We start from the raw sequence: 55370 nt of genomic DNA on the forward strand, positions 1-55370 counted from the left end.
ACAGCTATTAGAGCACTGAAGCTATGTTGGGCTGCTATACTTCAAACATTATATACTCTGCCATGTTGCTAATCAACAAATGTGGAGATGTGGATGTATAAAACTGTATGTGCATTACGTGGATGAAGGTGGCCAGAGATGACTTGGTCATGATGAGGTAACTTACCATTTGCAGATGATCCCAGAGGTCGGTGTACACGGTGTTACTGAAGGCAAACGCGTTCAGGTACGTCTGTAGGGTTAAAGGATTGGCTCAGTTCACCTTGAGAGTGTACTAAAAATGCAATTTAAAACTTCTGCAACAACAACTGTCCTTTAACAAGCAACAACTGTGTTTTTCATATTAACCACAGTAGAGATCTATCAAAACACAACAGAGAAACAATATGTTGACTTTTGTTTTGAGTGAAATATTCCTTTAACATTCTTACACTGAGCCCTTGTCTGAAGACCTCCTCAGTCAGGAAGTCGGACAGCATCCTCAACACTGATGCACCCTGGGAGAAACAGCACACACACACTCACAACACTGCTAGGGTAGAAGAGGAACAGAATCATAGCTAGAAGTAAAACAGATATCCTAGTGAGATCTTAATCCATAATCCCCCGCCCCCCCCCCCCCCCTTCCCGTGTTCCCTGCCTTGCTGTAGGAGATGGCATCGAAGAGTTCACTGATCTGAGCAGGCTTCTGAATGTCTTCCTCCCTGGAGGACAGGGGGTGGGAGGAGGCCAGGGCGTCCACAGCAAACACCCTGTGGACGTCAGCCAGCACTATCAGGTCTTTCTGAGGAGGAGAGAGGGGGGGAGAGAGAGAGAGGGGGGAGAGAGAGGGGAGAAAGAGAGGGGGGAGAGAGGGGGGAGAGAGAGAGGGAGGAGAGAGAGGGAGAGAGAGGGGGAGAGAGAGGGGGGAGAGAGAGGGAGGAGAGAGAGGGGGAGAGAGAGAGGGAGAGAGAGGGGGAGAGAGAGGGAGGAGAGAGAGGGGGAGAGAGAGAGGGGGAGAGAGAGGGAGGAGAGAGAGAGAGGGGAGAGAGAGAAGGAGGAGAGAGAGGGAGAGAGAGGGGGGAGAGAGAGAGAGAGAGAGTATGGAAAAGAATGAATTGGGATACGGCCACATCACCATCATCAGTGAACACTTGACCACCATCCTCATCACCATCATCTCGATCTCAGGGGACACTTACATATCATCATCGCGATTTTTATCATCATCATCATCACTCACCACGTTCCAGGTGGGCTCGGCGTTATCTGCCCCCAGGTACTCCACATAGGAGGCAAAGCCTTCGTTCAGCCACAGGTCGTTCCACCACTTTAGAGTCACCAGGTTCCCAAACCACTGCAAACATGACGGGAGGATTTATGACCCCAACAGATGAACACCAACAGTATAATGTTATGGAGACTGGGTAGTTAGGGAGGGGTGAGGGTCACACAGGTTTAGGTGAGGGTAAGGGTTAGGTTTGGGAATGGGTTAAATTGTGGTTAGCATTAGATGGGGGCTAGGTTTGGGTGGGGGTCAGGGTAAGGCTGTGGTTCGAGATATGTGGGGACTAGGGTTGGGTTAGGGTGAGGCTGGGATTAGGTGATAGAAGGTTTGGGATAGGCGATGGTGAGGGTTAGGGTTGATCATGTTTCCAGGAACGTACCATGTGGGCCAGTTAGGGTGAGGGTTAGGGTTGATCATGTTTCCAGGAACGTACCATGTGGGCCACTTAGGGTTAGGGTTAGGGTTGATCATGTTTCCAGGAACGTACCATGTGGGCCAGTTAGGGTTAGGGTTAGGGTTGATCATGTTTCCAGGAACGTACCATGTGGGCCAGTTAGGGTTAGGGTTAGGGTTGATCATGTTTCCAGGAACGTACCATGTGGGCCAGTTCATGAGAGATGATGGAGGCGATCCTCTCTTTGTTTGAGTTGGAGGAGAATTTGGGGTCGTACAGAAGGGCCGTCTCTCTGTAGGTGATGAGGCCCCAGTTCTCCATGGCTCCAGCGTTGAAGTCCGGCAGTGCGATCTGATCTGCAGCACGGAGCGGCCCGAGGAATCAGAAGATACATGAATAAAACGCAGCCTTATCGCACCTCAGCATGACAAAAGGTTTCTGGTGAAAACATCTGTGGGTGGAGGATTGTTTATGACTATTATTTTAGGAGCTTCATCAAATGCTCAATGCTAAATCAACACATACAGTTATGATAAACAACCTCTCCTTGTGATATGTCTTCTAAAAGGGGTTCATACTTCACTCATTTCTTCACAAACACTTTTGACCACAAGGGGAAAAACACTCAATCAAAAAGTAACAGTTTTGTACTAATTAATGTGAATTAAGACCAGGATTTGTGAGTTTAACTGGTAATTGTTGTCTTAGTTTACCTGATTTGGGCAGAGGGTAGGGGGCTTTGTAATACGTCTCAAAGAACTCGAGGATGGGTCCTGTCACGTTGAGCGCATACTGTCCTTGTCCTGCAGCAATGGCTTTCTGACGAGCATAGATGCGGATCTACACAAAATTAAGAGATTGTTAACTTTACACTGTATTTATACCAAAACTCATATATTTGACATGTGATTGTACATTAATAGACTACATACTGTACATCGTCATTGAGAAAGATAACTTTGGCAGATCACTTTTACACAGACACCAAACCTCACATGAATTACAATTGTTGCAGATAAATGTTAGATATATTGACATTGAAATACATTACCAGAACATTAGATGAATCGTCCCTAATGACACCAAAGTCACAGACGATAAAGGCCAGCAGATAGGTGGACATTTTCTTTGTGGCATCGAAAGTAGAGATAAACACTTCCTGTCCATCGATAATATCAGGAGCAGGAACTGAAAGTTGTTAGAAAACGTAAATGAGTCTTTCTCCTCAGGAGGACTAATCAATGAGATACGCACGCCCAAACAAACCTATGCAACATGCACCTATGAAAAAAGTTCTGAGTTTTGACAAAAGACGTTGTGATTTCACATGTCACTTTGGATGAAAGAGTCTGCTGTACGAAAATAATGTGAACTATGTCAAAAGTAAGTATTTAATATGAGGATGATAGGTAACTTACGGCTTTCCATGCCATTGGAAAGAGCGATGGTGTCCCGTGGGTGGATGAGAGTGATGTGGAAGACTGCTTTCATGGCCGGCTCATCGAAGCAGGGGAAGGCCTTCCTGGCGTCTGTGGGCTGCATCTGGGTGGTAGCCACGATCCTGACACACAGCAGACAGAAAAGAGGGGGTTTGTTTGTCATTTATCCTGAAAGAGTGTGTCGACGGTAACCACACGTTATGGAAATAGACTGATTTAGATTTTGTTTGAATATGGTTTTCATGAAAATGTATTTCCAAAAGCATATTTGTTTCTTCTCATTTTGAAAACGTCAACTCTACCTTTGAACTATCTTTATAACCATAAATGTATTTCCCAAGTCTTCCTAAACAGTGAGGGTACACTGGCTGGATTTGCACCAGAGAGAGGATGACATCAACCGAAACGGGGGTCAGATGGCTCAGCGGTTAGGGAATTGGGCTATAAATCGGTATAAAAAGGTTGCCGGTTTGATTCCTGGTCGTGAAAAATGACGTTGTGTTCTTGTGCAAGGCACTTCACCCTACTTGCCACGGGGGAATGTCCCTGTACTTACTGTAAGTCGCTCTGGATATGAGCGTCTTCTAAATGACTAAATGTAAATTTAAACATTTTTACAACAGGCAACCTTCTGATTACTAGCCCGACTCTCTCACCGCTCAGCCATCTGACTCCCAGATGGCTCACTTCAACACTTACTTCCTTACTCCGTCCTCGTTGTACTCGCTCCTGTAGAAGCCTCCCAGGTCGTCGGCCAGCTCCCCTTGGAACACTGTATCCAGCTGGTAGGACACTCCCTTGGTCAGCTTGCCGCTGAGCTGCAGCACCAGGTACTGGGTGGTGGTCTGCAGACGGGAGCTCTCGATGGTGGGGGCCACTGATCCTCCCACAGCGCTGAGAGTGGCCAGCTGGCCCCCCACCTGCGTGTAGGTCAGTTTGTTGGAGTGGATGAGGATCAGGTCAGTCTCCTCCACACAGGTGAACACCACCAGTGACTTCCCTGTGAATATGTACAGCCCCGCTGAGTCCGGGATGAGCCGAGGATGAAGGGAGACATTGTAGTGGTCTGGTACCAGGGTCTTGGGGAGGCGGTACTGGTCCCATGGTTCGTTAGAGGGTGACGGAGTGGTGGCCAGAGGTGTGGTCACCGAGGTCGGTGGTGTGGTGGTGGTCGGTGCTGTCGGAGTGATGTCAGCAAGCTTAGTTTTTTCCTGAGAATAGACGACAGAAAGGGCGATGATGGTGGCCACTGCCCCGGCCCCAAGCACCAGCGCTACCGCTGCCACAGCCTTGCTGATGTAGAACCCTTTCCCCATGTTAACCCTGCGAGAGCGTGGCTGTGTGCAGCTGTATATATACACCATGAGCAGGCCCTCCTCCCACCAGAAACAATAGATCATCCATTTATTCAAGCCTCGTCTGGTGGAGACACTGTAGATGCCCTACGGACGGAGAGAGGAGGGAGATGGACACAAACTGAGAAGTGGAGGATCATTCTGACATGGCAGATTCATGAAAAGTATTACCCATTAAATCAAGTGGGCCTATCTAATCAAAAACAAAACTATCTGATAGTCAATGACGATTCTAGTTAAACCAGACTTTGAGGGCATACAATCTGTCCCGATGACGGAAAGCAGAAAATAAAAAATATTTTTATTGAATCAAGTACTAAGTAGTCAAGTATTGAATCAATTAAAAGTTCACCTCATATGATTGTCGCAATCAGTATCTTTCAGAGTTCTATGTGAAACTGAGTGCATGAGACTTATAAAACACAACTGTGAGTCCTTTTAGGTTCCCAAGCACCAAAACAATGTGAAGGATTTTGTGTAAGCCACTGTTGCTTAATAGTCCATGTTTAACTGGTCGAGGACAGCCCATCTTTTCAACTGCATTCATGAAACTGAATCTGAAAAGAATCCCTGTAAAAGATGTGATCATGCTGTCTGTACACTGTCTCAGGGCTTGACTGAGTGGCATGATGCAAATGCACACAGCAGCACCAGGAAACTGCAGATCACATTTGCTTTTGTCTCTGAAACCTTGATCATGGCATCTGCTGAATTGAAAAGTGATGAATCGAAACTCAGATTTAGCTGTAAATGATTTTTTATTTATGACCTATGGTGGCAACTGAATTAGGATACTGGACATAATTAAATCATATAAAATGCAACAAGAGGAACATCCACCCCCACGTTCTGTAGACAACAAGAGAAGGGACAAGCTGCACTATGTTTCCCTCCTGTCCTTTTATGATGTGTGGACTACTAAAGATCCCTTTTACAATACAAGTCCATAAACCCTTGCAGTGGTTTGTTGCACTGTGTTAACATACACCTCTCACTGATAAACGGCTCATCGGTTGGTTCTATCAGCAAGGAGAAGAGATAACGTTATCATAAACTGTTACGGGAACAGCTTCAAAAAAGGAACTCAATACAATTCTGCAATTATTAAAATGAAACCAGTGGTGTAGTTTAGGATGAAATATATATATATATATATATTTTTATTTTTTATTTATAAACTTACAATTGGCCAACAACCAGCCCATAAAGCAGGGTCAGCAGGCCATTGGTTCATTTTCCTTACTGACACTGGGCTGGCCCAATCACATCTCTTAACTCTTTTGGTGTACTGGTGGGTGGTGTCCGACCGATTGTGGTGAGCCGGTCTGAGCAAAAATGCCAGGGCCATTTATTGGTCCCAGTCCAGCCCTGCTTACAGCTGGCAGACTCAATACAATCTGTAATTATTCAAATGAGACTAGTGGTGTCGTTTAGGATGAAGTAGTGGGCATTCTGTCCATCTACCTCCTCTCCTTAGTGCGCAGACAGAGTGGGCATCACAAGGACAACACAAAAGGTACAAGACTGAGTTCCCGATGAGTGGAACATACAATAAAAAAGATGGAAGTATTCCTATCAATGTGTACTTTTCTCCACCAAAGCCAAGAAACAATAAGTTCTGGATTGTAAGAGGCTTGCAAAAGCTGAATTGGTTTATGAGTTCTTTCCACTGTGACCCTGCACCCTGATTCTGCATGCAACCTTTGCCATATGAATATCTTCACAGAAACTTCTAGAAGACTTCAAAGATGTGGAGATAGAGTATCAGCAAGTTTAGATGGGGAGATAAAGTCATAACAGCAGACTAAAACACAGTTATGACATCATGTCAGATTTTATTTTGCACGTGTAAAGAGACCTTAACTGATTAAGACAACACTATTAAAAGTACTAACATGTCAGTACTAACACTAAGCTGTTGTTGTAGCTTTGGCCTTGACAGAGAGGAGGGTAATGTTTTCAGGCAGCAAAATAATGTGTGTTTTCACACATGGTGGTAGTTGGGACAACTGCCTGTATGTTGTCAATGGGAGGCAAGAGGTAAGAACTCTCATGAATGAATCTCATCTGCAGGTGAACACATCTGGACAAAAAAAATGAACTTGAGATAAGCACTTGAGATAAGCACTAGAGAAAACAAATTTAGTTTGATAAAATCGACGTCTAACAAATAAAAAAAAACCTTCCCCCTGAACTTGTAACCAAAACATGAAACACCGAAACTTAAATGTTCCAGTACTTTGTGTGCCTTCCAGCTGAATATATCTTACCTTTGTTGTTCACAGGAACAGGAGGGAAGGCTAAGATCCACTGCTCTGTTTTACCTCAGTGTAAAAAGGAATGTTTTTTCAGAAAGAATTCAAGAATTTTCTTGTTAGCCTTAAAGCTGAAGGGATTAGTTTCTGTACTGGACAGAACTGTGGCCCACATCTCATTACTACGTCTCCAATAACCTGCAGTAAATTACTGTAGCCCTCCTCTGCCAGCAAATCAGTAACAAAGAGTCTTTAATAAATTGGTAAGCCATCAGTCAGACCTTCTCTGGCCCTGAATGGCCTTTAAGAATACTGAACAAATGCTGGCTATTGGAGCTGAATCTTTGGTTGGTAACAGTTTGGTTTGGTCAGAATACCACAAAGAGAACACAGAAAAACCATTTCACTTTAATTTAAAAGAACTGTGTTCATCTGTTCTTCATACAGCATGTACCCTCTCTGCTTCCCTCCAAACTAGGTACTTGTGTTACCATGATATACCACTGCAGAATGTGAACATTTCACTTTGAGTACAATTCCTGTACGATGCTTAGTGTGTGAAATGCTATATGGAACAGCTTCCAGTAAGAGGAGTGAAGTGATAGGATGAGGTAAAGATGAGCGCTAAACCTAACCCACTAAATAAACATGAGTTTTTTCTATTTATTTATATTTAGAATCTAGTTTTTGGATCTCACATTAGTGGGATAATCAGGGTGGATGTGAAAGGGTATGTAGATGAGTTAGCTGAAGATGAGTTAGCTGTAGATGAGTTAGCTGTAGAGGAGTTAGCTGTAGAGGAGTTAGCTGTAGATGAGTTAGCTGTAGAGGAGTTAGCTGTAGAGGAGTTAGCTGTAGAGGAGTTAGCTGTAGAGGAGTTAGCTGTAGATGAGTTAGCTGTAGAGGAGTTAGCTGTAGATGAGTTAGCTGTAGAGGAGTTAGCTGTAGATGAGTTAGCTGTAGATGAGTTAGCTGTAGAGGAGTTAGCTGTAGATGAGTTAGCTGTAGATGAGTTAGCTGTAGATGAGTTAGCTGTAGAGGAGTTAGCTGTAGAGGAGTTAGCTGAAGATGAGTTAGCTGTAGAGGAGTTAGCTGAAGATGAGTTAGCTGTAGAGGAGTTAGCTGTAGATGAGTTAGCTGAAGATTAGTTAGCTGGGACTGCTGACATCTCAACCCAGCCATTGGCAACGGTCTCAAAGTGAAAAACAGAGACAGGCATTAACAAGAGGTTACAGCAGGGCTCAAATTGACCTTTGGTGCGATTAAAGTTCAGTTTATGACTTTCTGAAGCATTAAATATATATATAACCATGTTATACAACCCAGTCCCTCGAGTGTCTGAGTCACCACCCAGCAATCTGCTCGGCCTAGGTCAGAGGTCATGAGCATCCTGGCTCTTCATCCAACCTGACAACACCATGGCACACATGACTGAGCAGCAAACCTGACAACACTTATGCTTTTATGATCATGACCATGGGAGCGCTTATCTGGAATTTATTCTTTAGAAACAACCTCCAGGACACAAATAATTGTGACCAAAGTTCTAAGCATCTAGTATTTCATCGTTTCTAGAAATCTTTGACAGTATTTCTAGTGTTTTCAGTTATACTTGTCAATTTTGCACAACCAATGACTTTTTCCACTGTCATCGTCACAAATCATTAAAGGACATGTCATTTTGGTGATCTTCTAAATGTTGACCTTGGACCTAAGAACACAATGAATCCAACTTGTCCTTGAGATGGTTGTGAGAGCAGACTGTAGAGGATATCTTCACACAGTAAGATAACCAATTCTAAACTTCCAAGACAGGGTGAGCAGTCGTAGATGTCAATTGGGCATAAACAGTAGTTTGGGGCAGGTGAACAAAACAATTAATCGCACAGAACTGAGTGCCTTCTAGGATTGTATGACTCAATTCAATTTCAATTTATTTGATCAAGAGGGACACTGTACACTGGAGTCTGGTCAACTGTTTCTGGACAAAGACCCTTTGTCACTAGCAACAGGTGCACAAATACTGCTAAAGTACATGTTTTGGTCCCTTACTATTGTTCTGTTCCCGTGTTCGCTGGTCACAGTAATGTTTACTTTATACCGCTAGGGGGCGGTCTGGTCACTGTCGGAACTAACTGGTGTGCTTCTATGTTCTTTGGTACCGATGTCCTGCCTCTTAATTTTCCCAAAACAGTCTCGGAAGTAACGCAGTTGTTCAACTAACAAAGTGCCAGCCTTCGGACTTTCACTTAAGACTCTGAAATTGCTGGGCTACCGGGGGCTAAAGTGTCGATAGGTTGAAAGTTGGCTTCAGCAGAAAATACTCGACAGCTTTCTATAATCGGCTCTAAGTCCCACGAACCTGTATGAATGCGTATTAGGCCTACTTAAAATCTTGATTTAGGTAGCTGACAAGAAACATTTCATTTTTTCCACAATAAAGATGAACCCATGGGTGTAAGGGAAAAGGGGAAATCATTTTAAATGAGTCCGTTTTTAAACGCTGTAGGCTACTGTAAGAGACAGCTGGACAGTTCCGTAAAGACCTGGCAAACGAAACAAAATATAACGGTGGATAGTCGCAACTTTAGCCGAGTTACGTACGGAGTCGGTCCGTGTACCTTGTGGCCATTGGTTTTTCTATTTTGCAACCGGTGTTGACAAACGCAATATAGGGCCGTAATATCGTTTTGTCATTTTAGTAACTCAAACACACTTTAGTATTACGGCTTGTTTTTGGTTGTTTCGTTTTTTTTTAAATAATGAAATAACCATATAACACAAATGGTATAACGAGCCATTAATCGTTGTTTTGATTATTCCATATCCTTTATGCTAATATCTGCAACAACAAAAAAATAGCCTCGTAATATCGATTTGTTCATTTTGGATGTCAGAACCAGATTATGGGGAAAGGCTTGGTTTCCGTTGTTTTGTTTCATTTTGGAATTACGGAATATCCATATAACACAAACGGTATAACGAGCCATTTAGCCTACTCGTTTGTTTGATCGGCCGTATTGTGCATACTGGCACAAGTGAAAAAGAGAGGGAGAGATGCTAAACGATTGGGAGTGTTATTACTTCCGAACACCAGAGGGCAGCAACGACCTGTGATCTGTATGCCTACACTCTTGACGACATAGCAGCAGGTTCTTTAGTAGAAGACCCACACCAAACTGGAAGCACATGTTGACCGAGTTTGCTACTTGCTACTTAGTTAATAAATCTTTGATGAACCCAAGTTTCTTTAATATATATTAGAAACATTACAAGACGGGGCTCCAGTGTGTGTTCAAACAAGGCCAAAAGGGCCCGATGGTATCAGTTGAAAAAGACAATCACACCTGTGCAAGAAACCCTCCCCAACCATCCCTCCCCCCACCTAAATTACCTTTCAGCTCTGTTGTACGTTTTAATGAAGTGCATTGAGGCAATCAGTGAGGAAATCTTCCCTTTTTTAAAATAAAAAACATATTTTCCATCAATGTACAACACTACACTTGTTTAGCCAACATCAATGCATTCCTGCTGTTACACACCATTTTAAAATGTCCTGAGAAAGGAAATTACTGTTCTGCTTGTGACGATTCGTATAGTAGCCTATCCTTCTGTGCTTAAAGTTAGTATACTAGCTTGAGACCACCGTAGCCACAGGAATGAGAATGAATGCAATTAGAGGGGCGGCTGGGTCTACATACAATTTTTCTTGTTGTTTGTTCGTAATTTAAATATTAAGTTAGTTCCAACCAAGTAGGCCTACTTTAATTGTACAGGAGGCATTCCATGAGTGCTGATATTTGACAGCCTCAGACAGCATGTCTGCCACTGGGCCTTATGAAAAGGCTCTTGTCTTGATTTGCAATGTAGCTAGGCGAGGTTCTAGACCATGAGGGGGGGGGGGGCAGTTACATTGGGGCCAGTGGTGCTGTTAAAGGGGCCAGTTACATTAAACATTATTTTTGTCATATCGTTTTCTTCATTGCAGTGCAAGCATAAACAGGCAAAAGCAATGGCACCCCCAGAAATGTTTTATAGGAGTGGCCAGATGGGGCCACTGAAATCTTGGGGTGGCACTCCAAAATCAAAAGCCATATCTGAATTTCAGGGATTGTATTATGCTGTTGTAGTATATAAGTTAGTTGAAAACAGCAGTGGGCTGGGAAAGGGTGATGGGATCTCAGTGTGGAGAGATATATGGATTGATATGCTGGATTGTTTTGATATACAGTACACAGTCATCTTTTATGCAGGATACAGAGAGAATAGAGTATAGAGACTTAAACAATTGGAAAGCGTGAGAAGGTAAAGTGAGTGGAGAAAAAGAGAAGCAGAAAAGTGCAACACCCTCCCATTACCATTATCTCTAATTCACTCATCTGTGTTGTATGTCTGCAACCTGCTATAGCATGGGCCTACACACACGTTATTAAAGTCATTGGACTTGTGTGGGGAGGATTTGACAAGTGTGATGACTGTATTCCTCCACAGATACCATGGGCTTGGATATGGAGTTGGACCAGTTACTATTCACTTTGACTTGATGCCTGTGACCTGTGAAGAATGAATGGCACCATTCAATGGTGAAGGGCTATAACCCAGGGTTGATTGCAACTGGTGTTGGAAAACACATGTAGTAGGGCAGAATAGAGGAACTGGTTTGGTCCCTGGTTAGTCCCCAAAAATGTTGCAGAAACAGCTGAAAATATGACATAGCATTGCATCAAGGCCCAATTGGAGCAGAATTCATAGGTTATTTACAATTGTAGTAGGCCAAAAGATTTGTTTTAAAAGTTCAAGGGTGTAATTTGTTGGATATAAAAGGTGTAGCACAGACAAATGAAATCTGATTTTCCTGGGAACCCTCTCGTTGCTGCTCCGTGTTGTTTATGGACTTTGAAGAAGTTGAATTTGGACATTGAATATGTTCAGAACTTTGAAAACAGTATCCACAACAGTGCCTCTGTCAGTTGTGTGTCTATGTAAAATGCAAAGGTAGCCCTCATGACCTCAACTTGCTCACTATGATTGCGTGGAGTGTTTCTTGCAAGGGTATGATTACCTTTTTCAACCGATGCCGTCTGACACTTTTGGCCTTGTTTGAACACACACTGGAGCCCCGTCTTGTTATGTTTCTAATATATTTTAAAGAAACTTGGGTTCATCAAAGATTTATTAATTAAGTAGCAACTAGAAAACTCGGTCAACATGTGCCTCCAGTTTGGTGTGTGTCTTTTACTAAAGAACCTGCTGGTAATTCTTCAAGATTGTAGGCCTACAGATCACAGGACATTTTTTTTTTAGCTAGTCGTTGCTGCCCTCTGGTGTTCGATAGTAATAACACCCCCAATCATTACACGTCCCGTTTGTGTTATATGGATATTCCGTAATTCCAAAATTAAACAAAACAACGGAAACCAAGCCTTTACCCATAATCTGGTTCTGACATCCAAAATGGACAAAACGATATTACGAGGCTATTATTCATTTTTTGCAGATATTAGCATAAAGGATATGGAATAATCAAAACAACGATTAATGGCTCGTTATACCATTTGTGTTATATTGTTATTTCATTATTCCCAAAAAACAAAACAACCAAAAACATGCCGTAATACTTAAATGTGTGTTTGAGTTACTAAAATGACAAAACGATATTACGGCCCTATTTTGCGTTTGTCAACACGGGTTGCAAAATAGAAAAACCAATGGCCACAAGGTACACGGACCGGAGTCAAAGGGTATTCAGAGTAGCTGAAAATAGTTGGCGACTTAACATCAGATGTGTGATATCTTGCCAGCTAAAAACGTATGTTGTATAAAACCAATTACTTTAGCGCCGCAAGCCCTGGTTCATAAAACAAGTACCACGGCCGGGAAATTGTCATCTGTATCGAGGCGCTATGTTATAAATTGTTGAACTGTATTTTAGTTCCCTCGAATCCCAGACGTGCGGCCGAATATGGGACTTGCAGTCAACTTCAATTTGATTTGTGCCCTAGACTATTTTCCATAAAAATATACAATTCCAACATACTCAAAAGATAGCTGAATCAATGTAACGATAATGAGGTTAGAGATGGTCCTCCTCTTCGGCACCGACAAAGCAACATTAAATCTCACATGAGAAGATCAAGTCAACCCTAAAAATCTGATGCTGGATTCACGGTCCCAAAACCTGCTGATGTGCTGAAGAATGGAGAGATGATCCCCCTTCGTCACTTTAGGAACTATCAACTAGCAATCACACTGCTAGCGGCCGTTCACATACCAAACAGTCCACCCAACATCACACCGTCCATCACTTACTGTTCCAGTACACCTCCACATACAGGGACAACATTCTCTCGGTACAGATTAAAACAGAACAGACATTTATTGTGCCAGGATCTACTGTGCAGACTTGGAAACATTATGCAGTGTATCATGTAATTATCAGATACTGAAATTACAGCAGCATGTAGTGAACCCTATCAAATAAAAGGCTAAATGGAATGCTTTGTTCAGTAATACTGATTTGGACTATATACGAGGAGGAGGAGGAGGAGAAGGAGGAGGAAGAGGGATGCAGTCCAGTCTTATTAACATAATAAACAACCCAAATGCACAGTAGAGTGAAGGAGAGGAGGCCTTATATTACCATAGGAATAAACTGGTATATGGCAAGTACCTATTAGTGGTCTACCTGAACTCCATAGCAGGTGACCATGTGATCGTCATGTCCCTGAACTCCATAGCAGGTGACCATGTGATCGTCATGTCTCTGTCTTGTTCAAGACAAGGGGAGGAGCCTCGTCGGTCCCAACGTCTCTGCGTCACGTGATTAAGACAAGGAAGGCACTGTGTGCCGGCACGTTTTTTCATGTAAAAAAAAAAAGATAGAGAGAGGGAGGAGGATAGCAGAGCGAGGGGGGGGGGGTGTTCAGACAGAGGGAGGGAGCAGGATAGCAGAGCGGGGGGCATGTTCAGACAGAGATAGGGAGCAGGATAGCAGAGCAGGATAGCAGAGCAGGATAACAGAGCAGGATAGCAGAGCAGGATAGCAGAGCAGGATAGCAGAGCAGGATAGCAGAGCAGGATAGCGTGTTCAGACAGAGATAGGGAGCAGGATAGCAGAGCAGGATAGCAGAGCAGGATAGCAGAGCAGGATAGCAGAGCAGGATAGCAGAGCAGGATAGCAGAGCAGGATAGCAGAGCAGGATAGCAGAGCAGGATAGCAGAGCAGGATAGCAGAGCAGGATAGCAGAGCAGGATAGCGTGTTCAGACAGTGCTCTTAGTGGGCAGCTCCGTGCTATTGTGTCGCGTTTTCCTGGAGGTGCCGTCGTCGCGTGGCCGAGCCTTCTGCAGGCTGGACATGGCGGCCGTGCGCTCGATGTCGATGAAGGCGTACAGCTCGGTGCGGCGTGTGGGCGTGGTGGGGGGCAGCGGGGAGGTGGGAGTGCGAGGGGTGTGGGGGTTGCTGCTGTCTGAGGCCGCCTTGTTGGCCCCGCCCCCTCCGCCCGTGCTCTCCATCTCCACCTCGATGTAGTTGAGCGTCTTGGCCCAGTCCGGGCCAGGTGGCGGCCGGCGGAAGTCGAAGTTGAAGACGGAGGGGCCGTCCGTTCGGAGGTGGGCCGTGTCGGGGCGGTGGGCCGTGTCGGGGCGGTGGGCCGTGTCGGGCCGGCGGGCGCTGAGCGGCGCCGTCACGTTCTCCGTGTTGACGTAGTTGTGCGAGGGCTCCAGCAGTGCTGCGGAGAGGGGGTGGGAGCAGGACAGCTGGAGCAGGCCGTGGTGGTTGTAGCCGTTCACGGACGGCGTCTTCACCCCGCCCCCTCGCCCGCTCTCCTCCTCCTGCCGGCTGAGCTTGCGAGCCTCCCAGACAGGCGGGAGGGCCGGCAGGTTCTCGTAGTCCAGCAGGGCCGTCCGCCGCTGGGCTGAGTTGTTGACGTTGTGAAGGTCGGGGGTGAGGGGGGCCGGGCGGACACAGGGAGGAGAGGTGACGGGGTTCGAAGAGAGGGGAGCCGCCCCGGAGGACGAGCCGTTGGACTGTGTGTGTGAGAGCTGGCTTTTGGCCTCTGTAGAGCCTCCATGTGTGTCCATGTGCTCGTTAGTCTCACTGGTCTCCCCAGACGAGCCCTCCTCCTCCCCATCGTCCTCCTCCCCCTCGCTGTGCTGCCGTCTCTCCCTGGCCATCAGCTGCCTCTGCACGGGCGTGGGGCCCAGGACAAAGCGAGCGCCCTGGGACTCCAGGAGCACCTGCGGCTCCGGTTGGGGGGGAGGGGGGTCGGGCCGCGCCCGTGGTGGCGGAGGGGGGGTTGGGGGCAGCTGGCTCTGGGGCGAACCAGGGCTCTCCAGGGGGCTGGGCACAGCAAGGGGGCTGGGCTGCTCGTCCAACAGGCCTGTGGTGTTCACATACGTGTGGATCTAAAGGAGGGGACGGGGGGGGGGGAAAGTCAACATCACAGTCCAGGAACTGGTTCTCATTTCCTACATTGTTCTCTCCGAAAAACTATAGATCATGTTGTTTTAACATTAGACACACAATCTGTGCAATCAGATGGTGGTTGAACTCAATAGAAGCTCTGTTGATGATATAATGACTGCTATGACATTGCTTCGGGCTATTCAAATGCAATCTGATTGGACTAGTGCAATGTCCTTTTGTAAAGCTCTCTCTTGGAAGTCGCTTTGGATAAAAGTGTCTGCTAAATGAATAAATGTTTGTATTAAATACTTTTGTGATCTGACAAAAGGAGGTGGGTCTCGTAACGTATGCTGCTATATTCCTGCCTCTCGGACCAAACTGGAGTGATTCATGTCTCCATCGCTTAGTGGAGCCATATAGAGCAAACAAGTCCACACTGCATGTGCTTCAACTTCTTACACTGTCCGGATATCAAGACAAAGACACACAGAGATTCCTGGCTTCCCGCCAGCGTGTGTTCATCCAGGTGTGTGTGATGCTAAGGTGTGTGTGTTGCTAAGGTGTGTGTGATGCTAAGGTGTGTGTGATGCTAAGGTGTGTGTGATGCTAAGGTGTGTGTTGCTAAGATGTGTGTGTCTAAGGTGTGTGTGTTGCTAAGGTGTGTGTTGCTAAGGTGTGTGTGTCTAAGGTGTGTGTGATGCTAAGGTGTGTGTTGCTAAGGTGTGTGTGATGCTAAGGTGTGTGTGTTGCTAAGGTGTGTGTGTTGCTAAGGTGTGTGTTGCCGTACCGCTTCGTCGCCTCCCAGCAGGGGGTGTGTGCTCTCGTCCCCCAGGGATGGCAGCCGTGTGCTGGCCACAGACGGGAGGCGGCTGGAGGGGTGAGACGGCTCCTCACCTACAGAGGGGGTCCGGCTCACACCGTTGGGCACCGTGGGAACGGAGTAGCCCAGAGCTGCATGCACACACACACACACACACACAGGGTCGTTAACACATCATGGACTGAACACTCTTTCCTTCATCAGTCAGTAGATGGTATATAAATAAAAAGCCTTTCTGATACAGGAGTCAGGTGGCTGAGCGGTTAGGGAATCGGGCTAAAATTACATTGTGTCCTTGGGCAAGGCACTTCACCCTACTTGCCTCGGGGGGAATGTTCCTGTACTTACTGTATGTCGCTCTGGATAAGAGCGTCTGCTAAATGACTACATGTAAATGATACATCAGCAGAGCACACAGGAGATGCTCATGATAACACTGATGAGGTTTTCGGACATATGGGATAAAGAGACAGTGTGTGTGTGTGCAGGTGTGTGTGTGTCTCACCTGCAGGAGTGTGTGTGTGTCTCACCTGCAGGAGTGTGTGTGTGTCTCACATGCAGGTGTGTGTGTGTGTGTCTCACCTGCAGGAGTGTGTGTGTGTGTGGCCTGGTGACTTGGCTCCAGCACGGCCTCCTCCACCACACTGATGCTGTGGCTGTGCATCACCTCCTGCAGCATGTTGAAGATCTCCTCAGCACGGGGACACTTGAAGGCAAAGATCCCTGCCAAGCACAAGCGAACACTGTCAGCATCCACAGGAAACTCATTTTAGTCTCTAGTCATTTCTGTATCCTTATGTTCACCTTTTGGTCTAAACTGGTACAAGATCACAAAGAGTTAGGCCGATATGGTGCTGTGTGCATGCATGCTGACAAGATACACATTCTCAATGTCTAAATACAAGAAACACAGAACCAAAGGTATGGCAAGACATCAGGGACAAACCACACTGCAAGAGAACACCACAACAGCCTAGATGTGTCAGATCCACGTCTTCGACCACAACACCACACCAAGCATGGCCATCAATACTGGGACGGTTCTTAGTATTGTGTTGTCATGGTTACGAAGTGGCAGCTTGACTTACCGAACACACTAGAACCCCCATAGCAACCCTCCCAACCCCCATAGCAATCGTCCAGCTCTCCAACACCATCCTTTTGGAAGCATAGGGGTCATAGAACAACAGGTTTCACTGGGCGAAACTGCGGTCTGTCACACACAGTTCAAACTATCAAACCTGACAGAGATAAACAACTAGGGAAGAAAGTGAGATGAGACGACATCACACATTTAGGATGGATGGATTCTGTTTGACCTAATTAAGTATTTGGGGTTTAGTTACAGTTGTGCATTTCTAATAAACACTACCCATATATACTGTAACTATCTCTAAGTACCTATCCATCCACCATATGCCTAAAGCGAATCTCTGGCATGAAACTGTCATCTCTGAAAAATAAAGTTAATTAAGAGAACAGGTGTCCAGCCCTGGGAACTAACAGAGAATGTGTGTGTGTGTGTGTATGTGTGTGTGTAGGAGCAGCATTTACCCTGTCCAGTCTGACAGCGCCGGCCACTCTCAAAGGAAAACAGGTTCGAGTCATATCCATAGCGACGCAGGCACAGGTAGGGCCACCTGACGTCGTCACGGCGATGGGTGTGGAGGACCAGCTCGGCCTCGTTCAGCTCCATCACGCCGGCGCCCAGCTCATTACCATCATCATCCACGTTCACCACCTGACAGCACACAGCTCATTACCATCATCATCCACGTTCACCACCTGACAGCACACAGCTCATTACCATCATCATCCACGTTCACCACCTGACAGCACACAGCTCATTACCATCATCATCCACGTTCACCACCTGACAGCACACAGCTCATTAGCATCATCATCCACGTTCACACCGAGACACACACAGAGACACACACACACACACAGAGACACACACCAAGACACACACACACACACACTCGCATACAGACACACGTTGCAATTAAATAGTGACTAAGAATGAATCACTGTTAGGACTTAGTTAGCTACCAGGGTGGGGCTTCAACCTGAGCTAACACTAAGGCCTATATTGACATCATATTGATCACTCAAACATGTGAAATGGATCCAGAGAAGAAAAGAATATGAAGAATTCTGATGGTAACTGTTCACATAAAGTAACCATAGAGGCAGCCTAACACCACATTTAAGAATCAAAACATTCAATGTAGCACCTTATAACATCAGTTGATATCAACAAATTCAATGTTATTTCTGTAGACACTGCACCAGCAGAGACCCACCTTAAATTTGGTTTGATGATTATCTGGGATTGACTGTTTCTCTGGACAGCTTAAGCAGCTACCCATGGCTGCTTCAGAGCTCCATCAGCTGCCTGTGATGACCAAGAGACCAGTTCAGTTCACCGTTTCACTGACTGGAACCAGAGGGCATCAACAAGGCAGGATATTGGGAGCGTGTGGATGGGCAAAGCCCAGTGGAAGAGACTTGCATTTGACTGCAGATGAAGAGGTGACTGCAGAGTTTGAATACTGAACTGAATACATGACAAAGTTCACATCGGGATGTGTTTACTCCACTCAGCAGAGCGCTACTCACCTATTTTCAGCTACCAGTAACCCTGGTCCCATTCTCAGAAGCCTGGGGTCACTCATGCTCTGTTAGGGACAGAGCGTAGGCTGGAGAAGGAAAGTCTGACATTTCAAGCTGTGATTTGATTACATCATTGATTATGGATACTGACTTGACTACTGAGAAACTCAACAGTTTGCCACAGACAGTTTCAATGTAACGACCACATATGGTAGGTAGGAAGGTTTTAAAAAGAGAACACAGAAAGGCTAGCTACTGCTTGTTTACAGAATTATTTACTTTGGCTAATCTAACCAACTAGGTTAGTTCAAGTTGAGTCGCTTACTAGCTATAATGGATGACTTGCTAGGGGTAGAAACCACATAACGTAAGTTAGCTAGTTTTAACAGTAGCTGGCTAAATGTTTGTTTTTTTACTCAAACCCGGTGAAGTTCAAATAAAATATACTACTACACAAGCAGCGCCAACACATTAAATAAATACTCATGTTGTGGTAAACATTTCAAGCAGATGGCCAATTAGTAGAATCTGACAAGGTATGCCAGCTAGCTAGAAGACAACTTAATAGCAAGCTAATTGGCCAGCTAGCTGTCCGCTGCTTGAATAGAATAAGCTAATAGTTAGCTAGCTAATTAGCTCGCGCTAGCTACTTTTCACAACAGGGTTTCACAAATACAATATAATACAGTAATATGTAATGCTTACGTGGCGCTGAAAAAACTTCTTCCACGCTTTCTTCCAAACTTTCCTAACGCAAAGTATACCAACTTGATGGTGAGCTATCTCATACGATGCTCATAAAAGAAGCAAGCTCGCTGTAGCCTGTTAGCTCAACTCAATCACCACCATCTTTCCTCTGCGTTGCCAGAGCGCCAAAAAAACAATCACAACTTCTTTCAAAGCTAGCTACCGTACGAGTTCGCGAAAACAATAGAATAAAAACCGATACCAATCCATGAATAATCCCTTAAGTTTCCATATGGGAACACATTTTTCGGTTAAATATTGTTTCTCCTTCCAAAAATCAAGTTTAGTTTTGTCGTTTTCTAAGTGGCTAACTTGCTTGGCTAAATCACAGCAACTTAGCTAAACTTCCGAGAGTTGGGGGAAGAAACTCCAATGTAGTAAATGTGTGGATCTTTGCGCAAGCGCGGGGACATGATACAATATAGCAGAGTTAGTAGAGTTACTTAATATAATAATAGATATGGATGTAAGTTAAATTAATTCGTTTACTTTATTGAAAGACTCAAACAACATATTGGGAATAGAGTGAACTATACGATACTATGGTTTGGGTTATGATTCACAGAATCCGTCGTGCATTCCTTACAATTACTACCGCAGTCATGTTTAGGCAGGTAAATAGATGTTTATGATAAGAAGACTACACACCGATACCATGAGACAATACCATACAGGAACTCTTATACACAAAGTAAAACCCAAAGGGTAAAAAATAAAACAAGTTTTTTTGTAATAAAATCTGCTCCTTGAAAAACTTTTAAGCAGGTTTTAAAGTATCGCCACCTACACAATATGTATCAATGCTGTAGTAGTAGTGCTGTAGTAATATCCATACATTATATATATATATACGAGTTAAAACATAGTTTCAATTTTCTCAAAACTCGTGTAATTTTTTGTGTGATGTAAAAAAAACTAAAACGTATTATTTAGTCTGAGTGAGCCAGTTTTCTTATAATCATTTTAAATGCTGTGTACAAAAGCGCATTGTGAAAATATAAAGCATTTTTACACCCAAACATAAAAGAATGTAGCAAGTATATACAATTGTGTTACATTAAGAATTCTGTTATAATTAAATAATATAGTTTCTAATATAGATTTCCCAGGTATTTCTGTTAAAAGTACAATAGGTAAAGATTTTTCAATAACAAATTAAAGTTTTATAGGGGACAAAACTTGTCCCATATAACATGTCCTTTTAACATATTGTGCAAGTTAATCAGACCCTCTGAGGGCTCAGGGCCAATGGGAATCGAAATTAATAATTTCCAGTAGCCCGCTACTGTCCAGCCAATCCCCTTCAATGAGCTTTCTTCCTTTAATCTGTAAAAATCACTGTCAATCAAACTCAAACTGGAGGAAAGCATGGGAAAATTGAGGGCTCTGTTTTTCAAATAAGAATATAGTTTATAATGTTACCTATTGGAGTTTTAACATTGGTCTTAAAAATAAAAATACAAATGGTAGAAAAATAAATTTGCCATATATCCCTGTAGTGTGAAACATGTTACAAACATGTGTCATGTTTAGATACTTTCTCCCCTTAGTAGTCCATATACAATCTTTAGCGTCTGGTGCACACCATATCTGAGGGTCCAAGAAAAAAACAAGTTTAAAAGAGTTTACTCTCTACAGTAAGTGTTAACTTGTTTAAACTTTGTGAAGAAGTTTTCTGTGTTATTCATGCATTCATGCGCAGATACGGGGTGCTGCCTTCCCAAGCAGAAACTGGACATTTGGTCAACAGTTTGTTCATGTTGTTCTCGATACAATTAAAGGCAGGGTAGGTAATGTTTTTGAGAATTTCAATTTTTACTGAAATAAACTTCACATCCTGATAGAGATCAATAAATCAAATGCTCTGACAGTAAAGTTCAAGGGAGGGGGTGGGACATTTCGGGTTAGATAATTTCAAACAAGCCAAAACTGCTACTTTCGCAAAACGCAACTACCCTGCCTTTAACACTTGCTTTGACATGTGGTCGGGTCTCATGTCTCAACAATGATTTAGAGATGATAGGAGGTCTGATCAGCCTCAGTGGTTACTGGAGGGCACCATGAGCAGTAGTTTACCTCTCTGGGGGTCTGGGTTCACATTCTCGTAGATCGGGTAGAGAGGATTCTCCTGCTCGTTCCGTAGTTTCCTCGCTCTGAGCACATCTCTCACACACTGGTGAAGGTACGCGTACTGGCACTGTGCAGGGGAACACACACGCATCATATAAACATACACAGCATCATGTTTAACACACAGCCCATATAATGACACAACAGGTCATTACACAGAATTATCCATGATATGCATGCACACAATACACATACACTCAGGGACTATGAAAGAGAGGCACACACACAGACACACAGACACACAGACACGGTCAGACTGCTTGAGTCCTGGGCCTCTGACCTCAGTCTGAACCATGTGAGAGCGGTGTAGACGTAGGTCGAACACTGCCCCATATAAATCCACTGTGTCCTTTGTCTCCATCTGCTGTAGAACTCTATCCAGGCAGATGAAGGTTCCTGTCCGGCCCACACCAGCACTGGGAGGAGGGGAGAACACCCCCATTCAGACAGCAGCAGAAACACAGAAAAGCATCTGACTATGTATGTAGTTTCCATTTCAGGAAAGCCCCTGAAGGAATGCCTAAGAATACTTAGGCATTCCTTCAGGGGCTTTCCTAAAATGTTTTTTTGCAAAAAGACAAAATTACATTATCAAGTCTGTTTTCATTAAAGAGGAAACAAGACGCATGTGTATTTTTATATAGTGTTATCACTTTGTAGTGTTTGAACCACACCCAGCCACCCACCTGCAGTGGACCACAGTGGCCCCAGCACCAGGACTTCTGTTGATGTAGTCGCGGACTGTCCTGACAAACTGAATGAGGGACTGTGTAGTCTCTGGGACCCCGTGATCGGGCCACACGGTGTAGTGGAACTGACGCATCACCCTGGAGAAACTCAGCTGCTCCTCCTGAACACACACACACACATGTACCAGTAAGCTGGAGCCATCCTTATTTAAATAGTATATGGGATGGGCTGGGGATTTAAGGCGTTAAAGCTTTTGTTATACTGCTATCGTAAGTTGAACAGTTGTGTTTTGTATAGCGTCACTGTTTTATGAAAGCGGAAATGTTTTCCAATGGCTTGATGAAAAAATTGCAATCAAGGTGTAATAATAAATAAAATTGGCAGTAAATCATAGTGTAGCTGAAAGAATTGAAATGAAAAGGTAAGTGAATCTCACGCTGCAGATCTTGAACTCGCGGATGGTCCACTCTGGCAGAACCGACTCAGACAGCATTTGCACGATGAGGTCACCGTAGTACAGAGGGTCCAGGTCAAACGGCCAGTAGTGGTCACACTTCACCTGCAGCGGGCAGAGACAGAAACACCGTCAGGGACCTGCCCCCCATGCCCCCCGTGCCCCCTATGCCTCCCCGTGCCCCCTATGCCTCCCCGTGCCCCCTATGCCTCCCGTGCCCCCCATGCCTCCCCGTGCCCCCCGTGCCCCCCATGCCCCCCATGCCTCCTGTGCCTCCCGTGCCCCCCCTGCCCCCTGTGCCCCCCATGCCTCCCCTGCCCCCCGTGCCCCCCATGCCTCCCCGTGCCCCCCGTGCCCCCCATGCCCCCCATGCCTCCTGTGCCTCCCGTGCCCCCCCTGCCCCCTGTGCCCCCCATGCCTCCCCGTGCCCCCTGTGCCCCCCATGCCTCCCCTGCCCCCTGTGCCCCCCATGCCTCCCCTGCCCCCTGTGCCCCCCATGCCCCCCATGCCCCCGTTCCTCCCCTGTCCCCCGTTCCTCCCCATGCCCCCCGTGCCTCCCCTGCCCCCTGTGCCCCCCATTCCTACCAGCTAACAGCCACCATGTTGTATCTCTCTCCAGGGTCAGAGAAATCTCTACCGGGCTAGTGTGCCTATACAGGGCCATGTACTGTAAGACATCATAGATCTGTCGACCAAACACTAGATCGTGTCGTGTTATGATAATAACTGTAAAGGAAACAGCAGCCACTGGGAATACCCACCCTGCCTTTCTCCACACACTGCGTCACCATGACGATGTTGTGGACGTTTTGCTCCCACGCCATCTTCCAGAAGTCGTCTTTGGTCCCCGGTAGAGGACCCTGTGTGGCTATGTACTCCCTTCGGAAGTTGTTACCCTGAAGGTTCAAAAGTACCTCTTAGATACGGTCATGCAACTCAAAATCACATTTTCGTTATCCCTTATGTGAACAAAAAGACTGTTTAAACCATACACTTCTGATCCTTCATTTTCAACGGTACTTTCCATATGCAGTGTTTGTATGTCAAATTAAAGTGTCCGCTAAATGAATTGAACTTAAATGAAATGAAAAGTCGAAGTGTATCTCAGTTGCGCCTCATGATCCACTCACAGGAATGTAGCTGGCGTTGATGTAGTCTGAGCAGGGGTCATCATCCACGTACGACAGCTTCACACGGGTCGAATCGTCTGCACACACATGAAAGATCATATCAAACAAACATGAAGGGATGGATGATGTGGTTAAGTCGTCTCGAGCTGGATGCACTTCACAGCGTTGAGGGCGTGTGGAGGTCCAGCTGTCATCCACTCACAGGGTAGGATGTTGTTGTAGCGGTTCTTCCCTCGGTTCTCCGGGAGCAGGGCCGTGTCCAGAGGCTGGTTCCGTCCCACTTCCTTCAGATCCTGCTCATTCACACATGAACATCTTATTCATGTGGTAGAAGCAACATACAGGCAGTGTGTATATGAAGGGTCAAATACAGAACACAAGCCTCTCTATTGTAAACGTGCATTTAGTGTTTGTACATGGTCTTTAGTTAGCCCTAACATTAACCCTAACCGTATATTTTTCTGAAAAAAAACACATTTAATAATATGTTTTAGTATTTGAGCACAGACAAGTCCTTGATAGGTACCTCGTACTCCTCAGAAAGCAGGTAGTTAGAGTCGGCCTGCAGTTTGCTGTAGTGAGACTCAAAGTGCAGGGTCTTGATGGGGCTGCAGAGGGGAGGCAAACAGCCAATAGCAAAACCAACCAGACAAACACGGCAATACAAAAACAACTGTGAAATTAAGCAGAAACTAAAGCAAGCATCTCTTAACATACCTTGAAATGCGTCGATTGCTGAAATCAAGTGGGATGAAAAAGAACATGTTTTAGTACACTCATTTCTATAGCACCCTGAGATTGCCTTTACAATAACAATTCAAATGCATTATTATGATTATTATTGTACCCCCTGACCCCCATGTGCCCCCAGAGGAGGACTGTGTCTTACCCCCTGACCCCCATGTGCCCCCCAGAGGAGGACTGTGTCTTACCCCCTGACCCCCATGTGCCCCCAGAGGAGGACTGTGTCTTACCCCCTGACCCCCATGTGCCCCCAGAGGAGGACTATGTCTTACCCCCTGACCCCCATGTGCACCCCAGAGGAGGACTGTGTCTTACCCCCTGACCCCCATGTGCACCCCAGAGGAGGACTGTGTCTTACCCCCTGACCCCCATGTGCCCCCAGAGGAGGACTGTGTCTTACCCCCTGACCCCCATGTGCCCCCCAGAGGAGGACTGTGTCTTACCCCCTGACCCCCATGTGCACCCCAGAGGAGGACTGTGTCTTACCCCCTGACCCCCATGTGCACCCCAGAGGAGGACTGTGTCTTACCCCCTGACCCCCATGTGCCCCCCAGAGGAGGACTGTGTCTTACCCCCTGACCCCCATGTGCCCCCCAGAGGAGGACTGTGTCTTACCCCCTGACCCCCATGTGCCCCCCAGAGGAGGACCTCCTGCTCATGTGGACCACTGGCCTCTCCTGAAGACTCCTGCAGGAGAACACAGAACACCGGACAGAACATAGAACACAGAACACCAGAACATCAGACAGAACACAGGACACCAGACAGAACACAGAACACCAGACAGAACACCAGAACACCAGAACATCAGACAGAACACAGGACACCAGACAGAACACAGAACACCAGACAGAACACAGGACACCAGACAGAACACAGAACACCAGACAGAACACCAGAACATCAGACAGAACACAGAACCACAGACAGAACACAGAACACCAGACAGAATCTTTCTAACCGATGGTATATATGGGGAGATGCTTACACTTTGTGAGCCTTCTGTCTACAGATGAGCAGAGCTGTGATGGCCACCATCATGGCCACCAGGAAGGTGCCGGCACTGATGCCCTCGATCACCCCAGTCAGAGGCTCTGGGGAGGACACACACTGGGAGGGTGAGGCAAGGTCACATTAACCACCATGTGGCTACATGCTAGTTACTATAACCTTAATAGACATCATAAACTTAATGTCAAGTGCTGCTGTAGTTACATGGTAGGTAATATAACACCTTAATGTAAAAAAGGTTGCAGAGAACTATCTAGGGTGAAAATCCCAGCATGGTCATCTCTCCATCCATCTATCTCCTCCTGTTCCACAGCAAAGTGAGGAGCATCCGCACCTGCTTCGGTGACGAGGGGGAGGGAGAGGAAGGTGTCGGTGTAGAGAGGAGAGCCGTGCTGGTCCTCATCCAGCTGGGTGAAGGCACGCACGCTGAGCCTGAGAGACACACAGGCTGTCAACACACACCTCCATGTTCACACAATCTGTCTACACACACCTCCATGTTCACACAGTCTGTCAACACACACCTCCATGTTCACACAGTCTGTTAACACACACCTCCATATTCACACAGTCTGTCTACACACAGCTACACCTCTATGTTCACCATATGTGTTACTCATTTAACAGACTGTTTTATCCACAGCAGCGTACAAACAGTGCAGATGAGGACTGAGAGGTGCCTGGTTATTCAATTGGGGAAGCCTGAAAAAAACATGTTGATGTGCATAAGACCGGACAGTCAAATGGAGCTTTCTCTACCTGTATGGGGTTTTGGGTTTAAGAGGTCCATCACAGAATGGGTTCGGGCCTTTGTCCTGGTCCTGGCTCTGGTCCTGGTCCTGGCCCTGGCCCTGGCCCTGGTCAAGGCCCTGGCTCTGGCCCTGGTCCTGGTCCTGGTTGTGTGTGCGGTCGCAGGTCCCTCCCAGACTGTCCATGCCGGTGCCCAGGTTGACCTCCAGGCTCTGGGTGGCGCTGTCAGGACCCTGGGCACAGTGGCTAGGAAAGTAGCTGGTCTGGTAGGCCGTGATGGAGCTGTTGGAGCGGTACTCCAGATAGGAGGGCATGGGGTGCTGCTGCTCTGGCTGCAGGGTCTCACTGTCTGGAGTCACATGACAGAACACAACGCTTCACATCCCAGTCACGCAAAACATTCACCTCAGTGTATTGTGAAAAGAGTGTGTGTATTCTGTGTGTGTGTGTGTTAGAGCTTGCTGTGTGTGTGTGTTAGAGCTTGCTGTGTGTGTATGTGTGTTAGAGCTTGCTGTGTGTGTGTGTGTTAGAGCTGCATGGCTCCAGTACCGTCAGACTCGGTCACTATCACTGTGAAAAACTTGACGGCTCCGTTGACGTCACTGAACCAGCTGCAGTTAAACTTGAAGAAGATGGAGGACTTAGTGACCAGGGCAGAGCTGTCACTAACACGGGCAGAGAGGGAAGGCAGGGGCGGGCCTGAACAACACACACACACATAACACACACACACACAACACACTTGTGACGGAGTAGAAAACGAGTCTGTCATTAGTAGGACTATGAGTTGTGGCTATATAAATATAATCATAGTAACCATACAGGGATACAGTGCCCATATTGTAAAGCACAGCTGAGGGACTATACTATAGATGACTTTATCTATCCTCAACATAACCACACCCCCAGTCCCCCCCCCTTCTCACGGTCGATCATGGTGACCACGCTGTCCTCGGAGGCCTCGCTGGTCATGCTGTCGGAGATGGCCTTGACGGACACGGTGTAGCGTTTGTGGGGGTCCAGCTGGGTGATGTGGTAGACGGTGGAGTCTCTGCCGGTGCGGCGGGAGTACACCAGCGTGCGGGAGTCCCGGTGGAGACACTCGATGGTGTAGGAGTCGTAGTCAGCCTCCGGGGGCGCCCAGGAGCAGGAGATGGAGGTGGAGCTCTGGGGACGACAGTGGAGGCTCTGCACACGCTCCGGCTCTGGAGGGGGCAGAAGGATGTCAGCAGGGGGGCAGCAGGGGGGCAGAAGGAGGGCAGCAGGGGGGCAGCAGGGGGGCAGAAGGAGGGCAGCAGGGGGGCAGCAGGGGGAGAGCAGGGGGGCAGAATGAGGGCAGAAGGAGGTCAGCAGGGGGGCAGCAGGGGGGCAGAAGGAGGGCAGCAGGGGGGCAGCAGGGGGGCAGAAGGAGGGCAGCAGGGGGGCAGCAGGGGGGCAGAAGGAGGGCAGCAGGGGGGCAGCAGGGGGGCAGAAGGAGGGCAGCAGGGGGGCAGCAGAGGGGCAGAAGGAGGGCAGCAGGGGGGCAGAAGGAGAGCAGCAGGGGGGTGGAAGAGGGGCAGCATAGTTACACAGCAACATAGGTTCCGGACTGGTTTTAGAAAACGATAAAGAGAAGGTGTCTATGAAATGCTAATATTGTGTAATATTATTATACTACTAGCATCATACTACTATTATTATACTATTACTTGGAGCTTGTTTGTTTTAATCCTGGTAAATACTAGAGACATAAAGGGACATCCACAAAAGGAACCACCCCACTATAGCAGACCACCTCCCCAGTTTTAAGAGCAGCGCTGGTGCCACCTACTGGTGCGGATGTTCTTGTGGATGGCGAGGCTGAAGGCAGGGCTCCCCCCGGCTCCCCCGCTGACGGTCTGCAGGCTGAAGCGGTACAGCCGGCCGGGGTACAGGCCCCGGAGGATGCGGCTGCCGGAGGTGCGGGTATGGTAGGGGTTGATCACCTCCAGCTGGTCCCTTGGGTCCCACAGCAGCAGGAAGTCATCGTAGTCCGACCCCAGAGGGCCGCTCCAGGTGACCTCCAGGGAGGTGTTGGTGACCCCTCCGAAGGTCAGGGACGACGGGGGTCTGGGGGCTGTGGGGGAGAAGGAGGAGGGTGAGGAGGGTGAGGAAGGTGAGGAGGAGGAAAAGGGTGAGGAGGGTGAGGAGGGTGGGGTGAGGAGGAGGAGGATGAGGAGGGGGGAGAAGGAGGAGGGTGAGGAGGGTGGGGTGAGGAGGAGGAGGATGAGGAGGGGGGAGAAGGAGGAGGGTGAGGAGGGTGGGGTGAGGAGGAGCATGACAGTTACACAGTACCACAGTTAAACACTACAGTACTACAGTTAAACACTCCAGTACTACAGTTAAACACTCCAGTACTACAGTTCAACTAAGCGTGTGCTCAGTGAATAAGGTGGAGGTGAGTCTCACTGGTCCTGCCGCTGGCTGCGGCCCTGTTGGACAGCTCCCCGCTGTGCGTGAGCACCACGGTGCTGTAGAGACGCCCCGGGACCAGCTGGGGGAACACGTGCTGCCTGACCTCTGACCCCAGGTGCTGCTCAGCCTGCTGGGAGCCGTCGGGGTTGTAGAGGGACAGCAGGTAGCCACTGACCTCACCCTCCGCACGCTCCCAGCTCACCTGCAGGGCCTCTGATTGGTTGAGGCTCCTCGCCTGTAGGGAGGTGACTGCAGCAGGGACTGGATGGGAGGAATGGGGGAGAGGAAGGGGGACGGGAGGGGGGGGGGGAGGAAGAGGGAAGAGGATGGGTTGTTTACTTTACATTCCCTTATTGGGGGAGGTCAGAACGAATGAGTGAATGAATGAGTGAATGAATGAGTGAATGAATGAGTGAACATGCGTACTGGTCCTGGCCCAGATGGCAGAGTCATTGGTCTGCTCTCCGCTGCGTGTGAGCACCACCAGCCTGAAGGGGGCGCCAGGCGTGAGCCCCAGGAAGGAGCAGCGCAGCGTGCTGGGAAGACCGCTGCGCCGGTCATGGAGGCTGTCATCCCCGGCATACAGGAACACGTCGTAGCCCTCAAACTCGCCCTCCGGTGGAGACCAGCGGAATGACAGGCTAGTGGTGGTGGTGGTCTGGATGGACAGCTCTGTCACAGCTGCTGGACCTGAGGAGGGAAATGATTCTTTCATCGAAAAAGGTCCTCTTATATGTTATGGTTTTCTCACCATAACATATAATTGCTTCTCAACTTCACATACATTTGACCAAAAGCCCAACAAACAGTTGAATGTACACAAAGTGTGCAACACTCCACGTGGAGCACTGTGTATCACTCAGACGTGAACATCCAGCAACGCAGCAAGACAGCCGAGAGGCGTGTCTTACGTGTGCCTGAGAGGCGTGTCTTACGTGTGCCTGAGAGGGGTGTCTTACGTGTGCCTGAGAGGCGTGTCTTACGTGTGCCTGAGAGGCGTGTTTTACACACGCCTGAGAGGCGTGCCTTACGTGTGCCTGAGAGGGGTGTCTTACGTGTGCCTGAGAGGCGTGTCTTACGTGTGCCTGAGAGGGGTGTCTTACGTGTGCCTGAGAGGCGTGTCTTACGTGTGCCTGAGAGGCGTGTTTTACACACGCCTGAGAGGCGTGCCTTACGTGTGCCTGAGAGGCGTGTCTTACGTGTCCCTGAGAGGCGTGTCTTACGTGTGCGTGCGTCTGCGTGGACACCCTCGCTGTGCACGTCTCCGCTGGCGGTCTGGACCAGGACCCGGTACTTCCTGCCCGGCGTGAGGCCGTGGAAGCGGTACTGGGTGGTGCCGGCGGCCTGGGAGGAGTTAGCCAACAGCCCGCCCCTCTCGTCCAGGAGCTGCAGGATGTAACCCTCGGCAACGCCGTGAGCCTCCTCCCAGCTCACCTGCAGACTGCTACAGCTGTGGAGGTTATCCACCTGGAGACCTGTCACTGCTGAGGGGACTGGAGGGGGAGGGAGGGAGGGAGGGAGGGAGGGAGGGAGGGAGGGAGGGAGGGAGGGAGGGAGGGAGGGAGGGAGGGAGGGAGGGAGGGAGGGAGGGAGGGAGGGAGGGAGGGAGGGAGGGAGGGAGGGAGGGAGGAGAAATATATAAGAACTAGTAGAGTGTTGGTGATCGATTATTTTAGTTACAGCACGAGGGATGGATGTAGTTCAGTTGAGTATTTAACTGAAAACCAAGAGGTCCCAGGTTCAAATCCCCTGTATGCAACTTGTAGAGATTAGATGACATTGATTACATTTACTAAAGATACTTGAAATATACTCAGTCTTCTTTCATGACATCATGGAGCTTACCGGTACGTGCGTTGGCTGTGAGGCTGTTGTTGAGCTCTCCGCTGAGGGCCACCACGGTAATGCTGTAGATCTGCCCAGGCTGCAGGGAGCTGAAACCCAGCTGGTTCTGGTGCTTCTGGATGGGCCTGGACTCCAGGCGGCGCGCCCCCTGCTGGAGAGAGACCAGGAAGCTGTCCACGTCCCCGCGCCCGGGCGTCCAGCTGGCCCGCAGACTGCTGCTCTGACCACCGTTACTCACATGGATGTTCTTCACCTTGCTGGGGACTGGAGAGGAACACGCATCAAGTCACCACAATACTGGTTTACCTCTCTGCTTTTTAGGATGTTATGAAGACATGTTTCTATTCTTGACACTCTGCCCGTGTTTGTCACTACTGTTAGGATTTAAACTTGGGTGACACTCAATCTGACTAAGCTGCTTATCAGAAGGTCAGCAAAGTTCAACAAACTGAGTCCATTTCCCCAAGCTACACATCCCCATCCCTCCCACAGACGATGACCTGACAGCCAGAGGTCAGGGTCAGCTGAGGGGTCAGGGGGTCATCTACCTGTCCGGCCCTCGATGAACTGAGCCCTCTGATTGGGCCCGCTGAAGGTGGAGACGTGGATCTTGTAGAGGCGGCCGGGCGTGAGCGAGGAGAGCAGGCACTCCCCGGCCGCGCTGCCCAGCGTGAGGGGAGGGAACACCTTCATGTCGTTGAAGAGGAGCTGCACCTCGTAGTGATCCACGTCGCCGGGCGGAGGCAACCACGTCACGCGCAGCTCCTCCGTGCCGCGGCCCGCCAACGCCAGAGCCCTCACCGCCGCTGGGACTGAGGAGGGAAACCCACAAGGTTACAGAGGTCAAAGGTCATGTGTCGACATGTCCAATTTGAGTCATGCCCTTGAGTCATGTTTATTTGTTATGGTTCACTCAACAGACACTGCAATAACTTCATTTTCCTGATTGATAGGTTTATAAGAACTCAACCATTCGTATGTCGCTTTGGATTACTAAAGCATCTGCTAAGTGAAGAAAATGTCAGGTAATGTGATTTGGATCTGGATTTGGAAAGCAACTACTGACGTAATTGACAGCCTGAAACACGAAGAAGGCTGGAAAACAGGCCCACAGCAGAAACACAAGCAGACGCTCCGTGTCACTCACAGGTGCGTCCGTGGGTGGAGGCGCTGGTCTCGTACTGCCCGCTCCAGGTGCTCACCACCACCGTGTACAGCCGCCCCGGCACCAGGCCGTTGAACACACACTCGTTCTGGGTCTTCTGCACCGTCTGGTTCTGGTGGAACACGTTGTTATGCTTGATGACCACCTGGTAGTGGTCAAGGTCCCCCGCCGCATGGCGCCAGTACACCTTCAGGTAGTCGTCACGGGCAGAGTGGATCGCTGTCGGGCTCTGCACACTGGACGGCTCTGGATGGTGATTAGAGAGGTGAGGAAGTGATAAGAGAGGTGAGGAAGTGATTAGAGAGGTGAGGAAGTGATTAGAGAGGTGAGGAAAGGTGATGAAAGAGGTGACTAACCACTGAAATAATAGAACCATCCACTTCTAATCCTTGATTCACTGCAGTACTTTCCACAAGCACTATCTGCTACCATCACTTCAGATGAAAGAGTCTGCTACAGGTCATGTGACGTGCTACAGGTCATGTGACATGCTACAGGTCATGTGACGTGCTACAGGTCATGTGACATGCTACAGGTCATGTGATGTGCTACAGGTCATGTGACGTGCTACAGGTCATGTGACATGCTACAGGTCATGTGACGTGCTACAGGTCATGTGACATGCTACAGGTCATGTGATGTGCTACAGGTCATGTGACGTGCTACAGGTAATGTGACATGCTACAGGTCATGTGATGTGTTACAGGTCATGTGACGTGCTACAGGTCATGTGACATGCTACAGGTCATGTGATGTGCTACAGGTCATGTGACGTGCTACAGGTCATGTGATATGCTACAGGTCATGTGACGTGCTACAGGTCATGTGACGTGCTACAGGTCATGTGACGTGCTACAGGTCATGTGATGTGCTACAGGTCATGTGACGTGCTACAGGTCATGTGACGCCTGCGACGGCAGGGGACTTACGTGTGCGCTCCTGCACGACCGTGTGGTTCTCATAGGAGCCGCTGCGGGATGCGATGGAGATGTCGTAGAGACGCCCGGAGACCAATGAGCTGAACACGCATGACGGGCTGGTCTTGGACACGGCCAGCGTGTGCACCGTCTTCTCCCGGTCGCTCAGGGTGACCAGGTAGCTGTCCACCTCGCCCGGGGCCGGGCGCCAGGACACGCTGAGGAAGTCCATACGACCATTGTTGCTGACAGTGACCTCGCCAACTGCAGCCGGGACTGGGGGGGAGGAGGAAGCGTCATTATGAGAGGTAGGACTGGGGGGTGATGGGGGAGAGGAGAGAGAGAGTAGAGGTAGGACTGGGGGGTGATGGGGGAGAGGAGAGAGAGAGTAGAGGTAGGACTGGGGGGTGATGGGGGAGAGGAGAGAGAGAGAGTAGAGGTAGGACTGGGGGGTGATGGGGGAGAGGAGAGAGAGAGAAGAGGTAGGACTGGGGGGTGATGGGGGAGAGGAGAGAGAGTAGAGGTAGGACTGGGGGGTGATGGGGGAGAGAGAGAGAGTAGAGGTAGGACTGGGGGGTGATGGGGGAGAGGAGAGAGAGAGAAGAGGTAGGACTGGGGGTAACAATAACTTAAAGCACTTTGTAATTGTTGACACTTATCAAATTGTCAGGTCTGAATTCTCCCCATCACCACCAAACACTGTGTAAAACCCCTCCTGCTTTCAAATTAAACCCTACAGTCAGGCCTCTGTCGCCTACAATTCCCCAAACTCACGTAAATACCCCTCCCCTGGTACACACAACACCGATGTGCTATTTTGTTGTTAAATAGTTTTAAATTAGACACCCCTGAAATATTTAAGGGCAACTTATATTACGCATATTGCGCATATTAACAGTTAATTAATTTTTTTTGGACTGCTATGACTATCCTGCGCATTGTCGTAGAAGGGCTATCATCACCGGTGTGCAGGAACTCACTTGGTTTTTAATAATGGACATCTAGGGATATATGTTTCGAAATAATTTTTCGTACTGGTAAAGGCCTTTCTTTATTTTCATTGTTAATGCTTTATTCCATAATTGTTTTACTATTCGTTCTGTACTCTGGCCATCGTTGAAAATATCGTTATAATAATATATTCATATTTTATTAATGTTATTTACCCGTTCAGATTGTTCGTGATGCAACTGTTATTACGTCATAATGGCATGCAAATACATATAATTACAAAATTCTAAGCATTTGGTCAGAGGCGCGTTAACTTTCTGTCGCTGCATGAACCCATGCAGACGAGGTTTTTGTGTTCAAACGCTATTTAAGACATCGATGTCTATCGTTCTTTATATCGTTCTTCATCACAGCGGACTGCAATTCAGGTGAGTCCTTTGACATTTAAATGGTTTGCCTGTGTTAGAAACGAAATATTGATATTTCCTTAGGCAAAATTAGATAAGTAGAGCAAAAACTCAATAATGTTCATCACTTGAAATACGCCTCTTTAATCTCCAAAAAACAAGTTTTGATGCTGCGAAGCTTAAAACATGATGACTGGATGCATAATTTGACGAACATTACGTTTTCTATAACTTCAACTGGTTCAAAACCAATATTTATCCCATATTTAGACTCCCAGAGTCTTTAAATTTAGAAAAATACACCTGTAGCTAGGACAATTTTGAGAGACTTTGTCGATTTCAACTTTGTCGGGCATGTTTGGGTTTAGCAATTTAAGTATTCCTATAGGCCTACAAAGAGGGCTTGCGCAGTTTGCTCGGACAACATGAAAACTGCAATTACGTCTAAATCATTATTCCGATACAATCGACTTGACCAACTTCGTCATACTAATAATATTTAGTTAGCTAGCAAGTTTACAGTGGTACCCGCTAAACAAAAAGCAAATCTTAACGCGTTAACAACGATAACTGAGGTGGGCGGGGCTTTTGCGAAAGGTCAATTGGATCTGTTCAGGCAAGAAAAGTGCAATGAGACGTCACAATGCTTATTCGATCAAATTAAGCATCACCAACTTCGTCATACTAATAACTAGTGTTGAGTGTAAGAGTTGACAGCAGTAATCCGTACAGACAGCAGAACAACACATTTACTGTTTGAGGTGGTCTTCTGAGAAAGTGGTTAACTGAATACTATCTTCATTGCTGCCATTTGGAAAACCCCTGATAGGTTGTGTATATTTGATTGGTAGTTTCAAACGGTAAGATTTACAGGCTATAATTGCAATATTTTTATTTCTGTTTTTCCTTTTCAAAGGGGGTCAACCTGAAACCCAGAAGGAGGTCATGCCTTTTCTTTTCTGGAAACAGAAACCGCCAGTAAGCACAACGTTGATTTTGATCCAAATCTAGACAATCAATCAATCAATCAATGTATTAATATGACTGTATTTCCTATCAATGTCAGCATACTAAAGGTATATTTGTCTCATTTCATCCGCAGCTACACACATGCAAATGTGACATTCCTGGCTTCCAAAGCCACATGAGAACAGTGTCCGAGACTTTGCAGAAACTGCAGCAAGACCATGAGCTCTTGGAGTCTAAGATTCTGGGGCGAAAAGGTTTTCAGAAGGAATGGACTGAGACGGTAGCCTCTGAGCAGGCCATCAGAGCCCTGGAGGAGAAGCTGGATGACCTGGCGAGGGACCTGGGGAGACAAGTCACACAACAGGGAGACCAGACCAAGAGTCTGCTGGAGGACAAGGTGGAAGACATCTCCAAAACGATCTCACAGGAAATTAGGCGTCTGGAGAGGATGTCCAAAAAGGTAAGGACGATAAGTTTAAAGATTACTTTATGACTTGCTTGATTATTATTTTTTTTAACACTGTACTTGTTTTTATGAAAAGCTTTGGGTGTTCATGTTTTCATTGGATGGTTATTTTATTTGCATCCAATAATGTTGAGGACAATGCTAGTGGACATGCAGTAATTCATGCAGTAATAAGATCATGTACTGTGTGTGGTATTTTTTTATGCAAGCCAAAGGAAGAAATCCAGTTTTACTGTATTCTAATGTTCCCATGTATCCATCTAACAGAGTGATCAAGGGTTAGAGTTCGAGGTTTTGGAGAAGGGTGAAAGCCCCACAGCGATTCTAGGTTTGGAACAGATCAAAATAACCTCCCTGACTGCTAACAACTCTGAGGCTCCTCTGGAGCAGCAGATCAACAGACCACTGCCACCCACTCCCCTCCGTCGACGGAAGAAGTTCCTCTCTTCCCCGGGTCCTAAGTCGGCCACTCCTTGCTCCCCGAGTGGTGCATCTCTGCCTGGGTCTAGAGCATGCAACACACTGCAGTGTGACATGTCTGGCTCTCTGGCAGGCACAGATCCAGACAGACAGGAAGTCAAGTACACGGAACTTGGCTCACGAGAGGCGCAGGATCAGCAGATCAACAGACCACTGCCACCTACTCCTCACCGTTCTAAAAAGAAGGTCCTCTCGGGCCCTAAACCGGCCACTCCTCGCTCCCAGAGTCCGGCATCTCTGCTTGGGTTTAGAGCATGCACCACACTGCAGTGCGACATGTCTGACTCTGAGGCAGACACAGATCTGGGCAGGCAGGAAGTGAAGTCCACAGAACGTGGCTTACAAGAGCAGCAGATCAACAGACCACTGCCACCCACTCCCGTCTGTCTAAGGAAGAAGTTCCTCTCTTCCCCTCGCTCATCTCTGCCTGGGTTTAGAGCATGCACCACACTGCAGTTCGACATGTCTGGCTCTCTGGCAGGCTCAGCTCCAGACAGACAGGAAGTCAAGTCCACAGAACGTGGCTTACAAGAGCAGCAGATCAACAGACCACTGCCACCTACTCCGCTCCATCTAAGGAAGAAGTTCCTCTCTTCCCCGGGCCCCAAGTCGGCAACTCCTAGTTCCCCAAGTCCGGCATCTTTACCTGGGTCTAGAGCATGCAACACACTGCAGTTCGACATGTCTGGCTATGAGGCAGACACAGATCCAGACAGACAGGAAGTCAAGTACACGGAACTTGGCTCACGAGAGGCGCAGGATCAGCAGATCAACAGACCACTGCCACCTACTCCTCACCGTTCTAAAAAGAAGGTCCTCTCGGGCCCTAAACCGGCCACTCCTCGCTCCCAGAGTCCGGCATCTCTGCTTGGGTCTAGAGCATGCACCACACTGCAGTGTGACATGTCTGACTCTGAGGCAGACACAGATCCGGGCAGGCAGGAAGTGAAGTCCACAGAACGTGGCTCACAAGAGCAGCAGATCAACAGACCACTGCCACCTACTCCGCTCCATCTAAGGAAGAAGTTCCTCTCTTCCCCAGGCCCCAAGTCGGCAACTCCTTGTTCCCCAAGTCCGGCATCTCTACCTGGGTCTAGAGCATGCAACACACTGCAGTTCGACATGTCTGACTCTGAGGCATACACAGATCCGGGCAGGCAGGAAGTCAAGTACACGGAACTTGGCTCACGAGAGGCGCAGGATCAGCAGATCAACAGACCACTGCCACCTACTCCTCACCGTTCTAAAAAGAAGGTCCTCTCGGGCCCTAAACCGGCCACTCCTCGCTCCCAGAGTCCGGCATCTCTGCTTGGGTTTAGAGCATGCACCACACTGCAGGTCGACATGTCTGGCTCTCTGGCAGGCACAGCTCCAGACAGACAGGAAGTCAAGTCCACAGATTGTGGCTTGCAAGAGGAGCAGATCAACAGACCACTGCCACCCACTCCCCGCCGTCAGAGGAAGAAGATCCTCTCTTCCCCGGGCCCTAAGGCGGCAACTCCTCGCTCCCCAAGTCGTGCATCTCTGCCTGGGTCTACAGCATGCAACACACTGCAGTTCGACATGTCTGGCTCTCTGGCAGGCACAGCTCCAGACAGACAGGAAGTCAAGTCCACAGATTGTGGCTTACAAGAGGAGCAGATCAACAGACCACTGCCACCCACTCCCCGCCGTCAGAGGAAGAAGATCCTCTCTTCCCCGGGCCCTAAGTCGGCAACTCCTCGCTCCCCAAGTTGTGCATCTCTGCCTGGGTCTACAGCATGCAACACACTGCAGTGCGACATGTCTGGCTTTGAGGCAGACACAGATCCGGTCAGGCAGGAAGTCAAGTCCACAGAGCGTGACTTGCGAGAGGAGCAGGATGAGATCGGGAGGAGGTGGGAGGAAAGGCTGATGGTCTTGATGGAAGAGAGGAAGAGGAACCTGGCCGAGTTACTCAAGGTTTTGAAAAAGGAGATGGAGAGGAGGTGTGAGCAGCTGCAGATGACAACAGGACAACCCAGCTCAGATGATACACAAACACCCAGCTCAGGTGATACACAAACGAAAGAGCAGAAGGTTGTCAGTCTTACGGCTCTTCGAGAAACCACAAAGGCAAGTGAAGGGAAACTCCTAAAAACCTGTTTTCTTCGAAGGACTGTTCCGTTGAGAATCCTTCGTCTTCAAAGAGAATTTCACCAAGAGGTAAAGAAGGAAAACGAACGGCTGGCTAATTTGGAGAAGACCACGGAGGAAGCAAAGAAGGCTGATAAATCCAGACTGGACGAGAAGTTAAGGACCCTGCAGATGGAGTATGAAGAAAGGCTCACAGAGGAGAGAGAGAAAATAGAGAGCGAGAAACAAAGAGGGAAGGAACGGATAAAATGCTTGCGACACGCGACAATGGAGAAATTAAAGGAGGAGCAACTGAAAGCAGAGGAAGGAAGGAAGATGGAAAAACAGAGAAGAAAGAAAATGGAAGAAGAGAGGAAAAAAAGAGAAAAGGCGGAAAAACTGAAAATGGAGGAGGAGAAAAGGGAGGAAAAACATAGGAAAGAGGTGGAGGAAAAGGAGGGAAAACTTCGAAAGGAGCAGGCGGAAAAACTTAGGAAGGAGAATGCAGAAATTATGGAAAAATGTAGAAAGGAAGAAGAGAAAAAGGAAGCAAAACGTAAAAAGGAGGAAGAAAAGGAGGAAAAACTTAGAAAGGTGGAGGCAGTAAGGAAAGCAAAATGTCGGAAGGAGGAGGAGAAAAGAGAAGACAAACTTAGAAAGGAGGAAAAGGAGAAAAAGGAAAAGGAGGAAAAACATCAGAAGGAAGATGAGGTAAAGAAAGAAAGACTTAGGAAGGAGGAGGAGAAAACTGAAGAAAAACCGAAGGATGTGGAGAAAAAAGGACAAAAACAACTGACGGATAAGGAAAGAAAGAAAGAACAACTTAAAAAGGAGGAAGAGGAAAGAAAGAAAGAAAAACTTAAAAAGGAGGAGGAGAAAAGAGAACAAAAACAACAGAAGGAGGAGGAGAAAAAGAAAGAAAAACTTACGAAGGAGGAGGAGAAAAAGAAAGAAAAACTGATGACGGATGAGGAGAAAAAAGACCTAAAACGACAGAAGGAGGAGGAGAAAAAGAAAGACAAACTTAAAAAGGAGGAGGAGAAAAGAGAACAAAAACGACAGAAGGAGGAGGAGGATAAGAAAGAAAAACTTAAAAAGGAGGAGGAGAAAAGAGAACAAAAACGACAGAAGGAGGAGGAGGATAAGAAAGAAAAACTTAGGAAGGAGGAGGAGAAAAAGAAAGACAAACTTAAAAAGGAGGAGGAGAAAAGAGAACAAAAACGACAGAAGGAGGAGGAGGATAAGAAAGAAAAACTTAGAAAGAAGGAGGAGAAAGCTGATAAAAGATTTAAGAAAGACGAGGAGAAATGGGAAGAGATCCTTCGTAAGGAGAAAGAGGATAAAATCAGGAAAATCATACAGAGGAACAAGGCGGAGGAAAAGGCCGAAAAAAACAGGAAGGAGAGAGAGTTTATGAAACAAATAAAGATGGATGTGGAAAACAGAAGGATAGCAATGTTGCTGAGGGAGGAAGAGAGAAGGAGAGGAATGCAGAGGAAGATGGATGAGGAAAATGAAGAATGCCGGAGAAAGAAAGAGGAGAAAGAGATTGAAAAATGGTTGAAGATGAAAATGGAAGGAAAACATAGGACAGACAGAAAGGAAGAAAAACTGATGGATGAAAAAGATGTTGAAAAACGTAGAAAAGAGGAGGAGGAGAAAAGAGAATTGAGGAAAAAGGAGGCAGAGCAAAGAGATAATGAAGCAAGAAGACAGTACTGGGAGAAGGAAAGAAAAAAGAGAGAGAGAGAGGAACAAATAGAGAAAGAATATGAGAAAAAACAAGCAAAAGAAATAGCGAAGAAGCTGGAAAAGGAAAGACTACAAAAAGAGAGAGATGAAAAAATTAAGAACGAACAAGAGAAAAAGCGAGCGAAAGTAGAGGCGAGGAACCTGGAGAAGCGAAGGAAACAGGAAGAGTGGGAGGATGGATGGGAGGAAGAACAAGCGGAGAGGAGGAGGCTAGAAAAACGGAAGTCTTGGTTTACTTTGTTAGTTTCAAGAAATACAGTCACCCCGATGTAAAGGTGCAAAAGAATAACAAAAAGGTGGAAAAAGAATGATACGGAGGAACAAGGCGGAGGAAAATTACATAAAAACAGAGGAAGGAGGAAGTTATTGAAATAAATAAAGATGAATGTGGAAGAGAGGATAGACATTTTTATGAAGGAGGATGAGAGGAGGAGAGAAATAGGGAAGATAGGGGAGATAAAGGAAGAAAAACTGAGCGAGAGGAAAAGAGAGAAATTGAGGAAAAACAGAAGGATGAGTTTTTTCTAAAACACAAACAGAGGAAGGAGGAGAAAAGCACAACTCAGGAAAGAGGAGGCAGAAAATGGAGAAAAAAACAACAAAAAACACCTGTAGAAGGAAGGAAAAGTGAGGAGAAATGAAAGACAGAACAAGAGAAAAAATGTTGAGAAAGAAAGACAGAAGCTCATTGTTAAAGAAATAAGGATGAGCAAAGAAAGAGATGGTTTACAATTTCATTAAGAAAGTTAACCCTAATGTAAAGATGCAAAATCAATCCAAGTGAAAAGAAAGAAAGAAAGAGGAAAAAAAAAGATGAGAGGGTTCAAGAGAACCACCAGCAATCAGAAGACAGAAAAAGGGATCTGGATAAAAATATAACCAAGGAGGAGAGGCGAGGAAGGGAGCAGAAGATGGAGAAACCTAACCAAGGAGGAGAGGCGAGGAAGGGAGCAGAAGATGGAGAAACCTGAACATGAAGAGACAGCATCTGATGCAGAATGGGAGGAGCCACTGGAGCGGTGAGCCAATGAGAACAGAAGATTTCAGGTAAGACTCGTCCAAAGCCATGTGCCACTTTGTACACAAACTGGACTAAATCCACTAAGTAGTAGGCTACCATTCTCAAGAATAGCTAGCGCCACCTAGTGGTAGATTACCATGTCCTCATATATAGCTAGTGCCCCCTACTGGTATGTGTGGTATACTAGTATAGAAGTTCACCTCGAGAAGAAAGCAAACTACTTTTCAGGCCATCACTGTAAACAAGAATTTGTTTTTAATGATCTTGCCTGGGTAAATAATGGTTAAATAAAAATACAATAAAAACGTGGATGTTTTTTCCTCCAGTGATGAGGTCAGATGACCACCGCCTTCTGGCTGTAGTGATTGGACTAGTGAAAGAACAGAATGCAGCAAAGGAAAAGGCACCAAAAGACTGAAACCTATACTTCAGAAAATGAAATGAATGAATGACATGAAATGAATGACATGAAATGAATGACATTAAATGAATGAATGACATTAAATGAATGAATGACATGAAATGAAACGAATGAAATGTAGGAGCTCATCTACAAAAGATGGGTCATCTACAACAACTGAAGTTGCAGAGACGATTAAATAAAGAATTATTTCACACAAAAAGAATGTGTAATTAGGGTTCTTATGTTATGTTTGTACTCACAAAACCTAAGAAATGTATTGAACGGGTAAAAGGTTCACTGTTAAATGTATTAGGACATTAGCCTTATAGTATTTCCTAAAGGTAATCGATGTTCGTGAGAAACTCTAGATGTTTCCTGTGAGCTAACGGTCCTGCATATGAGCTGGACACACACAGGGTCAGCATCCTCTTCCTCACCGGCCGGAAGAGCCGGCTCTTTGAAAGAAAGGAAAGAAAGAAAGGCATCGACATGTCGGATGTAGTCCTGAATTCCTGTACATTCCAGACTAATTCCAGAGTCCTGCACAGTATCCTGGCTGTCTCAAATACAGACCTGTCGACGTTGTATCACTCAACAGTGTTATGGGAACCAACCATTTATTTCGATCAACATAACAATACATACAAAGTACCATGTTCATGTGTACCTTCTGACCCATCATCACCCAAACATCACAAAACGATAAATTACACCCCAAAACCAGCACAGACAAAATAATTAAATATACAGCACACACATACAAGTAAATAATACTTGGTGAACAAATAAACAGAAATAGGTGAACCTCCCTACCTGTGCGTCCCTCTGCCACGCTCTGCCTTGAGGCCAGTCCGCCCCTAACGGTGGTCACCACCACCCTGTAGAGGGCGCCAGGCTTCAAGCCCCCGAAGCTGTAAGAGCTGGTGAGGCCTGCTGCGCTCTCGTTCTTGATCACGCTGCTGTCCAGGACCAGCAGGATGCGGTAGGAGTCCAGCTCTCCTGCAGCGTGCTGCCACTGGGCTTGCAGCCTGTCTGTGCTGCCCCCGTTACTCACCTGCAGCTGGGCCACCTGGGCGGGAGCTGGGGGAGGGGAGAGGAGAGGAGGGGGGGGGGGCGGAGGAGAGGGGGGGAGAGGAGGGGAGGGGGGGAGAGGAGGAGAGGGGAGAGGACGGAGGAGAGGGGAGAGGGGAGGGGGCGGAAGAGAGGGGAGAGGAGGAGAGGGGAGGGGGCGGAGTAGAGGGGAGGGGGCGGAGGAGGGGGGGGGGGGTGGAGGAGACGAGAGAGGGGAGAGGAGGAGAAGGGAGGGGGGGCTCTGAGATGTGTTGTCGGTAAAACCCAGGGGAGACATCCCGTATAACGGCCTTCCAGCAGTAGCTGCCTTCGAAACACGGAAGCCCATCGTGTCAGATGATACCCAACTGTACCCATCCCTCAGCACATATTAAACAGGGCCCAGCAGCAGATATCAGTTGGAATTTCCCGCCCTCAGAAACCGACGACTCACTGGTATGTCCCGTCACGGCTGTAGAAACGCTCAGGTTGCCGCTCCTGGTCGTCACGGTGATCTCATAGCGCCGGCCAGGTGTGAGGACGTTAAACGTGCACTCCCTGGCATCCCAGGCGAGCATTCTGGTCTGGGTGTTAGCTCCACCCGGGCCGGCGGCCCTGGGCCTCAGTAGCACAGTGTACCCGTCCCACTCCCCCACTGGGCGACTCCATAACACACTCAGGGACGTCTCATCACTGTGACGGACCATCAGCTGCTGGACGGGCCTGGGAGCTGGGATGGAGGGGGGGGGGGGGGGGGGGGGGGGGGGGGGGGGGGGGAGAGGAGGGAAGAGAGAGAAGGAAAGGGAGACACAGAGGGGGGGCGAGAGATGGAGAGAGTTACACAGAGAGAGAGAGAGACAGGAGGTACAGTTTGCATTGAAAAAGACATGATAAAACGCAGACAAGCTAAATAATTTTTTTAATGACAGCGGGGCTAGACTATCCCACTTGAACATTCGCCCATCATAGACGACTTTCCCGTTCAAAACTGAAAAGGAGGGCTGCAGTTCCACTCACGCAGCCTGGCCTGGCAGAGTGCGGCGTGGCCCAGCAGGCCGCTCAGCGAGCTGACCTCCACCCGGTAGGTCCTGCCCGGGACTAGTCCCGAGAACTGCTGGGTGGGCCTGCCAACGGTCCTGTTCACCAGGGCCAGAGAGCCGTTCCACAGCACCACGCTGTACTTCTCCCATTGGCCTCTAGGGGGCGACCACGTGGCCTTTAGGGTTTTGCCGTCGCTGAGAGCCACGAGAGAGAGGGAGGTCACTCGATCCGGCACTGGAACATCAGGAAAATCACAAACTCAACTATTACAGAGAAAACGCTTGTTTCATTCTGCAGATACAATTATCTTACACGTACAGAGGGGAATTTGACCAAAATGTGTCTACAAATATTATCAACATTTCCAATAATCATGACAATGACTACCTACCTGTTCTTCCCTTGACCTTGGCCTCTTTAGTGTGCTCTCTCATCTTTGACCTCACAGACACCTGATAGGCTGTGCCAGGGGTCAGACCCTGGAACAAAACCTCAGTGACGTTGGCCGCCAGCCGCCGCTCCTGATTGGTCGCTGACCCGGAGGACAGAGTCACCAGGTAGGAGTCCACGCCGCCTTCCCCTCTGACCCAGGAAGCTCTCAGCGTGTCCAGGCTGCCGTTGTTGTCCAATCGCAGGTCAGAAACAGCTGCAGGAACTGGGGAGACGATATGATTGGTTGAGAGGATATGTGGCGTAACGCTCCCTCTGATGGCTGTGCTTATGTCATAATAAGTTGTGTTGTCACTTAATGTTGTGGTGTTGTAAGTAGTAGATTGTTTTTATAAATGTTTCGTTTTTGTTAATGTCATTGTGTTGTGTGTTAATGTTGTTGTTTTTAACTTTTGTTTGCTTCACTAATATTGTTGTGTTGTGCACGGGTTGGCCACCGTACATACACACAGACATAGTCATACGCACACACACAGCCATACACACACACAGCCATACACACACAGAGCCATACACACACACAGCTATACACACACAGCCATACACACACACAGCCATACACACACAGCTATACACACACACACACAGATCAGCCAGCTGCAGACTCAGGATGGGTGGAGCAGAAAAAGGCCCGAAATATCCTGGAAACAATAGCATACTGCTGTGTGTGTTTGTGTGTGTGTGTGTGTGTGTGTGGGGGGGGGGGGGGGTAGGGTTAGGGCTTGAACATCACCCACCCTTAAACACCAATACCTACACATTTATCCTTTTATACTTTGCGAGATTGGATGATTCCAAGTTAGTGTAAAAGGCTGAGGAATGTACAGATAGACATCCCTGTTAAAGAAGGGAGAAGGGCAGGTACCTGTGACAGCACGTTGGGAGACAGAACTCTGCAGACCAACTGCCTCTGTCACCACGGTAACTTCGTACAGGGTTCCAGGCAGCAGGTCGCTGAGGGTGTAGGACGAGATGCTGGTCTCCACGGTGACATTCCTGACCAGGATCCCCTGCTCCCGCAGCAGGACCCTGAAAAGGTCCTTCCTCCCTGGGCCAGCCGTCCAGGAAACACTGAGGCTTCTGGAGAAGGCTGAGAGATGGAGGCCGCTGACCGGAGAGGGAGCTGGAAGGGACAGAAATGGTCACACATTGTACAGACAATACAACACGCATATTGTTGATCAATGTGTAAAGGCACCTGTACTTTAAACAATGTAACAACACTATTATCTGCACACACGTCTGACCTGCATCCTGAGTTACAGTAAAACTCACAACCTAAACATGGTGGGTTTTCCCATATCCTGTTTCTGTCCTGTCTTTGACGGCTGTAAACTGTAAACAAGATGACCTCTCACAGAGTAAAACATGCCCACCTATTGCTGCAGTGGCCCATACAGGTGGGGCTGTCTTATTCCCAGCCACAGCCACCAGGGTGAGGGCGTACAGGCTGCCGGGGCTGAGGGAGGTGAAGCCTGACTGGGGAGCAGCATTGCCCATAACCCTGGTGCTGTGGATGTCCCCGCTGCTGCTGTCCCTCAGGGAGAGGTCGTACCAGTCCACCTGACCCCGGGAGCGGGGCCAGGACACACGCACCCCTGGGGCCCCGGGCTGGCTCTGGGACTGGACCTGCTCCACCACCAGCCTGACTGGACCCACTGGGTCTGGGGGAGGGAGGGATACAGAGAGAGAGAGAGAGACAGAAAACACCCAGCTTAGATGCAACATTAACCAACTGTGATGTTTAATTGGTGCAGTTGTGATAAGCATTCTTGAAACTCAAGTTGGAAAGTGAATCAAACACCTGTATCTTATAGGAATATGTACATCAGGAAGAAACAGGTTAGTATTTTACACAACGGGTCAATAAATACAGAGAGTCTTTGGATTCCGTCTCTGTGCTCATGCAGAAGGCCAGTGGTGGCAGAGATTGAAGGGGGCGATAAGATTGTTTTGTTTTCTTAAAAGAATGTTGACATTTTCATGCATGAATCTCAAGTTTGCGAGCCTGGAGAGGAAACAACAGAAACAAAGGCACCTAGGAGCAGACCTGGGCGGTGCAACCCTACAACTCAATGTTGAACTTTGACCCTCTCCTACTAATGGCTTCAACTTCTTCCGAATTGCTGAGTTTCAACTCAGCACAACCTTGAGGGTAATGTCAACTCCTGAACATTCAAGGGAGGGCCACCGAAAAGGCAACAGTACCCTACTGCATATGATCTTAGAAATGTATTGAACAAAAGATAAACAATGTGCACACGGTTTCCTGTTGAGATCTCCAGGAAATTCTGAGGCCCACTTTCTAAGACAAAAAACAAATCTTCGGGCACTTGGAATGCTCAGGTTCTTGAGAGCACTCTTTATCTAATCTATCTGTGGCGCGAAAACAAAAAGCGTTGGAGGCCTCCTGTATCCGCTACGGAGAAACAATGCATGACGGAAAGTATCTCAGGGGAGCTAGGCCATCAGGCTGGAAACACACACTTGAGACGAGAACGCGAGGGCATTGTCCTCCGCTTCCATCCTCGCGTGATTAGAACCGCGCCGGGACTCAGATCAGCTGCCAAAGAGGTCAAGACTGTTTCTTGGCAGGACAGGACTCGAGGCCTTGACAATGTACCGAGTACTGTTTGTTAAAAATGGTGGAAGGACAACAGTTTAGCTGGCACATAATATCAGATTATCACTTTGGTGTAACGTGGGTTACGTTAAAAGTAGACAGGGGTGGGGATTACCGCTATCGATCTTCTCCCCAAACATCCACCGTTAAAGCGGTGAGTAAGTCTCACAAATTCAAGTATGCTGTCTGCAGTCCAAAACAAACTCTGCTTTATTATGAGGGGTAATTTACTTTCATATTAATGATTAAGGTTGGTTCATTGAGGATAGGTTGAAAATTAGTTTATCAAAACAAAAGACTTGGAGCAAACTACTCAATTTCCAGTAGAGTTATCATAATGTTCTCTGCAATATGCAGCAGACGTGCCATTTCAATGAGCTGCATTCATTACCGAATGTGCTCAACAACAGTTCACAGAGATATCTCCCTCCAAACTCGAGCTAAACAACTTGGAAGCCATGCTAAAGTATCTCCACATAAATGTAGGCCTACACAATAAATTAAACCATTTTTAAACAAGCATCATAAGTTCCTGAGGAACATCTGAGTTATATTTCGAATTGTTTTAATATTCAAATCGTAAATCTATTACGGGCTTAAATTCCGTTTTCTTAATTTGATTTTTTTTATAGGCCAATCACATTGAAAACCCGTGAAACTAAAACAACATAAACCGTGAAAAATAAACAATTGTGTTCAAAGTTAAATTGCAGATTAGAGTTTACCTGTGCGCACTGAAACGAACGCGCTCTCTCCGTCAGTCTTGGATATCACTCCAAAATGATGTAACGCCCCAGGCTGGAGGTCCCTGATCTCACAGATGTAAGCGTTACTGTGTTCTTGATACTGATCGCAGTCCGTTATTTCTGTGCGGTTATCCTCTGAAAACACCGTGAAGATGCATGCATCTCCAGCTGTAGATAGTTTGATCATAATATAATCCGTGTCTGTGCTGGTCTCTGTCAGGTTAACTGAACACTTCCTTACTGCTGTAGTTTCAACCTGAAGAAAAAACAAGTAACAAAAAAGCTACAGGTTAGCAAGGAATTTGGTTTTATATTCAAGAAAAGGGTTAACAATCTCGGTAATTAGGCTAGGCCTACTCACCGTGACATAGCTCCATAATATTAAACAAAGCATCAGTTTACGAATTGCATATCTCATTGCGGTCGCTGGTTTAAATCCGTCCGTTTAATAAATAAAACAAAAAATATTAAATATATTCCAACGTCGTATGTCATAATCAGTCTCTTGAACTGCAATTTATACTATGAGTAGGCTATCAGATCATGCCCGTAACCCCCGCTATGAACAAAGCCCTGCATTTCATTCTCTGTCAAATTGCGGAGAACTGTCGCAGGAACACCTCCGCCTCCCAGCTACAACCAGCCCGTACCAGCACCTGATTCAGGTGAGGTAGATGGCAAATACGCTTACATGATAATACGCATTGTGATCAATAACTGGTATCCATAATATCCATTACCAGGGACGCAGATGTCACAATTTCAGTAAAGGTTTAATATGCGCTTCTCAGTTTAGATCAAATACACAAAGAGGTCTTGAAACTTTCCCTAGAGTGAGACAGTAGCACCTAGTCTCTCTGCTCCCCCAGACACCCCACCCTCTTTTCCTTCCTGCCTGCCTCGGACTTTCTCTGAAGACCAAAGCCAGAAGGGGGTTGCAGCTAGGGATGCAGCGATTAACCAATTTTACAATTAACCGCAATATAATTCGTCTTGGTTATGTAACCGTAAAGGAACAGTTACACTCAGTGTTTCTGTTCTCACTTTCAAAAAAAGGAGATTATGGTAGGCTACATTATTTTGCTATGAAAAACGGTTGCACAGTGAGGAAAATTAAACAAACATTGCCAGTTTTCAAACAGTTCTGGAGAAATCAGTTCCCTTTCAGTGCGCTTGCACAAAACCATGACGTTTTCTCCTGTTGTTGCTAGCATGACCTGATAGTATGTAGTTTATCATCGCCAACTTTCATAAGGTATTGCATGAGGTAAATTATGTGTTATTTGTTAGTTAAAGTTGGGGTTAGCTACCGGAAGTTGTTGACCTGGCTTACTCAACATGCGCTAGCCGGCTGCTTGAATTGCTTTTGTGATACTTTGATGACATACGTCACAGATCTCAGTTACGCACTAGGATTTACTACTGAGAAGCACGCCTAGAAAAGTAGTTCAATTCATTAATTTACTAATAATAGATTACTATGACGTAAACCACCAGTAATTGTCACCATGTAAAGAAGCCTTGATCATGGTAGACTGCACTTACCAGGGGTGTGGTCGTCAGTTCAGTTGTTGTAGGTGGCAAAGTAGTTGTTGTGGGCAGAGTTGTGGTTGTTGTAGGTGAAGCCGTGGTTGTGGTGGGTGAAGCCGTGGTTGTGGTGGGTGAAGCCGTGGTTGTAGTGGGTGAAGCCGTGGTTGTGGTGGGTGAAGCAGTGGTTGTAGTGGGTGAAGCCGTGGTTGTGGTGGGTGAAGCAGTGGTTGTAGTGGGTGAAGCAGTGGTTGAAGTGGGTGAAGCTGTGGTTGTAGTGGGTGAAGCAGTGGTTGTAGTGGGTGAAGCTGTGGTTGTAGTGGGTGAAGCAGTGGTTGTAGTGGGTGAAGCAGTGATTGTAGTGGGTGAAGCAGTGGTTGTAGTGGGTGAAGCCGTGGTTGTGGTGGGTGAAGCAGTGGTTGTAGTGGGTGAAGCAGTGATTGTAGTGGGTGAAGCAGTAGTTGTAGTGGGTGAAGCTGTGGTTGATGTGGGTAGAGTTGTGGTTGTTGGGTTGGCTGTGGTAGTTGGGGCTCGTGTCGTTGTAGATGTGGTTTGAGCATTTGGGGTTGTGGGTGGAGTTAAAGTGATGGTAGATTGCGGTTTGGAAGTTTGTGAGATTGTGCTGGCTGCGTCTGGGGCTGTAGAGGATGTTCTAACTGTGTGTTTAACTGTATGTGTCAAAGTTGAAGCTGCAGAAGGAACGGAGGGAGAGGCAGTAGGAGAGGCAGTAGGAGAGGCAGTAGGAGAGGGCAGCAGGGCTGTAGCTGAAGGGGGAACTATGGTGGTTCTGGCCAGGGTTATGCCAGACGTAGTGGCAGAGTCAGAGGTCACATAGGAAACAGTGGCTGGACGAGAGGGAGAGACTGTAGCCGTGACATCTATTGGTAAAGTTAAAGATGCCGTTGCAGATGCATCTGCTGAGTCAATCTTGGTTTTGGGCCCTGAAGAGACTGCAGAGGTAGTGTTGGTGTCAGAGGAAATGTTGGTGTCAGAGGAAGTGTTGGTGTCAGAGGAAGTATTGGTGTCAGAGGAAGTGTTGGTGTCAGAGGAAATGTTGGTGTCAGAGGAAGTGTGGGTGTCAGAGGAAGTGTTGGTGTCAGAGGAAGTGTTGGTGTCAGAGGAAATGTTGGTGTCAGAGGAAGTGTGGGTGTCAGAGGAAGTGTTGGTGTCAGAGGAAGTGTTGGTTACAGAGGAAATTTTGGTGTCAGAGGAAGTGTTGGTGTCAGAGGAAGTGTTGGTGTCAGAGGAACTGTTAGTTACAGAGGAAGTGTTGGTGTCAGAGGAAGTGTTGGTGTCAGAGGAACTGTTAGTTACAGAGGAAGTGTTGGTGTCAGAGGAAGTGTTGGTGTCAGAGGAAGTGTTGGTGTCAGAGGAAGTGTTGGGCCTTGAAGAAGAGCCTGCGGTGTCAGTGCTTGCTGCTGTGGACAGCTGTTTATCTATTTCAGGCCCAGTAGTGGTGGGCCGGTGTGCCGGCAGCGTCCTGTCTTCCCAGGCGTGCGTGGTGATGGCACCTGCTGATTGGTCCAAGTTGCCGTCCGTCGTGGACGAAGTGTTGCTAATGCCCGACCCGTCGGTGAAGCCACTCCAGGTTTCAGGATGGAGCCCTTCAGTCGCAGTCCTTTTCGTGCGGGTCAGGATAATGTTGTTTGTCCCGGTTGCGGCTTTATTGACAGACGGGCCAAGGGTTCTGGGTGTTGAGGTGGGTCCAGTCCTCTGCCTCCTTGTGCTGCAAGGCTGGGTGCTCAGGACTGTTACTGGTGGTGTGGTTCGACCTGGATAAATGGAGAATAATTTACTTGAAATGTCGCGCAGCCTAACGATTGATCGAATACAAACATAACCATGATATTCTCTTGAAAAATCTATACCAAGCAATAAGCAATAGAGCCATAACAAGATCAACAACAAATAATTTCTACAATCGTACTGTTAAATCTTTGGGAGAATAGTATTGTTCCGTCGTTGTGACACCCCAAACCTAAATAGACTACTAGAATAGCCTGTATATGACGGTAACATCTTATTATTGGCTACCAAGGTTTGTATTGTATTAAAGTTAATTGGAAGTCATTGGGGAAAATAGTGCCAAGCCCCATTGAGGTGTGACAGTTCTTCAACAACAACAAAAATATATATAAACACTTTCAGGTCCATCTAAATCAGAATCTGCAAATGTTCCTTGAACAGTCAGCTTTGACCGGATGGACACTGCTGACGTTCTTCCTGAGTGAGTGACTTGATAGAACGCTCCCACAACAATGTGAAGGAAAGTCCGTATCTGGAGTGTCATCCGCTTTCCTCAAGTACATACTGTTCATTGGCATAACAGGACTAGACTTCAAGTTTATAGGCTTCCTGCAAACGTAGCCTAGGGTGATTTTGAAAAAAGCGAACCAAGAAACCCACCTTTTATCGAACACAAATCAGTAATTTGCTCCCTCCCTCCTGTATCGACTTCATACTTTGTCCAATTCGAATATCTGGAGTCTGGTCGAATCACAACACGTATACCTTGTTTCTTTAGATACATTTGTTTTTCGGCTAATCCAACAGTTCCCTTCTCGTCGTAGCATTTCCAAGCAGGTGCGTCGTCGCAGTCACTGAGAGCGGCCAGGCGCGTGTGCATAGGTATCGTGCTGCTTGGATTGGCCCACAGACACTTGGAGGACTGAACGTGCCACAACCTCATGTCCTTTGTCCATTCCCACTGTTGTACCAAGTTAGAACAGTTGCATTTACCAAGAACAATTGTCGTTTTGTGTGTTGTCAGACACAGTTTCTTAGGCATCTGCATAATAAGGAATCCAGCTGTAACACAAACGAGCTTAATTAGGAGGTGAATTGAGAACATGATCATTATGCTATCTAGACCATCGTTTCAAATGGTCTACTTTATTTACTGTACACAGTAAGCTATATCAATAATACCATAAATTAAACACTAAGGTATGAAGGCTAGCCTGAGTTTAAATTTGGAATTGGGCTCTTAATTCGATTACATTTTTACTCCAAAGTAACTTAGCCTAACAGGGGTACTTCATACTGGTCTTTCAAAGATATTTCTTCGTTCAGATGTGAAATTATATGCCAACAACCGCAACAACAAAAAAATATAGTGCTACAATAAAGCTGCCTAATCTCGTGTTTTAGCCTAGTTATCGTAAAACACACCGGCCTAAACCGGTCGATAACATATTAGCGTGGACTACTATTAGTATAATCAACCTTTCATAACGTTCCATAATATTTTGATTACAAAAAAATTATTTGCTTGACCCTTCACGAGCCCACAGATAAGGATGGACGCGTCAGTTTCCGTTGTTGATGATCTTCACCAGTTTATCATACGTTTAAAACCTTCAAGGTTAGCAAAGCAATGCCTTAAAAAAATGTATATGGAACTTACTCGTGGACGAGAATCGCAGGAACATAAATAGTACGATGAACAAATAATCCATATTTTGTTTGACAGTTTCTTGCTGCCGACAGGTTCTGATGAGCAGAGTTGAGGCGTAGGGGATGTGCGCCTTCTGGGAGGAAAGCATGCAGTGACCAGAGCTTCCTTCTATTCAATTGTTTTTGAGGTTTCATAGTGGAGTAGACCCCTTAGTGGCACTCATACACATGGAACTACTCCTCTTTCGGAAATACCAAAGTATCACAGATGTTCAAGAGTTCAAAATGACCAAGCAGACGCATTGAGACAACAAGTCCTTGCGGGAAGACTTGAGTTTGTCTCTGTTCACACAGAAATGACAAAAGGTTTTGTTTGACAATGAACAATGCAAACCGTTTATTAAAAAGAAAAAGTGTATCAAATATTTTAATTTCTTTCCACCATAAATACATTTAGCATTCTAAAATACAGTACACAGACATTAAGTATGTGTTAAGGTGTCCTTTATCACATTTTCAAATCCTTTTAATATCTATTAAAATATTACTGTAGAAAATAAACTCTTTAGATTTGTCCATGCACCCTACAGTATCAGTCAGTCTTTTATGGTCTTGTCTATTGTCTCAATGTCACAAACAACTGCAATTTTGGAAAACTAATGACATTACATACTGTGTTCAAATGAAGTGATACCATGAAGTTGAAATGTGATAATCAGCCTTTCAAACACTCAAATGGGATTCAAACTAAATATAAAAATGTTTAACGTTAAAATATTAACACGTTGTTTTGAAATAAGGTTCCAATAAACAAATATGTTTTAATCACTTTAGTTTTAAGATTATGATAGTTATATTGGAATAGAGAATAATGTCTATCTAAATATTGAAAGTTTCAGTTCTGAGGATTTATGTGATAATGTCTTCATAGTGGTACTAGTGAAAGTGTAAAATCACGATCTTATCTGATAGAAAGATAACAAACTGTTGATAACAAACTGTTGATAACAAACTGTTGATAACAAACTCACTCCGTCCTTGTGTTGCCCTGCAGAGCCACCATCTAGAAGACTCTGTGTTTGACCTGCAGAGCCACCATCTAGAAGACTCTGTGTTTGACCTGCAGAGCCACCATCTAGAAGACTCTGTGTTTGACCTGCAGAGCCACCATCTAGAAGACTCTGTGTTTGACCTGCAGAGCCACCATCTAGAAGACTCTGTGTTTGACCTGCAGAGCCACCATCTAGAAGACTCTGTGTTTGACCTGCAGAGCCACCATCTAGAAGACTCTGTGTTTGACCTGCAGAGCCACCATCTAGAAGACTCTGTGTTTGACCTGCAGAGCCACCATCTAGAAGACTCTGTGTTTGACCTCAGACCTGCACACAAACACAATCATACAACAAACATTTAGTGAAGACAAATATTCCCCCACATAGGCGAGCCTTCAGCATATGCTGGAAAACAACATTTTAAATGTTCGCATTCGTTAGAATAACGAATAAAATAAAGTTACTAAAAAGAATCCTGTTGGCCTGGAGTAGAATTTTTGTTGGTTGATAGAGCTAAACATTTACTTATTGTACTTTGAAAAAGTGTTCATTTTTCCACATGGATACACATTGTGTTTGTATTGGTACAGTTGTACTAAAATAATATAGAGGACTTTTCCCTGTGGGTAATAACAGATTCAGCCACTGTTTTTGGACAATTTAAACAGATCAAGTGACATGATTTTGATGAAGACTGACTTTTAACAGGCCACTTCTAAACAGGCTTTGGGTTCCAGCATGACAAGGCTGACGAGGACAAGCCCCGACATGAAAACATCAAGAGTGGACCTATAGTTCTCTGAAGTTACTGTCATTCCTAATCGTGACCACAGTACCAGCCGAGACTCCTCGCGATCCAGCAGGATCAGCTGAGAACAGGACTGGTTCAGACGGGTTCTAAACTGGAAGTCCAGCGACACTTCAGGAACAGTCTTCTGCTGGCTCAGCTGAGCAAAGAGCCTTCCCTACCCAGAGTCCTAATCTCCAGACATGAGTTCTCTGTGGGACAGGGGCCCAAAACCAAACTAACCCCCCTGCTCTCTCCTTTCCTTTCCCTTCCTCACCCCCTGCCCCCCCGCCTCCCCCCCCCCCCCCCTTCCCTGACATCCTGTTCTAGTCGTGGGGAGGGAGGGAGACAGGACATCTCCTCCACCCTTCCACATCCTCCCTCCAGCAAACCTCCTCTCACCATACCTTCACCCCTCACACAACCACAAACACAAACCCTCTCACACTGCTCCCAACCTCTCACTCTCCTCTCACCCACACACACAGTCCTGACCTGCTCACCCTACCTGCTAGACCATGCCAAGAAAACAATGTACTTTTTCATAAAAAGAGTATACAATATTAAGTATAAGTATTTGTCTCTATTTGGGTTCCAGAGGTCCACTTAAGAATATAAAAGGACACACACATGTCCTGTATCTGAAATAGCGTAGAGAAAATAACTATTAACCAGCATCAAACGCCAGCACTATGATGTCATCACTGTGGCTGATCTTACAGGGTTTACACAGAACAAAGACTGTTGATGCCAACAGGTATCAGATTAGACAGTACTTTATCCATCCCAGACAGGGAAATTCAGAATGTATATCTGTCCGTCTGCCTGTCTATTCATCTGCCTGCTTGTTTTTTTTGTTGTCTGATATTCTGGCATTCTCTCTCCTCTCCCTTCCCTTTCCTGTCTGTCCTGGTCTGGTGGGCTACTTGCCAACAGCATCTCCGTCATCGTTGAATCCACTTCTCATCACAACCTTGACTTTAGTCGTAACCTTGACTTTAGTCGTAACTTTGACTCGGTCAGTTTAGTTTCCAACTGTTCACTCAATCACACCAGGCTCTGGTTATCCATGTGAGAAGATAGTAGTTTGTATCGTTTGTCTGATATAGATAAACCAGCATGACCAACCTGCTCTGTCAGGGTGTGGCTTGTCATGGTCCTCTCTGGCAGGCTGCTGAGAGGAATCCTCTCAACGTCCAGGGTGCCGTCACAGACAAAACAACAAAAGTCAACACTTTAAATCCACCTTAGTCTACCCGCTTACCCAAATCAAATCTTGCAAATTACAGAGTGCTGAGACTTGTTTCACACAGGAGATGGTGTTATGGTTTACAGAGAGATCCTGGTTAACATGCTCCCACCCTCCAGGCCCCCACCCTCCAGGCTCCCACCCTCCAGGCTCCCTCCCTCCAGGCTCCCACCCTCCAGGCTCCCACCCTCCAGGCTCCCTCCCTCCAGGCTCCCTCCCTCCAGACACCCACCCTCCAGACCCCCACCCTCCAGGCCCCCTCCCTCCAGACCCCCTCCCTCCAGACCCCCACCCTCCAGGCTCCCTCCCTCCAGGCTCCCTCCCTCCAGGCCCCCTCCC

General features: G+C 47.0%; 3 protein-coding genes and 1 long non-coding RNA gene across 6 annotated transcripts; all 4 read right to left on the bottom strand.

The window, feature by feature from the left end:
- Positions 1 to 118: 118 nt before the first annotated feature.
- LOC124489142 (aminopeptidase N-like) lies at positions 119 to 4419 on the bottom strand (the record flags this gene model as incomplete). The annotated part of the gene is made up of 9 exons (XM_047051812.1): positions 3800 to 4419; positions 3080 to 3222; positions 2713 to 2849; positions 2375 to 2501; positions 1863 to 2017; positions 1223 to 1336; positions 641 to 784; positions 432 to 497; positions 119 to 232 (listed from the first exon to the last, which is right to left on the bottom strand). Coding segments are annotated over exons 1-9 (1617 nt in total), but the record flags the coding sequence as incomplete, so codon positions are not given.
- Positions 4420 to 13890: 9471 nt separating this feature from the next.
- Positions 13891 to 19690, bottom strand: LOC124489120 (fibroblast growth factor receptor substrate 2-like). Of its 2 annotated transcripts, XM_047051775.1 has the most exons (7): positions 19257 to 19690; positions 18558 to 18637; positions 18242 to 18333; positions 17490 to 17676; positions 16518 to 16658; positions 15903 to 16066; positions 13891 to 15114 (listed from the first exon to the last, which is right to left on the bottom strand). In XM_047051775.1, exons 3-7 carry the CDS (start codon positions 18305 to 18307, stop codon positions 13972 to 13974), a joined length of 1701 nt encoding a protein of 566 aa, XP_046907731.1. In that variant the 5' UTR covers positions 18308 to 18333; positions 18558 to 18637; positions 19257 to 19690; the 3' UTR covers positions 13891 to 13971. The 2 variants fall into 2 exon arrangements, with proteins under 2 accessions (XP_046907731.1, XP_046907732.1); XM_047051776.1 differs by lacking the exons at positions 18558 to 18637; positions 19257 to 19690 and having other exon boundaries at positions 17490 to 17808; positions 18242 to 18326.
- A 79-nt stretch (positions 19691 to 19769) lies between these two features.
- On the bottom strand, positions 19770 to 52190 carry LOC124489119 (receptor-type tyrosine-protein phosphatase beta-like). Of its 2 annotated transcripts, XM_047051773.1 has the most exons (34): positions 51954 to 52190; positions 50954 to 51355; positions 48566 to 50319; positions 47000 to 47276; positions 45028 to 45315; positions 44517 to 44774; positions 43593 to 43856; positions 43178 to 43435; positions 42615 to 42890; positions 41924 to 42190; positions 32580 to 32843; positions 31633 to 31896; positions 31034 to 31297; positions 30486 to 30749; positions 29864 to 30133; positions 29067 to 29330; positions 28635 to 28901; positions 28018 to 28302; positions 27134 to 27412; positions 26757 to 26906; positions 26217 to 26556; positions 25792 to 25889; positions 25435 to 25540; positions 25062 to 25133; positions 24420 to 24437; positions 24229 to 24310; positions 23905 to 23995; positions 23703 to 23779; positions 23334 to 23468; positions 22555 to 22677; positions 22115 to 22278; positions 21709 to 21844; positions 21375 to 21495; positions 19770 to 20888 (listed from the first exon to the last, which is right to left on the bottom strand). In XM_047051773.1, the coding sequence occupies exons 1-34, from the start codon at positions 52090 to 52092 to the stop codon at positions 20866 to 20868; spliced, it is 8340 nt and encodes a 2779-aa protein (XP_046907729.1). In that variant the 5' UTR covers positions 52093 to 52190; the 3' UTR covers positions 19770 to 20865. The 2 variants fall into 2 exon arrangements, with proteins under 2 accessions (XP_046907729.1, XP_046907730.1); XM_047051774.1 differs by lacking the exons at positions 48566 to 50319; positions 50954 to 51355; positions 51954 to 52190 and adding an exon at positions 47382 to 48013.
- Positions 52191 to 52310: 120 nt separating this feature from the next.
- On the bottom strand, positions 52311 to 55132 carry LOC124489121. The gene is made up of 2 exons (XR_006958758.1): positions 54911 to 55132; positions 52311 to 53322 (listed from the first exon to the last, which is right to left on the bottom strand). It is a non-coding gene; the product is annotated as an uncharacterized LOC124489121 (long non-coding RNA).
- Positions 55133 to 55370: the final 238 nt, after the last annotated feature.

Source organism: Hypomesus transpacificus, unplaced genomic scaffold (genome assembly GCF_021917145.1).
Source record: "Hypomesus transpacificus isolate Combined female unplaced genomic scaffold, fHypTra1 scaffold_176, whole genome shotgun sequence".
Lineage (NCBI taxonomy): Eukaryota > Metazoa > Chordata > Actinopteri > Osmeriformes > Osmeridae > Hypomesus > Hypomesus transpacificus.

Bases quoted from the DNA above. Each gene is read 5' to 3' on its own strand.
- LOC124489120 (XM_047051775.1), bottom strand. From the start codon at position 18,307: ATGGGTAGCTGCTTAAGCTGTCCAGAGAAACAGTCAATCCCAGATAAT. The intron at 16,067-16,517 runs GTGAGACACACA...GTGTGCATGCAG, and splicing joins ACACACACACACTCCTGCAG to CTCTGGGCTACTCCGTTCCC. The intron at 15,115-15,902 runs GTACGGCAACAC...CCCCTCCTTTAG, and splicing joins TGCTGGGAGGCGACGAAGCG to ATCCACACGTATGTGAACAC.
- LOC124489119 (XM_047051773.1), bottom strand. From the start codon at position 52,092: ATGCTTTCCTCCCAGAAGGCGCACATCCCCTACGCCTCAACTCTGCTC. The intron at 28,902-29,066 runs GTACGCATGTTC...CCTCCCATCCAG, and splicing joins TGCCATCTGGGCCAGGACCA to TCCCTGCTGCAGTCACCTCC. The intron at 20,889-21,374 runs GTAAACTACTGC...TTGGACCCTCAG, and splicing joins GAACCCAGACCCCCAGAGAG to ATATGGTGTGCACCAGACGC.